At 40.3% G+C, this 53,489-nt stretch overlaps 6 protein-coding genes across 15 annotated transcripts; 4 read left to right on the top strand and 2 right to left on the bottom strand.

The window, feature by feature from the left end:
• The first annotated feature begins 238 nt into the window (after window positions 1–238).
• LOC141767907 (uncharacterized) lies at window positions 239–3,716 on the top strand. The gene is made up of 2 exons (XM_074635644.1): window positions 239–1,110; window positions 2,085–3,716. The coding sequence occupies exons 1-2, from the start codon at window positions 998–1,000 to the stop codon at window positions 2,941–2,943; spliced, it is 972 nt and encodes a 323-aa protein (XP_074491745.1). The 5' UTR covers window positions 239–997; the 3' UTR covers window positions 2,944–3,716.
• Window positions 3,717–4,350: 634 nt separating this feature from the next.
• Window positions 4,351–12,857, bottom strand: LOC141767876 (transcriptional regulator QRICH1-like). 6 transcript variants are annotated; one of them, XM_074635581.1, is made up of 12 exons: window positions 12,641–12,857; window positions 11,066–11,328; window positions 10,879–10,953; window positions 9,772–9,909; window positions 8,500–9,687; window positions 7,966–8,125; window positions 7,564–7,718; window positions 7,361–7,475; window positions 7,173–7,281; window positions 6,932–7,083; window positions 6,745–6,835; window positions 4,351–5,962 (listed from the first exon to the last, which is right to left on the bottom strand). In XM_074635581.1, the coding sequence occupies exons 1-12, from the start codon at window positions 12,840–12,842 to the stop codon at window positions 5,779–5,781; spliced, it is 2,832 nt and encodes a 943-aa protein (XP_074491682.1). In that variant the 5' UTR covers window positions 12,843–12,857; the 3' UTR covers window positions 4,351–5,778. The 6 variants fall into 6 exon arrangements, with proteins under 6 accessions (XP_074491682.1, XP_074491673.1, XP_074491711.1 ...); XM_074635572.1 differs by having other exon boundaries at window positions 6,920–7,083; XM_074635610.1 differs by having other exon boundaries at window positions 6,920–7,083; window positions 12,648–12,792.
• A 548-nt stretch (window positions 12,858–13,405) lies between these two features.
• Window positions 13,406–18,214, top strand: LOC141767898 (proline-rich transmembrane protein 3). The gene is made up of 3 exons (XM_074635632.1): window positions 13,406–14,570; window positions 15,343–15,806; window positions 16,421–18,214. Exons 2-3 carry the CDS (start codon window positions 15,371–15,373, stop codon window positions 18,049–18,051), a joined length of 2,067 nt encoding a protein of 688 aa, XP_074491733.1. The 5' UTR covers window positions 13,406–14,570; window positions 15,343–15,370; the 3' UTR covers window positions 18,052–18,214.
• A 3,085-nt stretch (window positions 18,215–21,299) lies between these two features.
• Window positions 21,300–42,752, top strand: tmcc1b (transmembrane and coiled-coil domain family 1b). Of its 4 annotated transcripts, none has more exons than XM_074635664.1 (8): window positions 21,300–21,429; window positions 29,618–29,791; window positions 33,970–34,013; window positions 34,783–35,560; window positions 38,396–38,815; window positions 40,562–41,046; window positions 41,138–41,273; window positions 41,360–42,752. In XM_074635664.1, the coding sequence occupies exons 4-8, from the start codon at window positions 34,958–34,960 to the stop codon at window positions 41,672–41,674; spliced, it is 1,959 nt and encodes a 652-aa protein (XP_074491765.1). In that variant the 5' UTR covers window positions 21,300–21,429; window positions 29,618–29,791; window positions 33,970–34,013; window positions 34,783–34,957; the 3' UTR covers window positions 41,675–42,752. The 4 variants fall into 4 exon arrangements, with proteins under 4 accessions (XP_074491765.1, XP_074491772.1, XP_074491782.1 ...); XM_074635671.1 differs by lacking the exon at window positions 21,300–21,429 and adding an exon at window positions 21,517–21,687; XM_074635681.1 differs by lacking the exon at window positions 21,300–21,429 and adding an exon at window positions 25,725–26,115 and having other exon boundaries at window positions 35,295–35,560.
• Window positions 42,753–44,358: 1,606 nt separating this feature from the next.
• LOC141767946 (transmembrane and coiled-coil domains protein 1-like) lies at window positions 44,359–49,835 on the top strand. Of its 2 annotated transcripts, none has more exons than XM_074635711.1 (4): window positions 44,359–44,503; window positions 48,061–48,485; window positions 48,568–48,700; window positions 49,397–49,835. In XM_074635711.1, exons 2-4 carry the CDS (start codon window positions 48,187–48,189, stop codon window positions 49,706–49,708), a joined length of 744 nt encoding a protein of 247 aa, XP_074491812.1. In that variant the 5' UTR covers window positions 44,359–44,503; window positions 48,061–48,186; the 3' UTR covers window positions 49,709–49,835. The 2 variants fall into 2 exon arrangements, with proteins under 2 accessions (XP_074491812.1, XP_074491804.1); XM_074635703.1 differs by lacking the exon at window positions 44,359–44,503 and adding an exon at window positions 46,656–46,995.
• Window positions 49,836–50,117: 282 nt separating this feature from the next.
• Window positions 50,118–51,925, bottom strand: h1m (linker histone H1M). Its single transcript, XM_074635694.1, has 5 exons — window positions 51,721–51,925; window positions 51,377–51,633; window positions 51,183–51,297; window positions 51,051–51,100; window positions 50,118–50,480 (listed from the first exon to the last, which is right to left on the bottom strand). The coding sequence occupies exons 1-5, from the start codon at window positions 51,803–51,805 to the stop codon at window positions 50,175–50,177; spliced, it is 813 nt and encodes a 270-aa protein (XP_074491795.1). The 5' UTR covers window positions 51,806–51,925; the 3' UTR covers window positions 50,118–50,174.
• Between the last annotated feature and the right edge of the window lie 1,564 nt (window positions 51,926–53,489).

Consider the following 53,489-nt stretch of genomic DNA (forward strand, 5'->3'; position numbering starts at 1 on the left):
AGGAAGTATAAAAATAGGAGCAGTATATACAGTATTGACAATAAACAGACTATTAACAAAATTGCACAAGTGGAAAAATGATATTGCACAGTATTATATATATAAATATAATACTGTGCAATATAATTTTTCCACTTGAGTATATATATATATATATATATTTATATATATTTATATATATAAATATATATATATAACATTTTTCTTTCTTTACTCATCAGTATTCAGATAATATGTCATGACTCTACACACTCTGATACAGTAGGTGGTGGTATGCAGTTGATTTGCAAAACACATAGAAGAAGAAACGTCATCACGTCGGACACGTAAGCGCTTCACAGCAGGGATGACGTGTTTTTGTAGGCCAACCAGGAAGTTAGCATCGCATTGGTTCCCCTCGATTACTGCAGAAGTTAAACTCTGTGGCCAACAAAACGTACACGTTTTGTTCAACAATTTAATATTCACAAATGAACACCACGTTTACGATTTTTCTGAAGCGTGAAATCAATCAGACAGAAGTAAAAAGCGAACTACATCGACGAGATGGACTAGTCAACGTCATGACGTACGGAGTCTGCGTGATGACGTATAGTAGTCTCATTTAGCCACTTGATATAGCAATCGCCTTTTTTATGACACTTAAACGCTTCCAAGTGCACTAGTGGGATATTTATTAACGAATTTATATCGCAGAACAAAACTTTTAAATCTATTAATCATGTGTTCGCCACAGACCTTATTTCAAGCATCTAACCAGAAAGCCCATTCAAAAAGCCCATTGACTTCCAGACCAGGGAACCGGAAGTGCAGGAATGCTAACTCATTTCCGGGTTTTCGGACTGTAAACAACGGTTCACATGGATGTACTCAAGATCCTGTAAACTACTGTAACTCAAACTTTACAACTTTTTAGATTTATCAATGTATTGTCATTTCCAGTTGTAGTTTTGTCCTTCAGATGGTAGCTTACTTAGCTACCCTATAGAGCCAGGCGATGGTTTGCTGCTTTGCCCCGAGATGCAGCCACAAGTCATCGTATGGGATCTGCTCGTTTTATCGGTTCCCGACGGATGTTGTCCGGTGGAGACTCTGGGTTCGGTCCATCAGGTGAGCTCACCATGACAACACCTCACTGACTGGCTTTACATGGTCAGGGTGAAACTGTCATGATGCACAACGTCAGTAGTGTTTTAACATATCACAGGATTTTCTTGAAACAACCATAACATTTTGCATAACCAGAGAAACAATTCCTTAAACTGACATCTGATGCTCACTAATATTAATTGTCAGGTCGCTTTTGGAAAGCTCTGCATAAAGTAAATAAATCAATAACTAAAAATGCTACTTTGTTTGAAGATAATTATGCAATAATTATGAAGTTTAACCATTACTAATAGAAATCATAGTTGACATACTGAAAAATGCATTAATGAAGAAATGTAACCATTATAATCTTGCAATTACTGCAGGTGTAAATTGTGGGAGCATTATATTAATAATTGATTTAGTGTGCACCCTGATATTTGTGTCTAAATCTACTGTTACGGACATGTGCAATAACATGCTCATCACTCTGTGCAATAATTCTATGATGCTGTGCAATAATTATATAATTATCTGACGGACACTTTGTGCAATAATCTGGCAAAACTGTCATTTTATAGCTTATTTTTAAATTGTACATTTTTATTATTTTATTCTAACGTTTTTATCTATTCTTTTGTTATTATACAGTTTGTCTTGCACCAACAAAGCCAAAGAAAATTCCTAGTATATACCTCTTACACCTGGCAATAAACACCATTCTGATTCTGATTCTGATCTCATCAATATACATATTGTATTTTTATATTGTATTATTTTTATATTTATATTGCAATATCTCTTTCTTTATTGTATTATCTTTTCATTAGCACCTATGGGATTGTCACAATCTAATTTCGTTGTACTACACAATGACGTTAAAGCGCTTGAATCTTGAATTTGTGCACTTGGTTATTGCAGACTTAGTGCTCTTATGTGTGAAGGTGTAACTTCATGAAACTAATATTATATATCTTCAACTTCCCCCCCCCCAGGCGAGCTGACAGGAAGCCCAGTCCCCACTCCCGCATCTGTAGTTGTCATTTTCCTTCAGGAAAAAAGAAAGCCCCTGTTTTATTCCCAAAGGAAATCCCCGTTAGACAAAAGACTGAAGATCATTCCTACTGCTTGAGGGATGGAAACCCTGATTGGAACGAATTGGCTCCAATAGAGATGGATGAAGTGGAGGAAGGAGCTATACAGCTTGTGACTGTTAAGGAGGAAGCTGTGGAGGATCCTCAACCATTTACCAACAATCTGGAGGAACCATCATGTAGTATAACGGTTGAAGAAGAACTGCAGTCTGAACGAAGATATAGGATTCAGCTTGAGATCCAGCTAGAGCAGTCCAGAGCAGAGCTGATGTCTCTCAAGGAAAAGCAGAGTTACAGTCGTGACAGGTATTCTGCGTCTCAGCTGAGTGAAAGTGTTCTTCGGATGGAGACGGGATTACCAGATAAAGAGACCTTCGGTGCTGTGTGTCAATTTGTTGCTCGTTATGAAGATTCCATTACATACCAAGCTGGTTGGAGACCCAAAGAACTCAATCTTGAAGACCAGATTTTCATGACCCTCATGAAACTCCGTCACAACTACACACACCTGCACCTGGCTGCGCTCTTCCACTGCAGCGTACGCGCTGTCAGGAATGTGTCGATAACATTCATAGCGGTTCTTCACAGGCTCCTTTTTAGAGGTGCTCTATCGAGCCCCCAGGAAGTGCGCCGGGCTTTGAAGCGAATTTTACATAGCGGACAAACGGTGGAATTACAACTTCCGTGTCCGTCACGTGATGCCGCTGGGCCCAAAAAGACTTCTTCCCATAGATTTACATTGGGAAAGAGGCGTCTGTAAGTTTGCATCAGTAATAGTCATTTCCCCATAGGGACACTTCACATCCAGCACCATGGAAGACGCCACCAGACCATCTGGAGATGCTCCCAACAATCCTGATGGAGAGAGCCACAAGCCTGACTCCTGGACTGGCATCTGTGTTGCAGTGGTGAATGCCAGTCCCCCTCTGTACAGACAAAACACCATCCAGTGCTTGTTTCTGCCCCAGAAGAAGAAGCAGAAGTGAAGCAGTCACACGCTTGGACTTGAGGAGAGCTCCAAAGTTGCTGGCAGTCAGCCTCTCCTTAACAAATGCCAGTTTGGGTTGGTCAGTTGTTGCCACCTGAATGGCCCTCTGTTGCTCCTCTGAAAAGGCCGCGCTGGCCAGGATAGCCTCAGGTCCCTGATGCTCCACAATTTTAGGAACAGAAAGCGTTGTCAAGGTGTATGGTTCCTCTTCTGGCTCAGGTGAGAGAAGTCAAGACATTCCTGAGAACCTGCACCAGAAACTCCTGTGTTCTGCCAGGTAAAATGACTGTTTTTGTCAAAGGAGTCTGGTTTGAAGAGCGCATAGATGATGGCTTCGGTTCCGTTGTGAAGGGTTGTCGGACAGTAAAGCGGTGGAAATATTCTAAATATAGAGTACACTTAAACTGATATTGATTTTTTTTTTAGGTGGCTAAAATACGTTTTGCTGCTGCCCCCGTCCACAGCTGTACATTGCTTAGTTTCCTTGTGGTAACTCCTGTCATCCAAACTATCCCTTTCATTTTAATAAACTTATTTTATGGGAATTTGTGTGTGTCTAAGTGATTGGGTGTTTTTTACATTTGAGGATGTTAATTGTAGTGTTTGCTGTTGGGGGGAGGTTGTATTCTACTTCTTTCTGGTCAGCTCACAGTAGTACAAAGTGATAAAAGTTTGAATTTGTAAAATCTACTTAATGACATTATACCAATATAACATAGCACAGATCAGGTGAGGACACTTATCTGTTGCTGCCTTTAAATTTATATATAGCAAAGCTGGACAAAGTATTTGAACATTATGACAAATCTTGAGCTGCTAATTTTTTTTAGTATGGAGGTTATATTTTCTTATTAGTTTATTTAGTATATATCTTTTTACTAACATGTTTTTGCACTATGGAACTGTGATGCTGGAAACTTGAAATTCCCTCAGGATTAATAAAGTTACTATCTATCTATTTATATAATGTTAATAACAGACCAGCATACTAGTCTATAATGATGTGACTATCTAACACTAACAGGGCTGCCAACTTTTCAATTTAGTTTGGAGTGAGAGGCGGTATCGGTGAAGTAAGTGCATTTTATGAGTAGGCCTTCTGTGATATTACCCACCGCAGAGGTCAGAGGTCATAACTCCTCAACCCCCAGTCATTTATGTTTAAAAAGTTCAGCCAAATTCACAATTTTAAATTGTTTATATGTGAAAAGCCAATTTTAATAATCACAGTCAATGATGCCAACCTCCAGACATCAGAGTCTAAATGATGCTGATTAATCACTCGGACTTCAGTTAAAAAGTTCGAACCGGAGTAAAAAAACATCCTTAAACGTAGCGTCCTGCTGTCAAACTTGTCTGTATGCTGACTCGCTGAATTCTGTTTTGTGGTTTACGATGCTTTTCCATCATTTCTATTTGACGAGATGGATTCGTGAGATGACACAGCTGTTATAGCTGGAATATCCCATTGGCTTTTTGTCGAGGGACCCAGTGCGATGCTAACTTTCTGGTTGGCCTACAAAGATGTTGTGAGGTTATGTAAAATTATCAAGCGGTAAATGACTGTACAGTGCTATCCAACTCATTTTTAGTAATAAACAAATGAAGCAGAACTTTATCACAACTATTTTTGTCAATGTAGTAATCCCAATCGTACATGTCATCTCATGGGAGGCACCACCAGGCTTATGGATGCTGATGGTGTGACAAGTTATTTTTGAAAAAGGCCCACAACTAATCCTCATTTCAAATGTCAAGAGTTGCATTTTCACAGACAACACAGCGCTTTATACTTTTCATTTTTGAATTGCTTCTCATGACTTTTGATACAAGGATTAATACTGTGTTAGCTAAACAAAGGCGTTTCTATCTGCATGTCCTGTTTAATAACCTAATACATACATACAGGAAGAAGTTGGCAAAAAATCCTTGATGGGTGTTTAAATCACTAGCTTTGACCTGAGAAAGAATGACTACAATATAGCACTTTGACCTTGTGAATATCTGAGGTTCAACTCACTCAATGATCCACAAGCATGAATTATAACGTCATTTTTGAAAACAGGCACAAGTTCTTCAGCTTTGAACGTATCAATACGTGATCCAAAATGCAGTCCGTATACAAAAAAAGGTTGTGGTCCCTGTAATTGTTCATTAAGATGTCATGTATCATAGTGGGACTTTGAAGAGATGCACGATGTGGTAAATGGTCTGTGAGGTTAAGAAGTGAAAGGTTAAATATCCTCATATCATATCGACACTTTTACAGGAAACCTCTGCAGAGCTCAGAGGGCAGGAGGTCAATCAGAGTCCAGCAGTGGTGAGACTATCGCCTCCCTTACTTGCCAGTTTAAAGGTTACAGAGGCAATGGCTTACAAAGGTAGTCAAGAGAAAGAACAGTCCGACCCATCAGCTGAAAACAGAAAATGTAAGAAGAGAAAAAAAAAATCTTTGCTGTCGCGATGCACTCCTCTGAGAGAAATAATGATTGTTCCCTTTGATTTGAGATGATGGTCATTGAGGTTTATAGAGTCAGGATGGATACTGCATAGTCAACAATCAGTGACTGGAGAACAAGTTCCCACGAGTCCAGTCGTCCTCTCAGTTTAGCTCATGATGTCCACACCGATGATCTCCTGTATCTCTCGTACCACAATGATGCGGGCCAACACGTGCTCCACTTGCTGACTTGTGAGGGGCTGGGATGAGTACCACATCGGGCTGTTCGGTGCGACGACAGGCTCTGGAGTCATGTAGTATGCGTCGTTGCGTCCCTTAACGCTTTGAGGACTGGAAAAAGAGAAAGGAGTTAAAACGATGGGTCAATTATTTTTTTGTTATTTATATTGTTCTCTAGCTTTATAGTGGTGTTTTTTATGTATTCAAATCCAAACATTCAAATTTTGGTCAAAGTTTGTATGTTTTAGTGTCAAAATGCTGTTTTCCCCAAAGCCTTCTAAAAACGTTTTCCCATGTGACCTGAGGTAGGTTACTGAATGATGACGCTGCTATATATACACACAGTATATCATTATAGTCAGTGTATAAACGTTACATACAATAACTTAAATGGCGATCGACATGCTCCCAGTTTGGAGAAGCAGACGGAAGCAAAGCAATGTACTGCTGTGTGGACGCGCGTTACAAAATAACACCAACTAACCAATTAATGCAGCGGTAAACCAGCAACTCCCTTGTTCCTTGAGGTTAAAATTATGTTTTTGTGAATTGAGTCTGGTGGCTTTGAAGACCACAATCTAACGGCTTCAGTTCCCCGTCGGAAAAGGCTGTCCGATGGCGAGGTAAAGCGGTTAAAATATTGAAAATATATATACACTTGAACTGATAGATTTTTTTTAGGCGGCTAAAATACGTTTTTCTGCCGCTTCCGTCCACAGCCGCTTTACCTCGCCGTCAGACAGCCCATTCCGACAGTAACGTTATACCGTTATATCGCGGCCTTCAAAACCAGACCAGACTTAATTCATAAAACAGTCATTATACCTTTTGGCTATATCTAAAGTGAAGAATGATCCAGTTACGCAGGATTTATGTGATTGAGTGTCACTCACCATTTGAAGAGATAAAAGTCATAAAGTTTAATGGGGCAGCGAAGAGGATTCTCAGGATCCTCGATCTGCTCTTCATACATGTCATCAGTTCCTGAAACAGATGTCACACAACAGGTCAGCAACTTCTGCTGTCAAAGGCGGCGACTCATAGCAAAGACTTGCACATGAGGCTTACTGTATTGAGCACCTTTCTGTGCTGCGCTGTTTGGACCTTGTCCTTTGAGAAGGCGGATACTGGTTGCTTTGTCCTTGGCGTTAGCGGGGTTCTTCCTCGTGTGTCTTAGGACCTTAGAGAACGCTACTTTCATGTGCTGTTCAGGTGTCGTCAGGTGGAAATGCCTGTGACAAACCACACACAGTGATTAGATCTCAAATACACGTCTGTGTCATTTAAAAAGAACTGATCCAGGTGAGACGCGGTTACTCACTTAGTGTTGAAATACATTAGCGTTGTGAGTAATGTGGCTGGTGAATGTGCACCAAGCTGTTTACACTCCCACAACATCTCCTCGGTCACATGACTTGGGATAACGTAACCTAAAATGAAAACACACAATGAGCAATCCCTTTTTCTATAGAATTAAATAAAAAAATGGAAATGTTGATTCTGTCTTACCTAAAGGATGGACACTGGGTCTCCAACCATTCAGGATTTTGTGTAAACACCCACAAAAACGTGTGTAATATGGATCAGAGAAAATATCATCCACGCGTCCATTTTCGGAGAGATACTAAAAACAACAAAAAACAAACGTGCAGGTTAAAACTTCAAGTAGACAGCCTTTTGGCATGACACTGTTTGAGCATGGGGATACCAACCTTTTGTATGCACAAGAACACATAATATAGAACATCGGATGTGAATTGCTCTTCGTCAGATCCTCGCGCCTCCTGCGTCATCAGGGAAAGACCCAGGTTTAGCTCCGCTACTGCGCTGGACACCAAGTCTTCTTGAAAACGCAGGGGCTGACGACCTGTACGCGGCCACAGACAGATGAGCAGAGGCAACGTTTTTATTAGCACCATAACGTTTACATGCTTATTTCTCAGTGTCAACCAGAATAAAAGTTATTAATGAGCACAATATGAACAGCGAATACATCAGGAATCAAAACTGACATTTCATTGCTTCCAATGGTTTGATTAAGTATAGGAAATGATAGATATCAATGTTGTTGACAAATTTCACATGCGTGTTTAAATACTTATTGGTTGACTTACGTCCTATGGGTGCGAGCTTTGTCTTTTCCTGCTTGTTTAGCTCCGCGTTTTTTCTCTCCACCCAAAGGCGCCAGACCTCCAGGCCTTCTTCTGGCTTCAGGCAGATAGGAACCATAATCTCTGTAGGCGGTTCGTCATGACCCTCTGTTTCTATGTGACCCTGCACGAGACCGAAATAAAAGCGTCACAGTTGAGGATTTCTGGGAAAGACGGCGGCAAGGATAAAACTCATCTTTGTAATCACATGATGATAATTCCGCTAGATAACAGACCTTTTCAAACTGAACAACATAATCTTTTTAAATGGGCCCCTTTGTATTTCCTGTTGCAATACTTGTTAAAGCAGTAGCTGACAGGAAGTAGACTTGGACCAAAGCTGTTGCCCTCGCAACAGAATGGCAATGAAAAGGTTCATAGTATAATTAACCAGGGATTAATTGAGATTAATTGTTTATCCATTTTATGCATTGAGCTATGGAAAAACAGGGTACCCAGCATAGGACAAACTCAGTTAGTGAAAAAGTCAGTCTGAACCTGCAGATGGAGCTGCTGCTCTTGCCCCTCCTCTCCTTGGTTCTGCTGTTGATTTGGGTCCCATATGTGCACCGACTGTGCAGTGTTGTACGTCCCTCCTACAGTCTGCACCGCCACAGGGATGTGAATGTTGCCGTTCATGAACTGCGCTGGGAACAGGGTCTGTACTATTTCTTCCTGTGTCCCGGCGGAGGCCGACTGCAAATTTGCGGACCTTGATGAGGAACTGGAGGACAGTTTGTCCTTACCGTTGGTGGTGGTAACTTGCATTTGGCTGTATTCCTGTGGTATGGCAATGTGAGTCACCCCCTGCTGCTGTGGAGTGGAGTACACGGGGATGGTCCAGGTCTCACCTGTGGGACCCGTGATTGTTCCTGTAGTGCTGTACAGCTGAGCGCTGTCAACTGTGAGCAAATCTGGTCGTAGCGACACATAGCTTTGCTGCTGCCCTTGAGGGATGGCTAGAACCGTGGCCACCTGCTGGCCCTGTGGAACAGCATACGACACAGCTACAGGTACATCCACCTTACGCTTCTTGGCAGGTTGGAGAACAGTTGAGACAGTGGCGGACCTCCTCTCTGCCTCCCTGGGAGAGTCTTGCTGCTGTGAAGGAGACATGGCCTCTATGGTCTGAATCTGGATCTGTTGGCCATCTTGTAGCTGAATTTGTTGGCCACCTGGTAGCTGAATTTGCTGGCCACTCTGTAGCTGAATTTGTTGGCCACCTGGTAGCTGAATTTGTTGGCCACTCTGTAGCTGAATTTGTTGGCCACCTTGTAGCTGAAATTGCTGGCCGCCCGGTAGCTGAATTTGCTGGCCACCCGGTAGCTGAATGTGTTGGCCGCCCTGTAGCTGAATTTGCTGGCCACCCGGTAGCTGAATGTGTTGGCCGCCCTGTAGCTGTATTTGCTGGCCGCCTGGTAGCTGAATTTGTTGGCCACCCTGTAGCTGAATTTGTTGGCCACCCTGTAGCTGAATTTGTTGGCCACCCTGTAGCTGAATTTGTTGGCCACCCTGTAGCTGAATTTGCTGGCCATCCTGTAATTGAATATGTTGGCCACCCTGTAGCTGAATATGTTGGCCAGCCTGAAGTTGAATTTGCTGACCGCCTGGCAGCTGAATATGCTGCGTTCCTTGTAACTGGATTTGTTGTCCTCCAGCTACAGCGGCAACCAGCTGCGCCTGAATCTGTGGAAAAAAAGTCGACATTGTCACAAACCAGCATCACATGGATGCACTTGATATGGGTGACTGTTTAAATAAACCCCGTACCTGCTGCTGCTGCTCCTCTGTGAGCTCTCCCTGTTGGACAAAATGGGCTGTTGAGATTCCCTGCAGGTCCTGCTGAGAGGGCGAGGCCACCTGAAGAACCTGGCCAACTGTTTGGCCCTGCTGCTCCTGAATCTGAACCTGGCACAGAGGGAGAGATTGAAAAATAATCAGGCATGTCAGCAGTCATAAAATGAAATGACTTTCTTTACTGTTCACTGACACTTTTTTCTATATAACATTTTTAATTTAGATGATAAAGTGAGTTTATCTAGAAAATAATTATGACATTTCTGATAATAAAATGTGAAGCTGCACTAATACAAAAACGATCAATACTAAGCAGGTAAAACAGTCTACATGTCACAGTGTATCAGTGAATTTAACAAACTGATTCCTTTCCACAGAGAAAGTTACAGAACCGTGTTGTTTTTTGTTAAAGTGAAAATCCACAACAGAGTAGTTGTCTCTTGTCCACAATTGGCTTAGGTCATATTTAAAGGATTTAAAATGTTAAGGACATAGTGACAGACAAGTGCAGCCACATCTGAGTGAAAGTATCAGAGCTGAGGGAGCAAAGCTACTTCACTGCAGCTTAACTTTAACTTATAAACTCAAACACCACACCGCCTTCTCATTTGTTTTCCTCTTGGCAGTGAGTAATGACAGTTTCTGGACCCTGCAGGCCCCCACACACACGTCTTGTGCAATTTCAACATGCTGTGCGTTCCAATACCCAAACTACCATACTACGGCAGTATGCCAGAAAAAGATCTATGTCCCAATACATAGTATGTCAAATGCAGTATGTCAAAAAATACCAGGATGTACTACTGCATCCGGTCACATTTTGCAGTATGCAAGCCAGCATGCTTTTCTGGCTATTCTGATCCACAATCAGATACAGTATATGAGCAAGAGGGTCAAAGTTCAAGACGAAATGTTATGACGAAGTAGTATGTCCCATTTGTATGCATACTGCATGCAACAGTACGTACTTTGTGACGGCAGCTGCTTTATGTACTAAAAGTAAAAACTAAAAAATATGCGATTCGGAATATAGCCATCGTATGTCATAGTACGAGAACCGACATCGGTATATGCACTAACCTGCACCTGAAGCTGCTGTTCAGACTCTTGATGCACAGACAGATGAGGTGAAATCTCTTCCGAGCTCACCTGTACCTGTTATAAAGCATGCCCATATAAGAAGTGCAGCAGATTGCGCCACAGTGAAGAGGACAGTAATATAATTCAACATTAACAACCCATAATGGAAGAGGGGACCTGCTCTTACCGGACAAGCCAGCTCTAAGAGAGAGCCAGCTACCTCTGTACTGTCTGCGTAGACACAGTTGGTATCCTGCTGCTGCTGGTACACCATGGCTGTGGTGGTGGGTGCCCCTCCCTGCTGGCTGAACTCCTGCAGCACCTCTGGGCCCTTGGAGAGGGACTCCAGGAACTCCTTCATCCTGTGCTGAGGCACAGTGCGGGCCTTCTGCCGCACATACTCATCAAAGGAGACCACCCCACTGTCCTGCTCGTTCATCCTCAAATGACCTGGAGAGAGACACACATTTACAAACATGTGAGAATCAAATCAAGTGCAAAAACAGCTCATATTTATACTGTATTTAAAGCATCTATAATAAAGATCCAATGAAGAGGGGACAGTGCAATTACATAAACAAGACATAATTAGCTAAATAATGTAATTTAAACCCCCTATTAGTTAAATAAGGGGGACGTTTATAATAACATAGCACACAGGCCACATTATGACTATGCTAGGCTTCAATCAACTTTACACTAGTTCAGCATCACAGTCACAGCTCACAGTGCGTTATTATAGTACGAAAGGAACTTATAGTTAAATGTTTATAAAGCATCAATAATACATTTGCCTGACTTTTATGTCCTGATTGTCTAATAATACGTTACAGCTACTGGTTAGCATAGTTAGCTTCACCATGCTAACAAGCCACTGTTTTGTGACGTTAACTTGTGTTTAACATATATTTATATATATATATATATATATATATATAAACTGAATTATGCAATTAATCTACATATTTCTTCACAGCATAAGTTAACAAAACATGAAAGTAAACAGTCCATTCATTTTATACACAACTTTACACTAGTGCAGCATCACAGTCACAGCTCACAGTAAGCTGTTATAATATACAAAGTTAAATGTTTATAAAGCATCAATAATACATGTGGCTGACTTTTATGTCCTGATTGTTTTAATAATACGTTACAGCTAGTGGTTAGCATAGCTAGCTTCACCATGCTAGCAATGGCACTGTTATGGACAGTTGGCTTGCTAACAACGGCTAACTGTGTTAAACACACATATATATATATATATATACTGTGAATTATGCAATTAATCTACATAACATAAGTTAACAAACATGAAAGTAAACAGTCCATTCATTGCAAACACAACATAACACGCTAAGCTAACACAATGCTAACGTTAGCTTAGCGTCATGCTAACGTTAGCTGGTTAGCATCGTGCTAGCTCGACGGCTCGTCTGGATCCTGTCATGCTACCTTAAATAAAAACGAAATCCTCTCCTTTCCGCCAAGGCACGGTGTTTAAAAGTGAAAAAGCCGATAATCGTCTAAGAGCTACTAGCACAAGCACTCCGTTCAGTCAGCTACATAATGCGGGACGCGGCGGTGAAACCCCGCAAAACAACGATTAGATGGAGATAGAAGATGTAACAGCAGCGAGGAGGAGGAGGCGGCGGGCTGAGGCGAGGTCTGACGTCTCTCTGCTTTCAGAGGGAGAACACTAGTTTCACAGCTCCAGTAGAGATATCCAGTTAGATCTTGAGTGGTTTTACTATAAGCTTACTATTAACCTCCTCTGTGTTTATATCCAGTGAGATATATATGTCACAATGACGGAAGTTAGTAGGCCCCGAAAACACAACGCGACTCCTCTCAGTCCGGACTGCGCTCTGTTCCTGTGTCTCTGCCAGGAGACGGACGGCCCACCGCGGGCTGCTGATGTTAACTACAACCTCTGAGCTCCCATCCTTCTCAGGCAACACCATGCAATACACAAAAGCTGTAATCATGATGCTTCATCACAGTTCAATGTTTGGTTATTCAATTCAGAGTCAACTCACATCATGAATAGTTGGTGATTTGGAGCCGTTCAATATGATAATTTTCTTTTATCTGGCACTGAAAGACAGAAAGAGAGGAAATAACAGAGAGGAACATATGCACTCATAAACATGCAGTCAGATAGATAGATGGATGGATGGATGGATAGATAGATAGATAAAGGCCATAGATAGATTGATAGATAGATAGATAGATAGATAGATAGATAGATAGATATACTGTAGGCTATAGATAGATAGATATAGGATATATATAGGTTATATATATATAGATAGATTGATAGATAGATGGATGGACAGATATATATATATATATATATATAGATAGATAGATAGATAGATAGATAGATAGATAGATAGATAGATGTAGGCTAAAGATAGATAGATATAGGCTATAGATAGATAGATAGATAGATAGATATTAAATCTGAGTGGAGAGCATTCATTATAGACTATTTCTAAAAGAAGAAACCAAAATGTACAGTTCACTTCAAACTTTGCTGAATTTGTTGTTTATTGACCTCACGATAACCTCTATAGGCCACAATACCTATGAGATGTGGTTGAAAGCTCTGGAGAAAGCTAGTAAATGGACCTTATTTTTTGTCAGAACCACCTCTATCACTATATTTTTGACTCTGTGCAACAGGACTCTGGAAAGCAAGTCATTTAAAACAGACACATAAACACATCTATGAAGTGCAGCAGTGTTTTAAAACTCTTTGCAGGGATGTTGTGCTGATTTGAAGGCATGTACCTTTAACAGGATCTAACTTCCCCAGTCTGCCTTAAAGAGCCAGGCATGTGCTGCTGAGGGCCTCCCCCAGTGCTCTCCACAACAAACTGCCTCTCGCCCGTCTTAAGGTGGACCAACACAGATCCACTGTGTGCATAGGCTGAGTCCTCTACACACTGGAGAGGAAGGAGTTAATTCCCACACTCACTGCAGTCTGCAGGGGCTCTCTGATGGAAGTGGTGGTGGGAGTAATATATGTATATTAATATTTTGTTCTGAAATAAATTTGCTTAAAGTGATACTGAAAACATCATCTAAATGGTGACTAATACATAGACATATACATTTTAGCGTACAGTAGGCCTATGCATAACATCTAGCCTGCTTATGTCATGTCATGTTTGGCATAATCCCTCACATGTGCATACTTTTCAAACTAATGAGTTGTCATGAAACATAGATTAGCGTGTCTAGTTGGCTTCACCTTATCACTTCATGTGACTTTGTGCTACTTAATGTAATCCTTTAGAAAGGGATTTACCTTAACACAACTGTTGTGGAGAGAGAGACAGGTGAGGCTTGTGGGCTTTTATTTATAGTCAATTATTTGCTAAACTAAACTTTCTTTTTTAAAATCTACATATGTGAAGACAAGAACCAACCATTCAAGCTTTTTTTTGTCAGAATTGGCACCTTGTATTTTGTTTTTTTTGCAGGTGACATCAGGTTGGGAGGCTGCCAAGTAGCCAGCCGGTGCGGTAATAGGAATAAGACGTCAGCTTGATGGCTGTGAGCATACCTGTAAATCCAACGGGTTCAACCCTCACTGTGATGATCTTTACGAACCACATCAGATATCAGATTGTACTGCAGATAGAGGTGGAGTGCTACCGATGCCACACTAAAAGGAAACACAGGTACAGCTGAGTTATTTGGTTTTATTGAGTTTTTCTTCAGTAATCTTTAGTTTATGGGAGAGGTTGTTTTAGCATTGGGATATTGTGTTTTGGTAATGTTATGAAATGACTGTTAATAGTTGGAATAGTTGGATAATCACCCACTTGTTTTAGAGATTTCAAGTAGCCTTGTGTGTAAAGCTTTTTGAATGCTTTACATTATTATTGCAAATGCGATGCATTTTTCTTTGCACCTGAGGTTGCATTTGGGAATACAGGTCACCTGTAAAAAAATGTTTATGTCATGCTGAAAATAACATTATTAAGCATTATACTTGTGCTTTATTGTCTATTTTATTCAGTTTTTTCTTTTATATCGTGTGATTTGCATTTCATTGAAGTGGCAGCTTAACATTTGCGATCAAAAGGTCACAGACAGATCAGACTGGCTCATGCTGTGAACCTCCAAGCTGTGTTGTATTTCTGCTGAGACAAACCCTGCACAGATGTTGTGGAGTGAGCAAACCCACTGGATTACACCGGGGAATCATTGTCCTTTATAGGATTGAAACGCAAGATTAATTATCTGGGAATCTGTGTGACTCTTCACACCTACCTAACCGCTAAAATCTTAAGTCTTTTACAATTATATCAAACAGTGTACTGTAACAATACTGCATCCTGTTGATACAGAATAAGGGTCTAATTTTGAAGTGGAATCGTTCTATTAATGTAATTTCTACGGCTGATGTCAACCTGACTGTTCCTCTCTTTCTTCTATGTTGTTCTACAGGTTTTGGACGTGATATCAAGTGTTAAAAATGGGGCGTTCATCTTTGCTCTTCATTACGCTGTCTCTCTCTTCACTTGGAAGCCTTATTCAAATTTCACATTCACTGGACAACTCAGTCCGAATAACTCGAAGCGCGGGCAGTGAATTGATGTTCTACTCGGAGGGCAGCAGTGACTCTGTGGAGGGCAGTGGACTCAGTGTTGACAGTACAGCATCACAGACACTCGTCTTTCCAAAGAAGTCTGAGCGAGCTGGCAATGAAAACCATTCTGAGTCTGGAATCACATTAACTACAACACCAGCACTTACCCTGCACCACTCAGCTGACAAAGCTAATACTTCCACTACAGGATACACTCACTCCAGAGTATACATGATCTCAGAGGAAGAAGGCAGCCACGTAATGACTGAGGAACACTTAAAAGAGAGTCACACATCCAAAGTAAATGAAGATTTTCCGGAGGGTAAGTAAACATAGTTAATTGAAGTCAAAACAGATGTCATAAATTCCTAATTAATTTCCTTTAAAGGAACAGTGTGTAACATTTCGGGGGCTCTATTAGCAGAAATGGAATATAATATTCACAACTATGTTTTCATTAGTGTATAATCACCTGAAACTAAGAATCGTTGTGTTTTCATTAGCTTAGAATGAGCCGTTTTTATCTACATAGGGATCTGGTCCTCTTCTCAGAGTCCGCCATGTTGCGCCACCATGTTTCTACAGTAGCCCAGAATGGACAAACCAAACACTGGCTTTCACGTTTTTACGAAATCCATGATACCGCCAATCACCGTCTGACTTCTGTCCTAAAGTAATGTTATTATTGTAAGGATGGCCTCTGAGCGAGGCGAACAGCGTTACAAGCATTTTGCACTCAGCGCCTCACGTTACCGCAGTCTTGGAAAGGGAGGAGTGAGCGGAGGTGTACTCAGTTGGTTTCAATCCGCAACCACACCACTAGATGCCGCCCAATCCTACACACTGTGCCTTTAAATCAAATGTAATATGGAAATACTCTCATAATTCTAAATATATGTATTCCTCTTTCTCCCTCTCGCTGTCTCTCATTTTCAGATTTGGACAGCCCTAAACTCTTTGTCCAAAACGATGCGTTAACTCCCACAACGAACCAGAACCTGTCAGGACCTGCAGGCCCCTGTGTGCTTAGTCTGGGTCCTTGTGTAGTTATTACAAATGGCACCAATCTGCTCTGGGATGACATGAGACGCACACTGGCATTTGCCTGGGAGCTACACGTCTTTGGATCAGCCGGCCTCTTCATATTGATGGCAGCCCTGGCAGTTGTGGGACTGGTCGGTGCGTGCACTCTCCCTCAGCCCCTCCGTGACGCCCTGATTTTGGCAAATGCTCTCCTAATCCTGAGCGGAAGCCTGCGTGGCTTCCTCCTTCTACTTGATCCTTATGGCACCCGTCAGATCCTGTCTCGTGCCACGCTGGCTGCGCTCCATAATGTTCCTCTGCAGCTCCTCCTGTGGGCGCAGGTTGCCCTCACACTGGTCGCACTCAGAGGGTCTAAATTATTACTTTTCCCGCTGAAGCTGCAGCACCAGCACCCGTGGGTGGTTGGAGGGCTGGCTGTATCACATTGCACTCTATTACTTGCAGCAGACCTTTTCTCTCCAACGTTATCCCCCGCTCTCCCTCTGTTGCTGCAGACCCTCTCCCTCTGCTGGGGCCTCCCATTCTGCATGGGAATCCTCATCAAGTCTTTTTCTCATCTACACCCCCACCTCTGGTCTTCTCTGCCTCAGTGGGCTCCTTCACTGAGGATTGAGAAGCGTGCAAAGCGAGTAACAGCGGTGTGCGCCTTCTTCGGGTTTCTCTGCTTCAGCCTGCAGATGTATAGTCTCCTCTGGCTTTATGGGCTTCTGGGGAACTGGAGGCGCTTTAGCTGGGGCTGGTGGCTCAGTCAGTTTTGGGCCAGGATTCTTGAGTTAGCTTGGGGATTTTCACTGCTCGTCCTGGGATCCTGGATCTTCTGGACAAAATGTGGGGGTCATTCAAGGGTCGATCATCATGGGCAGGACACAAGTGAGGTGCCTACAGCGCCGAACGAGACCAGATTGTGGGGTCGGGTCTTGGCCAGCATACAGGAAGGACCACTAAAAAACTCTGAGAGAACCTGGGAGGACCTGATGCCAAGCAACTGGGCAAAGTATAACCTGTCTAGAAGAGGTTTCAGCAACAACTTAATGTGTCAGTTTGACGATCAGCCATCCCCAGACTACACACCTGATCCTGTCAGCACTAGCAGCTCTGACTCTCAGGCTGCACTACTGTTGCACAAAGTTGGTGAGCGCGAATGTGTTCTTTCACTTATAGAATTTGACATGCGGCCTCCGTCTCCCATTAACCTCAGGCGCAGCATTGACGACGCCCTTCACCATGGACAGCTTGTAGCAGAAGGGCTGTTCACATCTCCACCTCCCTCTTGGACACAAACTATGGCAGACACAGCTGATGGAAATGGTGGTGCAATAACTCTCCCTCCAGCTTATTTTGGCTACGATTGGACGTTGGACACAGAGCCTATTTCTGCGTCCCCGCTGATACAGCCACTCAGTGTCACAACTGATTATAATGGTAGTGTTGGAGCTCCAGCTGCTGCACATCAAGGAGAAGAATTTAACTCAGCAGGGATGTATCAGTATGACTGGTGTGAAGACGAAGTCACAGACCTCTGAGCTGTCTCTTATGTCAGGAGCACCGTCTATCATCTAGCCTCCATGAACTGGCACAATCACATAATGTGGACAGTAACGCTCTCGCAAGACTCATCTAAGCAATAACTGATTTACTTAAAATTGACTTGAATGTAATCAAATTAATTAAGATGTGTATGTTTTGGAAAATATAAGGGTGACGTCTGACTTCCATCTTAAATATTTCAATGTTTGTGTTTTCTAGCACAACTTAATCCACAAGTAAAGTGCATGGAAATGATTCCCAGTGGACATTATGAGCATTTCACAATTGATAGAGTTTTATAATGTGTGTTGCTATATGCCAGTGTTATAACCAGTTTTTAATCAGTACGCCTCTCTCTTATCAGATTAGTGTCGTAGCTTCTTCACTGATTAAATGTCATGTGCATTTGTTTGGCTCACCTTTGATAATAAGTGAAAGCTGCATTATTTTCTTCTGCAAAAATGAACATGATTGTATGTTTTCATTGTGTATAAAATAAAGTGAATTTATATGAGTTACCTTGATGAATGTGCAGAAATGTTGCATTAAAACATTGAGAACTGCAGCTGGAACTGTTTTATGTGTAGCAAAGTTTGCAATTCATAAATGCATTACTATTGTTCTAATCTCCTTCAAAGGCTACCGACGATACTCATAAATCAATTTGACTGAAATGTGTTTTTTGAAAACGTAATCTTAACTGCCTTTTTAGTTGAATTTATCATAGCTAGCATCAATGCATTTATGATTAAGTACACCCAGTTTAATCACTGAAACAGGTTCATACAAGCCTGGGTCAAAATAACAAGAAAGCTGACTTTTTTCTTTCTTTCTGAGGAATCTATCTGAGAAACAACTAGCCTATTGGCTTGTCTCATTCTGATAGCTTAGCACAGTGGTTTTTGAAATTGAAAAGAAGATGAGGGGAAATGCTATGCCAAGAAATAAATAGTAGTATTGTCAATGGGTTTTTAAAGACCTGGCCATTATAATGTTATTGGGGGGGGGGGCCTTGGCATGGAAATGTTTGGGAACCCCTGGGTTAGGCTACCTCACCAAACTGGCTGTGATTGGTCGGTCAATTAAGACACATTGAACACTAGCCTATGTATGATGCTGTGTTACCACCACCCTCTGTTTCCTGCTTCCCCTCTGGGATGGTAGTGAAGATGGGTGGTATCACAGCAAATTATCTCAAAGTTAAGGGTTAGTGACTTCACATACTGGCATTTTATTGGCTGCTTTAGAGTTATTTTCTCATCTGTAATTAAAACCATTGCAGTGTCTGACACGTGGAAGTCCCTTTAATCGATCTGGAGCAGTTATGGATTTGCTGTTTAAGTGCTCTCTGGAGGACTGAGGCTCACTGCGCCCTATAACAGAGACTTGTGCATAGAGATCAAGGTATGGTGGCCCCTCTTGTGGTTGAAAATGGAAGTGTGCACATGCTTTTGAGTTACTCAGTTTGTGTCCTTGCAGGATGAGAAGTATTTACTCTCTCTGCTGTTGGCGGATGTTGAGCTCTCAGTCACATGCCCTCCATTACCGGACATTAAGGCTATACTACAGCAACAACTACGGCTCCTAGTGGTGATGGCCAGGTCCTGCAGAATCCTCAGTACCTCCAATGTTTTCTTAATACCCAGTGTTTCCTGGGCCGACTCCTCCTCCTCCACCTCCCAATCCTGCTCCTATAGGGCCACCATTGCCACAACATCCACAGCTTCCATCAGGGGATGCCACAGACTCCAACACTGAAAATCAAGAAGCACCTGCAGCTCAGCACCATGCATTTCCATTCAGTATCCACAGTTCCCTCTGTTTCCCAGCTCTGTACCACCAACTACTGCCAGTAAAAACACTGCTGCTCCCCGGCCCAACTACCTCAGATGCTGCAGTATCCACAGTATCCATCTCCCCTCCCCACAATTCCCCATGGTACCAGGAATTTTCCATCCAACAACCCCTCCTCTTGCCACTAGCTCCGAGGCTTTGGTAACCACACCTGCCACCACCACCAGGCATGATGGGAAGCTTTGTGTTCCCCAGCAGCCACAGTTTCCCCCTCAATATTCTATGCAAATTCCCAAAACTCCCGCTGCCTCCACAAGGTCAAGCTCCTCAGGATCCCAAACCTGTAATCATATCTGGGTTATCCTCAGATCCCTTTGCTGTATCCTCTTCCTAAGTATCCCTCTCAAAGACCCAATACTCTACCTGCTGCTGCTGTTACCACCTCAACAACCAGTGCAGCCAACACTCTGAAGCCTGCAGCTCAAAATCCATTTAGTAACCCACACCCTTATATGCCAGCATACTATGCTCCTCAGCAGATTCTCAATCCAGTATTTCCTGATCCTCCTGCAAACCCAGCTCCAGCTGATCAGCATGAACGTCAGCCCATGTACCACGCCATGCCTCCATTTTATTTGTTCCCTTCTCATCAAAGGCCAAAATCCGCTGTGAGAAGCTGGTAAAGGTTCTGCTGATGGTTTCCAGGAGCTTCACAGACTGACCTTCATGCATTTTGGTTAACATCACAGATTTGGCCAGCAGAGCTGTAACAGACTCTCTGAGCAGCATTTCTTGCTTTGCATTTAGCAAGAGGGATTCAAAATGTATTTGAAGACAAATAAAGGGCAAGGTTGGCTGTACAAAGACTGTCTGAATATGTTTCTCTGATGTAATGATGTGTAAAGACATTCAGGACCATAGCTGGATTCTAGAAACACTGAGGCCATGAGCCCATGATCATAGATCATATGTGATCATAGATCATATGTGATCATAGATCATATAGGTTCATGGATCATATGGGATCATGGATAATATGGGATTATATGTGATCATGGATCATATGGGTTCATGGATCATATAGGGATCATGGATCATATGGGATCATATGTGATCATGGATCATATGGGATCATATGTGATCATGGATCATATGTGATCATGGATCATATGGGTTCATGTATCATATAGGATCATGGATCATATAGGGATCATGGATCATATGGGATCATGGATCATATAAGATCATAGATCATATGGGATCATGGATCATACAGGGATCATAGATCATATAGGGATCATGGATCATATAGGGATCATGGATCAAATAGGGATCATATGTGATCATATAGGGATCATAGATCATATGGGATTATATGTGATCATATAGGGATCATGGATCATATAGGATCGTATGGGATCATATAGGGATCATATAGGGATCCTGCATCATATAGGGATGGTTATGTGTGCCTGGTACTCAGCTGTTCTGACGTCGAGCACGCTGTCTGACGTCACCGTGGGAGTGTTCCACCATCGGGAGAAATGAACGGTCATCAACACAATCCTCTCAGCGCCCATGTAAGTTACAGCCAGCTAAACACTCATTATGCGGAGCGGTCTATGAATGAAATGTGTTTCCATATGCTGTTATCCGATGTGAACAAGGGTTCCGGTTGATTAACGTTGTTTACCCGGTTGTCGCTGGCCGCCTGGCGGGCTGCCCTGTCTGCCTGTAGCTAACCATGGAGCCGTGGAGCTACAGACTCTCTCTAGCAGCCTGCTAACTGACAGCCTGAGCGGACAGGCGGCGAGTAAGCGCCTGATTTCACCACCCAGGTTAGTCTGGATGGGTGGATGCTAAGTGTAGTTACATGTGAGTGATTAGGAATTAATGCTTTGTAAAGGTTTAACGTTGGAGACAACACACAGGCCGGGTTCAGTGATATTAACAGACATGCTGCATTAAATTAGACTATAGCTGACTCTGAACAATTTTTGACAAATTCTTGGCAATACACAGCCCTAATAGATAGATAGATAGATAGATAGATATATAGATGTACTTTATTGATCCCAAATTAGGAAATGATTGTATGACAGCAGCAGGTTATGCCACATTAATATGGTGACATTACACGGTGGTCACAGTTCAAATCAGTAATGTTGGGTGGTAAAGTTGAATGTAAAGGCACATGAGTCTGCATAGATAGTAGGGGTGTACGAAAATGTAAAAAATATTGATTGATTAGGTTTTGTGATACTGTATCAATTCTCAAAGACACGGTATCGATTTTTAATTAATAGATTACATGCAAAGATTGACTGAAAGATATGCACCAAAGTAGTGCTATGATGTTGGGTGTTACAGGGTTACTGTGATAAATGCTAATGCAGATCTCACTGTTCTGACTGTATAGAAAAGTTACCTTTTTTTTTTACTCAGATTTTTTGCACATGGTGGTGTGTTCTTTATGCTGACAGTTTTCCTAAAATTACATTAAAAACATTCGCAATATATCGCATTGCTTACAGTATCGCAATATATCACAATATATTGAATCGTAACCCTTATATCATGATACGTATATAGATAGATAGATAGATAGATAGATAGATGTACTTTATTGATCCCAAATTAGGAAATTATTGTATGACAGCAGCAGGTTATATAGGCATTGCACAGGAACAGTAAACACAGTAAATTTCAACACTAGAGATAAATATCTATAGAATACATAATATAAAGAATATATCAGAATACATATACCTGACTACAACAACTAACATTTAAAATATGAACATGTGATAAAATACTATATACATTAGCAAAGAGTATACATTATTAGTAGCTATAACAGTAATGCAAGGTCATTTCTTTTGGTAAACAGATGCACGCTGTTCCCTATAGCCTTGCAGCATACATCATTTGTAAAGCATTGTCTGCCATTTATCTGGATGGGTGGATGTTAAGTGTATTTACATGTGATGTGAGTTAGGAAAAGATAATTACTGCTTTGTAAAGGTTTAATGTTGGAGACAACACCCAGGGCCGGATTCAGTGATATTAACAGACATGCTACATTAAATATGACTATAGCTGACTGTGCACAATTTTATGACTTTGTCCCCACTGGCTTTTTATTACCAAATGTAAAGACTCTATTATGCAAACCTACACTGCTGTGAGGACTTGAACACGCCACCGTGAAATACAAGACTCCTGAGGTGTGATTAAGAAAGCCTGGTGGGAGGATGTGACAGATGGTTACCCAATACCTCCCTTCTCCTCCATATAGACTCTCCATATAGACTCTATTCACCTGGTGTGTTGGAGCTTCTCACACCTGTGAGGGCTGTTTCATGGTGGTATCAGGATTATCATCCATCTCTATGAAATGGAGTTACATTTTTTTTAAGAGTTGATAAGATAAGATATTCCTTTATTAGTCCCACAGTGGGGGAATTTGCAATTTATAGACATATATATATTCATATGTGTGTTAGAATACATATACCAGACTACTACAACTAACAGAAAATATAAAATATAAACATGTGATAGCAAAGTGTATGAGTTATTAGTAGCTATAACAGTAATGCGAGGTCATTTCTTTTGGTAAACAGATGCAAGATGTTCCCTAGCCTTGCAGCATACATAATTTGTAAAGTATTGTCTGCCATTTATCGAAACCTGTTACCATCCATTAGGAAAAAAAAAAAAAAAAATGTGTTTTACAACAGCAGGTTATCCAGGCATTGCACAGGAACAGTAAACACACAGGAAATGTCAACACTAGAGAAATATATTTATATTCAATTCAACTCAATTCAATTCAAACTTTATTGCAGACTCAAGGTCCAGATAAGATAAGAAAAGATAACATAAGATAAGATAAGATATTCTTTTATTAGTCCCGCAGTGGGGACATTTGTAGTGTACAGCAGCAAAGGGGATAGTGCAAAAAACAAGATGCATCAGCTATAACAGAGTAAAAAAAGAGCTAAAGAAAGTGTAACAAAATATGAACCATTTAAATAGAAGGAAGTATAAAAATAGGAGCAGTATATACAGTATTGACAATAAACAGACTATTAACAAAATTGCACAAGTGGAAAATGATATTGCACAGGGAGAATGAAATGAAATTCCACCTGAAAATATCAGGTTATTGTCAGTTTTTGGTGTGTAAGTGGTCTACTGGGCGGTGTTAAGTGTAGTGTAATGTCATAAACAGATGCCTCAATATTTATGACTCAATATCTTTATTAATAATGTGACATTTGGGTGTGACAGTTAGTACTTTATTACTTCATTACATTTTAGTAACTGTATCACTAAACTGTAATGGTATCTATGAGATTGTGCAACAACCAAAATGCTGATGTAGGAGTATTTCAAGTTATTTGAACAGGTATACCACATTAATCTATGGTGACATTACATGATGGCCACAGTTCAAATCAGCAATGTTGGGTAGTAAAGTTGAATGCACATGAGTCTGTATAGCTAAGTAGGGGTGTAGGAAAATATCAAAGATATTGGATATCGCAATATGATGTTTTGTGATACTGTATCAATTCTCAAAAACGCTGTATCGATTTTTTAATCGATAGTTTACATGCAAAGATTGACTGAAAGATATGCAGCAAAGTAGTGCTATGATGTTGGATGTTACAGGGTTACTGTGATAAATGCTAATACAGATCTCACTGTTCTGACTGTATAGAGAAGTAATCTTTTTTTACTCAGAATTTTTGCACATGGTGGTGTGTTCTTCATGACAGTTTTCCTAAAATTAGATTAAAAACATTCGCAATATATCGCATTGCTTATAGTATCGCAATATATCACAATATATATTGAATCGTAACCCTTAAATCATGATACGTATCATATCGCCAAATTCTTGGTAATACACAGCCCTAATAGTTAGATAGATAGATAGATAGATAGATAGATGTACTTTATTGATTCCAAATTAGGAAATGATTGTTTTACAGCAGCAGGTTGTATAGGCATTGCAGAGGAACACTAAATACACAGTAAATATTAACACCTAGAGATAAATATCTATAGAATACACAATATTACGAAATTCAGGTGTCAAAGCAGCAAAGCGCAGATACAGAGGTACAGGTGTACAAAAGATTATAAAACAATAAATAGAAATACAGAATATACATAGTAACTGGACATAGTGAATGGACATAGTGAATGGACATAGCGTGTACTGTCCGTCAATAAAAAAATTTAGTATGTAGTAAAATAAATAGATGTAATATGTGCAGTCTATAAAATGGTATATGGGATGTAGTGTAAAGTAAGTTTAAAGTTTAAAGTGCACCAGTGGTTAGGAGAGGTGGTTGCAGGTAGTGCAGATAGATGCAGATTTTTTAAAATTGATTTATTTGCACATAATATAAAACTGCACAAAATCCAGTCAGTGAACAAAAGAAAGAAATGTATCAGGAGAGGTCAAGAAGCCACAGGCTTATACAAAGGACCTCCTCCCAACCCCAGAAGAAAAAAAAAAACAATAACAAAAAAGGAAGAAAGATCTAAACTATCATAATTTTAAAAATACAATAAAAGTTAAACAACAACAAAAAGTACACAAAATGTGCAGAAAAATCCTAACCAAACTGGAAAACAATCCAATAAAAACAATGAAATACATACAAAAAAAACAGTACAGAAGAAAATAAAATATATCTAAACATATCAAAAGATAATTAGACATCATGAATTAAATGTGATGATAATTTCCTTTTACAATGTTCTAAGGATAACGAGCTCTTGATAATAATAATAATGTATTTTGGTGCTCCATATTTGTACACCTCGATATCTGAGGGAGTACTGGACATGTTTAGTTTTGTAAAAAGGCAGGTGAAGATGATTAACCTGTCTAGTATTATATGAATGAATTTGAGAGTTAGATTTAAAGAAGTTGCTTAACGATGATGGTAGAGAAGAAGGCAAGAACATACAGTATTATAATTAAAAGTTTAAATGCTCTGGTTGTTATGAAAGCAGCTGTTATACGTGCTAACTACTCAGTACACAGACCCTGACGTATTTACGCATACAGTAACATAACACTGTGGCCCCGCCCCGCCCCGCAGCACCGGTGTGCTCCGTGGAGGAAAACGAACACCCCCCGGTGCACCACCACAGTTAGCCTGCCCTGCTAGCTACAAGAGGAGCAGACAAGCCATCAAAACCGGGGTCAACGATGTATCCGGACTTTATCTACCTCCACGGTTGGCACCACCCGACAATAAAACGATAAACTACATTGATGTTTTCAGTAAATATCTCCTACAGCCGAGTGTTTTTAAAGGCTAAGGCCTACGACCGTTGGTTAGCAAAGGGATGCTAATTCCATCCTCTTCTTATCTCTAGCTAACGTTACTAACGTTCAACCGTTGACCGTTGGGCTCAAGACTAGTCTCAGTAACTTAGCAACGTAAAACGGTTGACCGTTGGGCTCAAGACTAGTCTCAGTAACTTAGCAACGTTCAACCGTTGACCGTTGGGCTCAAGACTACTCAGTAACTTAGTAACGTTAAACCGTTGACCGTTGGGCTCAAGACTAGTCTCAGTAACTTAGTAACAGTAACTTAGTAACGTTACATACAGACCAGTATTTATGATTACTTTCATCACTCCAGCTGCTTTATTTCATATTTAAACATACGTGTAACTACTGTTACCCTCCATGTATTATGACACCAATGCACCTGTAACCTATTGAGTCATTAACTAACCTGAGCCGTGTGGTGATAGTATAAAGCTCTCTAACGTTAGAGTGTGTGTTTTAATCAAACTGTGTGTTTAACATCGTAAAAGAAAAGGGGAACTTGATTGTTACTAGTGAAGGGTGAAGTGGTGATGATCTCATCGGAATGTATATCCGCGTATTCATGCAGAGAGCGGTGCTCGTCCGGGTACATTGTTGTGTTTAACCATTTGTGGTGATGGTGAATTATTCTATCTCAGTTGTGGCTGTAGAAGACAGGAAGTGGTTCATCTCCTGCAGATATATCCCCAGGAGGCTATTCGGCACTCTTAATTAACATTACAACAGTTAATTAAACTCCTTGGAGGCCTGTGCTGTGCATAATTAAACCACGTTTTCATTTTGCCATTTTTAAGTTATGAAGCCACAGACTATAGTTGGGGGCAGAATAACTGCACAGCTATCTGAATAGCCCAGACTCTAATAGGCTATATTATTGCTTTATAAAGTTGTTATGGTTAACATTTAAAGGGACTGTTTGTAAGAATCAGAAATGCTTGTTAACAGCGACATCTGTGGCCGTTAAGTCAACGAAAGTCAGCCGGCACCTGGTCGGAGGTGATAATGTTTCTCTCTTCACAAGACACGGGAAACCTCTGTTGGTCTGGAAGAGCTGCAGCAGTTATTTCTGCACAAACGTCCACTGTACATTCACTAGATATTCTCAGAGCTACTAACTCTTCTGCAGTGTGTAGTGTGCGTGCACACACGTGAGGTGGAGCGAGCTGAGCGAAGGCAGGCAGGCAGGCAGGGGAGCACAGACTCCAGCCACACGCGAGCGCGCATATGCAAGCGTGCATGGGACACCGACCCGGGTGATTTATACGTGTAAGAAGTTACAAACAGTCCCTTTAAGTTATGAAGCAGGGTCTGAAATTAAGTTTTTTCCTCACGTGCCACTGTGGCAGGTCACTGAACATTTCTACTAGCCACACAACTTTTTTTGTCTGCCACTTCTGAAATCTATGTAGAACGTTTTAGAATCATAAACACTAGGACTGTGTATAATAGCAGAAAAAGTAAAAAAAAAAAAAGAATTATGCAGAATATCAGAATAGTAGGATCTGCATTTGCATTTCTCTTTGCAAATAAAATAATACAGCCAACATTTACCCTGTTTTTGGCAGGTGGCAGGTGTTTATTTCATTCCCTGTTATGAAGCCACAGACTATAATTGAGGGCAAAATAAGTCCACAACTACCTGAATAGCCCAGACTCTAATAGGCTATATTATTGCTTTATAAAGTTGTTATGGTTAGCATTTATCCATAACAAATTTATAAACCATAAGCATTTATTGGGGATTGGTATTTCTGTGCACTAATGAATGTTTTGGTCTGTCCCAACTCAACTTTATTGCATGTGTTATATAGACAGGTGTATACATGAAATTTGACCTCTGATTAATCGCAAATTAATCACACATTTTTAATCTGTTCAGAATGCACCTTAAAGGGAGATTTGTCAATTATTTAATACAAATATGCTTGCTTTATGCATATGTATGTATATATGTATTATTGGAAATTAATTGATAACGAAAAACAATGACAAATATTGTCCAGAAACCTTCACAGGTACTGCATTTGGCATAAAAAATATGCTCAAATCATAACATGGCAAACTCAAGCCCTTGTCTGTAAAGGGGAGACTCGTGGGTACCCATAGAACCCATTTTCATTCACATATCTTGAGGTCAGAGGTCAAGGAACCCCTTTGAAAATGGCCATGACAGTTTTTTTTGCGAAAATTTAGTGTAAGTTTGGGGTGTTATTTAGCCTTCCTCCCAACAAGCTAGTATGACATCGTACCAATGGATTCCTTAGGTTTTCTAGTTTCATATGAGCTCGCTACAACCTAAAAATTGCAAGTTGCATTAATGTGTTAAAGAAATTAGTGGCGTTAAAATTAATGTGCGTTAACGTGTTATTGCGTTAACTTTGACAGCCCTAATACTACCACTACTTCTACTGCTACTACTACTACTACTACTACTAAAAATAATAATGATGATGATGGTAATGATCATCAACATAATGATGGTTTTAGCTTCCAAGATGTTTTACTATGTTCACCAGCTAATGGCTAACCTCACAAGATCAAGGTGGCTGCTGGTTTTGGAGCCAGTTGCTTTCCACCAACTGCAAAACTTCTCCTCTGATCTAAGAGCTGATTGGTTTAGATGTTGGTTCAACAACATGATGTTTTATAGAAACTTTTTCTTTCTTGTTTAATTGGAGAAATTTTGATTTTATTTGTTGGATTTTGCACTGTGAAGGTTTATTCTGTTAATAGAATAAGTGTTGTGTGGTGACATTTATCAGTCAGAGAGATTGAATGCATTCAGCTTATATTACAGATAGTTCTCTCGACTGCATACAATTTCTGATAGTTCTGGTCTACAATATATATTCATGAAGTGATACAAAACCGTTGGTAAGAAATGGCATGTGAGGATTCTTAAAATAACATCTGATGTGAAGCCCTGATGGTATAAATATCTGACAGATCAGTGACTATAACTATTGTCCTGTTTTTCTGCTTTCATGTCCCCACGTATTTTGACGATTCATATTTTGAATTTATTTAGTTTGAGGTGGACAGACCCAGCAACCAAGTCTGGCCAGCCGATTTATACACAGCGGTAAACTGATATGATGGCTGCCTTACATGAGAATTCATCCAAATTTTCATGAAAAATAATCAATCATTACTGAGGTTAAACCATAGTCTGGATGATCACAGATAGCCTATGTAGTGTAGCATTTCATTAGGATACTCTGTCCTACAGTAAGACATCATTAAAACAAAAAATATGGCAGACTTTTTGAAATAACATTTTATTAAATCGTGATATCATTTGTGTGTCGGAAGTTGTCAGTTTCAAAATGTGAGAAAATTCCCTTCCTAACAAACCCTTTCTGACGCTGTCTTGCCTCTGTGTTTTTTGTTTTTCTTTGCAGCATGTGATTTTTCTAAATGTCCACGGAAACAGCTGACTAAAGTTTGACAGCTATCCCACCAGTTTTCCAGTTGTGAGAGTTTCCCAGAAGAAGCAGAGCTGGAAATTTGCTCGGATTAAGCCTTTTCCTGTGTTAATAGATCCACAAATCATCTGCTGATGACCACATCTGAAGGTATGTTTATCTGCACTTGGACTCTTGCTGAACTGTGTGTATCTCTGTCATAATTAAGTTATATAAGGTATTTATTTTTAAAAGAAGAATATCAGTCAAAAGAAGAAGATTAGTAAGCCTGTTAAGTATGTATGATTGTTAAAAATAGAAGAAAAAAAAAACATTATTCAGAGAATTGTATTTTAAAGTCCCTAAAAATAACAGGAAAACTCATCTCTGATACAATATTCACAGGAAATAATCTGCTCAAAATTCATTCAAATCGCTTGTTTAACACAAACTTCCTGCAGTTGTTGCGTTCACTATTTGGGTTAATTGTACAGTTTATCAGTTCTGTACGGTTATTGTTATGCATTGAATATACACCAATCAGCCATAACATTAAGATCACTGACAGGGGAAGTGAGTAACATTGATTGTCTCATTACAATGGCACCTGGCAGTGGGTGGGATATATTAGACAGCAAGGGAACATTTTGAAATTTGCTTAAATTGCGGAAAAAGTTAATGCTGGTTCCGATAGAAAGGTGTCAGAACACACAGTGCATTGCATTTTTAGTTGCGTATGGGGCTGCGTATCCGCAGACCGGTACGGGTGCCCATGCTGACCTAATGTTTTGGTTGATCGGTGTAATGTTAAATATCCATAAAATATGTCCCTTAGTCAGGGGTCGTCAGTTTACTCAATGATAGAAAAGGGGTCCTTTAAGGAAAAAGGTTGGGAACCACTGGTCTACATACATTTTAAAGCGAGTGAGAAGAAAAATGGAGGGAGAATGCAAAGGAGCTTCATCCCATTTTAAATATGCAATATAAACATGACTAAATAGATTTTTTTTGTAAACACAATCTGAAACTTACGACGGAGTATTAGGGACACATTGAGGGAAAAATAAATATCTGAGATTTCAAGAATAAAGTAATAATAAAATAAAAGTCGTAATTTAATTAGAATAAAGTAATACTATTTCAAGAAAAAAAGTCGGTAATATTACGAGAATAAAGTCATACCTTTACAAGAAAAGAAGTCGTAATATTAAGAGAATAGAGTCATAACTTTACGAGAAAAAAGTCGTAATAATATGAGAATAAAGTCATAACTTTACAAGAAAAAAAATCTGAATATTACGAGAATAAAGTCATAACTTTACGAGAAAAGAAGTTGTAATATTACGAGAATAAAATCATAACTTTATGAAAGAAAAAAATCGTAATATTTCGAGAATAAAGTCATACCTTTACGAGAAAAAAAGTCGTAATATTACGAGAATAAAGTTGTAACTTTACAAGAAAAAAGGTAATTTGTGTGCTAGTCTTAAGTGATATGTGCAGATGTAGGAATACTGGAATAAAGCGTGCAGGCCTCTGCTGTAGCAATTACCCAAGAGGACACATTGCTCCCAGATCAAAATGGACTTGCTGTCATTAAACAGAAATGTTTCTTCACAAGTAAAAGCTTAAATGCTTCTAGATATGCAGAGCATTCTGTAGATGGTGTGACCTTGGAGCACTGCATGTACAGAGAGTGATAGGCGAATGTTGGCTGACCCACTTTGAAGAGAACACTTTGCCCTTAGCCTAGAGGAGTCGGACGTCATTGTAATTTCATTGTAGATGAGGGATATAGTTCCGTGTCTGTGTGGACTGTCTGTTCCTATGTCTTGTCTTTAGTTTCTACTGCAGTACGTCGCACTGAGTCACTGAATGACTGTCACTCTCTCTGTCTATGATCAGTGATTCAGGATCCGGAAATGTGGTGAAGAGTAACTGTTTATCTGATTGGAGGCATTCACAGATGAAGCTTGGTGTTAAACCAGTTGTCTACATAGTTGTATAGTCTATATATGATAATTGATAGCTGTAACATTACGACATGTATATCAAAGAGCCAGATGTGCAACTGTACCCGTCATCTGTGAGTTTCAAAGCAGCAGCCATGAAACCCTGCACATTAGGGCTGCAACTAACAATTATTTTCATAATCAATTAATCTGCCTATTATTTTCTGGATTAATCGATTAATCATTTGGTCTATAAAATGTCAGAAAATAGTGAAAAATGTCCATCCCAGTTTCTTAAAGTCCAAGGTGATGTCTTGTTTTGTCATCCAAAACCTAAAAATATTCAATTTAATATGATATAAAACAGAGAAAAGCAGGAAATATCCATATTTGAGAGGCTGAAAACAGCATTTTCTGCCATATTTTGCATGAAGAAGTATTTTAACAATTAATCAATCGATTAGTCGACTAATCATGAAGCTATACTGCACATGCGAACCTGCTCTCAGGAGCGTAGACAACTCTGGTTTAACACAATGTGTAACATAACTACATTATGTTAACTTATGTTTGAGTGAATGCAGTTGCCAGTAGTGTGTTGATGGATGCTTGATGCAAATAATCTATTGATGTTTTCATTTGTTTTTTTGTGAAATGAGCCATGGCAGTAAGTGAAAAGTAATGTCATTTAAAAAATGATACCTGCATGTTAATCAGCAATACTAAGGGTAAGGGTACTCTTTTCATTATTGTACTCTTCACTACCACCTACCCTTTAGCAGAGTGCTTTCTTATCCAACACTGCAGATCTAACAGCAGGACCAGCAGTAATGAGTCACTGTGTATCACTAATGGAGCATTTCATAGGGTTTTTTGGTGCTAGATTGTGCTGCTGGCTTGTTAAGTGATACTTCGTGCTGACTCGTGGAATCGTTTTTCCATTTGTCTGCAAAATAATCCATGTTCTGTACTATAGTCAGACCCGTCACTTTAGGCTTTGGATATTTAGAGAAACATGCTTCTTCTCACTAGTATGCCTTGTAAAACAGCCTGTCTGGGTGCTCGAAGACTAAAGGAGGGTACATCACAAACTCACTGTTGAAATTATAGAAATGAATTGTATTCTGGTCTTTATGAAAAGCTCAAGAGTTGTGCTGTTAGTAATGAGTTCAGGTTTAATTTAACACATTTGTTTTTGGCCTTGAACTCGATAGTGTCATATAAGTACAAGTACTGTACAACAAATATTTTTAAAGCCAATGTCCATTTGGTCATGTAAGAAATCATAAAAAATGTAATTATTTTTTTTTATTTAAGGTACAGTGTGTAGGATTTGGCGACATCTAGTGGTGTGGTTGCAGATTGCAACCAACTGAGTACACCTCCACTCATTCCTCCCTTTCCAAGACAGCGGCAACGTGAGCCGCCGAGTGCAAAACTGTGGTAACGCCTTTCGCATCGATCAGACGCCATCCTTACCATAATAACACTACTTTAGGAGCAACGGAAGTCAGATGGCGTCTAGCGGTACCACGGTTTTGCACTCCGTGGCTCACGTTACCGCAGTTTCACAAGCGTGTCGGAGAATTACGGTGTCCTTTGAGTAACATAAAAACATGAATGTCTCTCTCTAGAGCCAGTGTTTGGTTTGTCCGTTCTGGGCTACTGTAGAAACATGGCGGGGCAACACGGTGGACTCCGTGAAGAGGACCCGCTCCCTATGTCCCATATGAAGGACTCATAAGCTAACAAAAACACAACGATTCTTATTTTCAGGTGATTACACACTAATGAAAACATAGTTATGAATATTATATTCCATTTCTGCGAACACATCCCCTTGAAATGTTTCAAACTGCTCCTTTAAGGACAGCGTGCACAGTTGTTGGCTCGTTGTCCTGGGAGATAAGGAAGAACAGGAGGTCTATCTCAGGCTATCAGGGCTACAGATGAGTTGTGCAATGACGGCTCCTTTGAGCAGCGCTCATGCCATGTTTACTGATAATTTCTAAGTAGAACTATTAGTATTACTAGGTGAACAGTGTCTAGAGCTTCTGTCGTGTTAATGTTGTCATGCCATGTAATGTACAATAGCTGCCATTATAACAGAACAAGGCTCACCGTGCGTCGACTTACTGCTGGCTCTTAAGATTTTAAACAAAGGTCCATTAGGTCGTTGACAATTTCATACGGTCAGCATGTTAGAAGCTTTTAAGTCTCTCATCTGGTGTAGCACCCCTTTACATATCCATTACTACCAGTTAGTTGAAGGTTTGTGTTCAGGTCTGTTTATTTCTTAGTGATGCGACAGTAATCCTATTTTTGAACCTTTTTCCCTTTCTGTTGTATGGAGCATATTATTTAGTTTTTTTTTTCTTTCTATTTCTGTTCATTTAGCCGATCCTGAGTTGTGAGTCAGTAGAGGAGAAGCTGGGCTGATGGTAAGCTTTCTGTCACACTCTATCTCACCTCCTCTCTGGCTTTCTTTCTCACTGTCTCATTACATGTTGGTAAAGCAAATGGTTTTTATGTAATCTGTCATCCGAGAGCCAAAGTCTACAGGGTTTAGCCTTGTTATAAAATGAGCTGCAAAGAGAGGAGACCTCCGTGGATCGTTGAACACCTTAAACAGATGAGAATTGGATAATAATCACTGTCCGTTTAGAATTTCATTTATGTTTTCCACACTCTTTGTAAGCATCATCCAAGCACTCTCTATTATGTTGATAATTAATTTCCATAATGAATACTTTCTGAAATGTGATTATTCACCATTTGTACAGTCTGGCTTGAATACGCAGAAATAAACAATAGAAAGTGATTTCAGAAACAGCCTCAGGCATTGACCTTCACCATGTGCAATATAACAAACTGACATTTCAGAAACTGTTCTCAAAGCTTGTTTATTTTGTAGACTTTGTGTTTTTGCATTACCGGGTTGGCACTATCAGACATGCCGCATGCTGTTAAGCTAAAACGAATACCTACTGTTTTCATTCAGCAGAGAGAAAATATAGCTTTTCTTTCAATCATTAATTGTTTTTGTCAAAATGAACAAGAAACCTTATGTTGAACTGCAAGAAAGTGGTCATGTCTGTGTCAACCTGCACCTGCACCTTAAGTTGCTTTGTGTTTTTATATTCTGCTGCTTATTATGTTCATCACTCACTGCTGCATGTCATAATTCATTTTATTTTCCTTTTGTGGTAGACAAGCATGACATTGAGCCAAGCCACAGATGCATGTCCACTCAAAAGGCCCAACTGAGCGCCGTCCCCTCTGCTTCCCGGCTTTCAACCAGTCGCTCAGAGGGGGGGTGTCGACGGGGCGTAGCTAGTCCCCTGCACCCCCGAGTAGAACCCCACTGTGAAACTGGAGGTCTCTGATGGATCAGGGTAATAGTGAGCAGAGTCCAGAGGAGCCGGACACAGGAGGCCGAGTGGAGCCGGAGATCGGCAGGAGGGCGTCGGAGTCAGAGCATGGCTTGTCCAAAATCACCCATAATGCCCTGGAGAACATGGGAGCGTTGGGCCATGGCCTGAAGCAGTTCTTCCAGCCACAGCGCCGACGCTCCTCCGTTTCCCCACATGACTCCGTCTCGTCCTGCACAAGCGCCCCTCCCTCCGAACCCACTGATGTAGGGTCAGAAGTAGGGGACGCTCCCGCTTCCTCGGCCCTCCCTTTGGATTCTGACAACCCTGCCGCTTCCGCCCCTCCCGCAGCTCTGAGCCGCGTTCTGCAGCAGATCCGAGGTGCTCCACCAACGATGAAGCGAGGCACCAGCTTGCAGAGCCGGCGCACCAAGGTGGGGGGCACTGGGGATCCTCCCCAGAAAGGTAGCCCACAGATCCACCGGCGCAGCACCCATGAAGCCCTGCTGCAGGCTGGACGCCCACGCTCCTCCTCGACCACAGATACACCCACCAGCCCAGCTCTAGCTGACATGCTGCTGACCTCTGGTTACCACTCAACCGAGGAGCCTGACAAGGTGAGTGTCAGTGTTGTTAAGTGGTCCAGGTGTGAAATACACCGTAGCCAAGCAACAGTACATTATTTACAGAGTAGGAAGTGATGCACTGGGAGGTTTGTGATATAGGTTACATAGGCAATGCCTAGAGTGCCAGTGTGTGGGGGTGTATGGAGAAGGAGAAAAAAACAAATCGCTTGGCTCTTCTTCTGTGAGTCATAACTCAGTCAAATCTGAACACACAGATATACTCACTCCTGGAATCAGCGTGACTTTCCCTTTATAGGGATATCTGTAATGTCCGTCACACATAAACGCCCATAGATTTAATTAGAAATCATAGAAAAAAGACGCTTCATATAACTTCAGAACTCGTATTTATCAAGTTGAGACGTTTTCTTCAGTATCAAAAGTAATCCAGTAATTGTTGTCTGTGCACTGAGGACTCAGGAACTGCTAATAGATAATGCAGTATCACTTTCCAAGATTCTAATTTGCCAAACCGCAAAACAAATACACGCAAAAAACTGTGCTCAAGGTGATGCCAACAGATAACTCACTGACTCCATGGCAACATATTTCCTGCTTGCTTTCCCAAAGCTGGATGGGAACTGTCGTTCTAAAACTCACAACCTGTTAGTCCCAAATAAAAGAAATTAAATAAAAAATTATAGCACTGACATTTAGCTCTTTCTTTTTGCACTTAATACATTTATATGCATTAGTCTGAGTGTTCCACCAACATTATTATATCACTGCACAGCTCCTCTATTCATATACAATATTTTCGGTGTGTTGGAAAAATACATTTTTTAATTCGTAAAGCCTTTTTTTTTTTTTTTTCATAAAATCTGTCCTACAACATGCGTAGCACAACTTCCATAACAAAACATGGCATTATATTACTGAATTCAATCCTAAAATTGTGTATTCATAGAAAAGTTGGCTTCAGGACATAAAACATTCAAAATGCAAATCGTAATACAGAGAGACACTGTGCACCCATGAGGAAACAAATGCATTGTGTTTGTTTGCAACCTCGCTGTAAATGCGAAAGATTAAAACTGATTCATGCACTAATATCTCTGTGCAACAATGTCAGAACAAAGTGAATTGTGCACACGTGTTAAAAGGCTGTTAATGGTTTGTGTTTGCCTGGATGAACCGGTGAATGGGGAGATGAGCTGTCAGCGGTGGAAGGTCAGCGTTTGCCTTTGAGTGGTTGGTGACTCTGCTCTAAGCCTTTCTAAATTTAGCCTTTTGCTGTCTCTGAGTGTACTTGGGGTCAGAGAAGGCTTGTAGGGCTAAACAAACTCAAACTTGAGAGATAATTTCTTTCTTTTCCTTTCTTTCCATTGATATAAATCTGTAAACAATGTCTACAGTGTTATTACACTATACTGTAAAAGGGTGTAAAAGAGGACTTTACATAACAGATTAAAAGAAAAGATGAAAAAAAATACACTCAAAACGGCTTTATGTTAAAGTAGCTTAACAAAAACAAAAGTACAAGAATGTATGAAACCTGACACAGTAATCAGAGCAGACGAAAAGAAGTCTTTTCACACTATATGGTCATTGAAGTAGCGGCCTAGATGCCAGCAGTACGCCAGGAGAATCTCTGGAATGACAAATAGGGAGAAAGTAGACGTCGTAAGACGAGGGGGGTCGTGCCACACTGAATTAAGTTTATCAACAGATGTCATAAGCAAGATGGAAACATTTCACCCCCCATTTGTTCCGTCCTATTCATCTTAAAAAACGTATGTCCTGTAATTTGAAATTGATAATCCTCAACTGAGGTTGATTGATCCTCCGTGGAACACGAGTCATCTCTTTGTCACCCCGCTTGGTAGCTTTCAACAAAGACAGATAAAAAATGAATTAGCCAAGAACCTGTTTTTTGCTGCAGTGTTTCTATTACTGCTCTATTGCTAGATACCTGCAGTTTAAGATAACATGCATGGAATCAAATAGGTAATTTGTTGGTAAATGTTAGCGTATAACTAAAACAGTTCTGTAAAAGTTATTCACTAGCAGCTCTTTGTAATCGCCTCTGTTGATGTAACATTTTAACCACATCCTCCTGTACTGTATGTTGTCAGACAACACAACGTTCTATTCTAGCTTAATGGTTCACATTGAAACCGGTCCACGCATACTTTACATGCAGTTCTTCAGAGTACAAGGAGCTCAAACAGCTGGCACATTTCCAATAGGGGCTGGTAGCTGTTATGATGGGCCCAATTCAGTTTGTGTTAACTACCAGGATTTCATTTTTTACCTCTCAGCCTCAAGGCTTTAATGACTGTTTATGGCTTCACATTATTTGCGCTGGGCTTTTGAACTAAACTACCTCCGGAGGGGTAAAATTAAAATCAATGTCATAACTCCTTCTCAATCCTCAGTTAACTTGGCCTATTTTTGAGCTTTTGTTCCCCACAACAGTCACCGCATCTCTCCACCTGTGACTCATTGAACCGGAGCTGTGAAGTGACTGTCAAAAGGGAACTTTTGTTTTACAGGCGCCATCTGCTGTTGTGAAATGTGAATGCATAGTGACAAGTGTCTGTAGGTTTCAAATGTTGGTTTCCAGAGAAAAAAAAACAGCCTTATATTAAAGCCAATGCAGCTGATTTAAAACAGTGTTCACATTAGATACTGTTAGGGTCCTCTTTAGACAAAACCTTTAAAACTATAGAGAGAAACAATATCATTAACACCAAATTGCTAAGTATTATCAGCGTCACATCGCCCAGTGCTCGCACAATAATGCATGATTAAGTTCTATTGTGACAAACTTCAAATGATCAAAAGCATTTCTTCATATTTTTACCTTTTTTGTCATTTGAACAGCTGGATCGTTATGATGGATCAGGCCCCGCTGTGTCACCCAACACGCTCCCGTACGGTGCAGACGGGTACGATGTAGTTGACAGTACCCCAGACCCCCAGCGAACTAAGCAGGCCATTGCCCAACTGCAACAGAAGATCCTCAAACTCACAGAACAGATCAAAATTGAACAAACCGCACGTGACGACAACGTGGCCGAATACCTGAAACTCGCCAACAATGCAGACAAACAGCAGAGTGCACGCATCAAACAGGTGTTTGAGAAGAAGAACCAAAAGTCAGCTCAGACGATCCAGCAACTGCAGAGGAAGCTGGAGCATTACCACCGGAAGCTTCGAGAGGTGGAGCACAACGGCATCCCTCGCCAGCCCAAAGATGTTTTCCGAGACATGCACCAGGGGCTGAAAGATGTCGGAGCCAAGGTGTGTTCTTTTCCTGGTCTCGTCATTGTTCTTTTGTCGCCAGAACCCACTCTCAGGAAGGGTTCCATGTCATTTTATTAACAAAAACTTTGCATCCGAAAAATATTTCATCTAAATTTGTCGACTGAGTAACCAATAAAATGAATAATGGCTGCATTCCATTTAGGTGTACTAGTATGGCACATGGTTTACTGGCACACATAAGTGGAACAGAGTCAAAATCTCCAATAGCAGTTTATGTCGTAGTCTTGAATCAGGTGGATGTCTCAGTTGAAAGCAGAAACCTGAATTAGTTCCTCAGTTGTTCCAGTTAAAGGGTCGGTTCACCCAGACAAAACAAAAACGTTTCCACTTGCCGATAATGGTATGTAACCATGCAGATATTATTATTTATTTTTTTAATGTGTGTTTATTATATTTGAGAGTATAGCAGGAATACAAACAACAAACAAGAAAACAAAAACAAAACACAAATGGTTAATAACCACAGTCATATTTAAATGAAATACAAAGCAGTTTTTCTTTAAAAAAACAAAACAAAAGTGTATATACATAGTTAAAAAATAACGAATATACTGTACACAACAAGTTGCTTTACATTGGACACAACACACTAGTCCTCACACTGAAAACATTTCAGTACAAGGTCCCAGATCTTATCGAACACACCTCCTCTATCTTCATTATGAAATCTCTGCCTCTCCACATGTAATACTTCATAAGGGTTGCTGCAAATCATACGTGGATCCAGAGTCCATTTTCCACACTCACAAGATTAACTTCAGTTCCAAACAAAACAACCATTTTTGGCTATGAGTGGATCAGGTTCCCAAAGCCTCCACAAAGCTTCCCAAAGCTTCCCAAAGCTTCCCAAAAACCTCTGAGAAACAATGAAAAATGCTTTTTCCAATATGTGTAAAGTTTACTGCATGACTAGAAAGAATGTGTTACATTACAGATCATAGACTAAACATTGATTACAAACAGGTGAAACAGTAAAAAAGCTGTGTAACTTTTCCCTGGAATGATAGTCTGTGTCACGTTTTAGACTGTATAAGACTACGTCTGACATTCACTGAACAATCATGTACACTGTATACTCTTTAAACATCCGCCCCAGACCTCATTTTTCTAGTTCTACATTCCCATGCAGATAGCAATTAGTTTATGGCACTCAAAGCACTAAAAAGTAATGGGTGGAAAATATTCATTATCTCATGAAGGAACCCTCCTGGTTAGCCCACAGTGCAGAGTTAGCTGTTAGCTCCAGTGATTTGATAAGAGCCTTGGACTTTATAGAGACTGTTGATGTTTTTTCACTGCAGGATCATAATTTGTTCTAAAGTAATACAGATCACACTGTTCCTGTGTTTAATGAGTAAGAGATGATGTACAGCGAACCGGTTATTGTTGTGAAAGAATCCCCGCGTCAGGATCCATCTCTCATCGCCCTGAAGGGGATTCTTTCACAACAATGACCCGCTCGCTGTACATTATCCCGCTTATTACACGGCTACTTATTTAAGAAATCAATATTTTGACACAAAAACGGTCCACCAGAGTCCGACATCAGAACTGCGCCCATAGCAACAGTCTGCTATACATAGCAACGGTCTGTTATACATAAAATTACCGACCGCAGAACACCGTGATTTACCAATCAGAATCGAGTATTCAACACAGCCGGGCAATTTACAATAACAGCTCGACGCAGCCTGAGTACTGACCTGAACTCACTCATTACAGGTGACAGGGGGCCTCTCCAGTTTCTCTCAAGCCACTCATTCTGCAGCTGGAGCCGTGGTGTCGAAGCCGAGGGAAATCGCCTCCCTCATCCGCAACAAGTTTGGCAGCGCTGAATATATTGCGGGCCTGAAAGACTCCTTGGATGAAACCCAGGGAGATGAGGGTGTTGGCCCCGGAGGAACGAGGGCCCTCGGGACAGGACAGTTGCAGTCCAGCCCAAAGTACGGCAGTGATGAAGACTGTTCTAGCGCTACTTCTGGCTCTGCAGGAGCCAACAGCACGACTGGAGCTCCTGGAGGCCCCCCTAGCTCCAAGGGCAACACCCTCGAACATGGCCAGGCCTCAGGCTTCGATGCTATACTCCATGAGATCCAAGAGCTCCGGGAAAACCAAGGTCGACTGGAGGAGTCCTTTGAAAACTTAAAAGCCCACTATCAGAGGGACTACACGGTGATCATGGAGGCCCTGCAAGAGGAACGATTCAGGTATCATATCCTATACACTGTAGTATAGTAGGTCTGTACGGGTAGAAGGAAAACGTCCTGTTTGTGATGTACTGTTGTCGCTGTTTTGCAGGTGTGAACGTTTAGAAGAACAGCTCAATGATTTGACAGAGCTGCACCAAAATGAAATTCTCAACTTGAAACAGGAACTAGCCAGCATGGAGGAGAAGATTGCTTACCAGTCTTATGAACGAGCGAGGGACATTCAGGTAAGCTTCACCAAAATGAACGTGATGTTTCTGATTTTTGTCATCAGAGCTTCTTCACTGACGTATTTCGTATCTCTCACCTGTAGGAGGCGCTGGAGGCTTGTCAGACGCGCATCTCCAAGATGGAGCTGCAGCAGCAGCAACAGCAGGTGGTGCAGCTCGAGGGTTTGGAGAACGCCACAGCACGGACTCTACTTGGAAAACTAATCAATGTGCTGCTGGCTGTTATGGCAGTCCTTTTGGTGTTTGTGTCCACGGTGGCTAACTGTGTCGTCCCCTTAATGAAAACACGCAGCCGCACGCTTTCCACGCTGCTCCTCGTAATCCTCCTCGCCTTCCTCTGGAGGCACTGGGATGCCATTTCAGAGTATCTGCATCACTTTCTTCTGCACCCCAGATGACCGTCTTATTTAAATGATGAAGGGAGAGAGGGTTTGGGGCTGATGTGTGAAGGGAGGACACTGACCCATACAGGGAGTTGAATCTCAATAGTCCTTCCTTTTCTTCCTCTTCAGCAGCTTCTCAAAACACTCAGGAGGGGTTGCGTCAGAGGTTTTGTCACTTTATCTTTTTCTGAAATATGTTTTGAGAGGAGTAAAACAGAGAATAAGGGGAGAAAAGGCTGGATGTTTGGTATCGACTTGCTATCTTTGGTGCAAATGGCACAAGCACATTAGTGTGAGGGTGAATGGGGCATAGTTGAAGGAGTGGCTGAGAGAACCGCACACTTGATTTCTCTCTTTCTGAGTGAATTTGTTTACATGTGGAGAACTTTGCATTGTTTCCCCACAGAAGAAATTGTAATTCAGACTTTTATTACTTTTGAGCTGATTCAAGTGGTATTGTTTTGAAGTCACCGCTATTTTTAATACAGCTGATTTGATGGCTTTTTATTTTTATTTTAACTGTAATGAGCCGACAGTGTTCTGCTGATTTAGTTGTCCATATTCTCTTTTTGTATGTTCTCTCTCTTCTGGACTTGCTACTCTGGTTTTTTCAGTCTGCTCTTTCCCCTTTCCCCCCTTTACTCAATCTTTTCAAATTTCAGCTTGTGTGACCAACTCTTCCTCTTCCTGCTCACTACACTCTGAAGAATTGGATGCTTGCACATCAGCTACATTGCTCTGGAATCAGACTTGTCACTGGATCAAATAGTAGTGGGTTCTTGACTTGTTTCTTATGGATGTGTGAAGTCAATAACACTGGTTCTGCCACAACCAGGATATTACTATCAAGAACTTTGAAGTTTGGAGTTGCGACCCTGCCCTCTGGGCCAACTGGATTCTACTATCCTGGTGGCTTTTCCACTGCAGAAGAATAATCTATGAACTGAATTAACATACTTGAAGAGCGGTTAAAAGTGCTCAAAGACTCAGTGCTTCCGTACTGTTTCTATTAGTGACAATGAAATAGTAATACTTTTTAGTTGATTTTTTTATTTTTTAAAGACAAATAAATTTGCTGTTTTAAAAGGTGAAATTGAAAGTTGAACTTATTTGTCTCCAATGTCATGAAGTTGCTAAATTGTACATCATATATTACGCTACAAAAAGCGTCTTGTTGGGGTCCCTTTGGTTCACTTGTTGCCCATATGTGTGGAATATACTGTATTTAAGAAAGTAGTTGTTCTTCCAGGTTTTATGAACACAGTCACCAGTGTGAATCTTAATTTGTAGGAGACAGGTAATCCCCGAAGATTTACAAAACATAAAAGATGATTAATTGGATTTAAGGCCATGGTTTCTGACTGACTGTTCGGGCAATTAGTGAGGATTCCCCCTGGGCGCCTCCCTTGGGAGGTGTTCCAGGCACGACCAGCTGGGAGGAGACCACGGGGAAGACCCAGGACTAGGTGGAGAGATTATATCTCCACACTGGCCTGGAAACGCCTCGGGATCCCCCAGTCAGAGCTGGTTAATGTGGCCCGGGAAAGGGAAGTTTGGGGTCCCCTGCTGGAGCCGTTGCCCCCGCGACCCGACCCCGGATAAGCGGTTGAAGATGGATGGATGGATGGATGGATGGTTTCTGACTGTAGTATGCCTAGTTAATACACTATCCTGCACATATGTTATTTTGTTGCTGTCTTACTTGTTTCAAAGGTGAAAAAACTTTGTTTTTGCAAAGGTGATAAACCAAAAGATGTGACATATTAACACTCAAACTGAGTTTACCACTCATTCCTTCCTCCTAGTACTGCCAACGTCTTGAAGTACATTAGGGTTAGTGAGGGAGGCCAACAAGAGGCCTTTTTCATAGCAGACATTTTGACATGTCATAGCAGGACAAGCACAAGGGTATTTAATAATATTAATGCATTACATTTAGATGAGAAATGTCAAAATGTGTGCTGCCAACAAGGTCTAAGGCAGGGGTCTGCCACCTGTGTCTCTGGAGCCACATGCGGCTCTTTAGCTCCTCTCCAGTGGCTCCCTGTGGATTTTTTAAAATGGAAATGAATAACTGTTTTTTGTTTACATTTTCATTTTCATTTTTATTTATCATTGTTGTAGGTCTATGGTATGACGGTACGATGGCGTATTAGGGCCATGTTGAGGAAAAAAATAAATCTAGCCATAGGTTTACTAGAAAAAAAGTCGTAATATGAGAATAAAGTCATAAGTCTAAGAGAAAAAAAGTCGTAGTATTATGAGAATGAAGTCATAATATTATAAAGTAGTAATTTTATGTGTTATTTTCTTTTTTCTCTCGTTAAGTTATGACTTTATTCTCGTAATATTACGACTTTTTTTCTCCTAATATTACGACTTTATTCTGGAAATCTCAGCTTTTTTTCCCTCAATGTGACCCTAATACTCCGTCGTACATTTGCTCTTTGACTCTCACTGCATTAGACTTATACACTATATACTTAGACTTTAAGATGTGCTGCCTTCATCACAATGCTCAAATGTTTTGCAGCTCCAGACAGATTTTCTTCTTTTTTTTTGCCTAAAATGTCTCTTTTGATGGTAAAGGTTGCTGACCCCTGGTCTAAGTGCATCAGTGTGTGCAGAAGGATATACTGAATGTTTAATAAGCAACTGTTTAGCTAACAGGTACAACCAAGCCAACAGGAGAGTCAGTCAACACCAGTCTGTGCAGCCCACACAGTCCTCAGAAGAAGAGGTCTCTAATCAGGCACAATAATTAAAATCACCTGTGTAGGTTGACCGGAAGTGAAGGCCTACTGGTCACTTTAAGACCATTTCCCATGTCCATGCACCTTGGAGGTAGGTGAAGTTGTGCTAGAAACCCCCTCTCTGCTTCAAAACTTTGATTTGACCCAGCTTTATTTAGAAAATGAACCTTGTTCAACCTGACTTCATCCAGCTTTCCCCTCTGTAGATCGGATTTACAGTTTTTGGCTAGACAGATAGACAGATAGATAGATAGATAGTAAATTTATTGATCCTGAGGGAAATTAAAGTTTCCAGCATCACAGTTCCATATTGCAAAACATGTTAGTAAAAAGGCAGTAAAAAAGTTAGTAGTACAAAGTACAAAAAAATATACCAGATATAAAAATACAAGGAGATGAAGAAAACTGTTAAAACTGAATATAGAGCAGGGTAACAGCTCTGATACACGACTATTAAAAAAAGTGAATATAGTGCAGAAGAGACTGTTAAAAATGAATATAGTGCAAAAGAGACTGTTAAAGGTGAGTATAGTGCAGAAGAGACTGTTAAAGGTGAGTATAGTGCAGAAGAGACTGTTAAAACTGAATATAGTGCAGAAGAGACTGTTAAAGGTGAGTATAGTGCAGAAGAGACTGTTAAAACTGAATATAGTGCAGAAGAGACTGTTAAAGGTGAGTATAGTGCAGAAGAGACTGTTAAAGGTGAATATAGTGCAGAAGAGACTGTTAAAAATGAATATAGTGCAGAAGAGACTGTTAAAGGTGAGTATAGTGCAGAAGAGACTGTTAAAAATGAATATAGTGCAGAAGAGACTGTTAAAAATGAATATAGTGCAGAAGAGACTGTTAAAAATGAATATAGTGCAGAAGAGACTGTTAAAAATGAATATAGTGCAGAAGAGACTGTTAAAGGTGAATATAGTGCAAAAGAGACTGTTAAAGGTGAGTATAGTGCAGAAGAGACTGTTAAAGGTGAGTATAGTGCAGAAGAGACTGTTAAAGGTGAATATAGTGCAGAAGAGACTGTTAAAAATGAATATAGTGCAGAAGAGACTGTTAAAGGTGAATATAGTGCAGAAGAGACTGTTAAAGGTGAATATAGTGCAGAAGAGACTGTTAAAAATGAATATAGTGCAGAAGAGACTGTTAAAAATGAATATAGTGCAGAAGAGACTGTTAAAAATGAATATAGTGCAGAAGAGACTGTTAAAAATGAATATAGTGCAGAAGAGACTGTTAAAGGTGAATATAGTGCAAAAGAGACTGTTAAAGGTGAGTATAGTGCAGAAGAGACTGTTAAAACTGAATATAGTGCAGAAGAGGCTGTTAAAGGTGAATATAGTGCAAAAGAGACTGTTAAAGGTGAGTATAGTGCAGAAGAGACTGTTAAAGGTGAATATAGTGCAGAAGAGACTGTTAAAAATGAATATAGTGCAGAAGAGACTGTTAAAGGTGAATATAGTGCAGAAGAGACTGTTAAAGGTGAGTATAGTGCAGAAGAGACTGTTAAAAATGAATATAGTGCAGAAGAGACTGTTAAAGGTGAGTATAGTGCAGAAGAGACTGTTAAAAATGAATATAGTGCAGAAGAGACTGTTAAATGTGAATATAGTGCAGAAGAGACTGTTAAAAATGAATATAGTGCAGAAGAGACTGTTAAAGGTGAATATAGTGCAAAAGAGACTGTTAAAGGTGAGTATAGTGCAGAAGAGACTGTTAAAACTGAATATAGTGCAGAAGAGGCTGTTAAAGGTGAATATAGTGCAAAAGAGACTGTTAAAGGTGAGTATAGTGCAGAAGAGACTGTTAAAGGTGAATATAGTGCAGAAGAGACTGTTAAAGGTGAGTATAGTGCAGAAGAGACTGTTAAAGGTGAATATAGTGCAGAAGAGACTGTTAAAGGTGAGTATAGTGCAGAAGAGACTGTTAAAGGTGAGTATAGTGCAGAAGAGACTGTTAAAGGTGAGTATAGTGCAGAAGAGACTGTTAAAGGTGAGTATAGTGCAGTAACTCCAGTAGATTAGTCTATGAAAGTGCACTGTGTGCATTAATATCTTAATTATAACCACATTGACTTTAACTAATGTTAGCATTTTGACAACTTATTAAAACAATTCTTAACATAAAGCTGTTGATGGTGATTAATATCAGAGGATCCCAATATTATGAAACTGTTTTAATCTCTTTCACATTTCTCTGAATACTTTACCGTTGCTTAGCAACATGAACACCCGTTAGCAGACGGTGGACCGTTAGTTTAGCAGAATGCTAGCCGTTAGCAGCTAACACTTAGCCGTTAGCTAACTGTTAGCAGACCGTCGTGTCGCTGTGTACATTCATTATTTTTTCACGCAACGATTACAAACTGAATGCCGAGAATGTTCAGAGTAGTGTTATTATTGTTTACAAAAGGCTAACTGCTTTTAAATATTAACGCAAAGTGAGAACATCTGGTGAGCTAAACTGAACTAAACTAGCCTAGCTAAGCTAATAGCTAACGTTACATCTGTTATGAATGAGAGATGTGATGATAGATACCTGACAGGCTGGAAGACACTGAAATACACAACTTAAGCTTACTAGGTAAGTAGCTACCAATATAACGAAGTTTATGTAAATTCATCCACTTTACAAAAAGCATATTCTCTCTTTTATGTGGCCATGCAGGTTTTGGTTTTAATTGCAGGCCTTGGGTTGTCTGTTAAATCTCTGCAAGTCAGTGGAGGTGAATGGACTTTTGGTGATGCTTAAAGCAATGAAATGTTTTTCTTTTACAAATTTGATACAGTATAATATTTTTATAGTTTTATAGACTTATTTGGTAGAAACTGGTTCCAATAAAACCAGTTTACATCGAGGTAACAGCGTCCTTCAGGCCAAAGACAGACATGCACCAGGGCCTGAGAGTCAAGTTGAGTGCTTTCCTGCTCCATTCAGTGTTTTGTCACTAAAACACACACTCCCATAATGTTAAATTTGCTATTTTATGTACAAAAAGGCCACATGTTAATATATGTTATTCAATACGACATAACCATCTAATTCTGATGGAAACAGTGGATGCAGGGGTTAAGATGGTAACTTCATACCAGACCAGAGAAGAGGTCTCATGGTCAGATTCTCACCTTGAAGAAACATTTTGTCTATGCTATTGTAATATGAAAAGCAAGATAAGATAAGATAAGATAAGATAAGATATTCCATTATTAGTCCCGCAGTGGGGAAATTTGCAGTGTACAGCAGCAAAGGGGATAGTGCAAAAAAACAAGATGCATCAGCTAACACAGTAAAAAAGAGAGCTAAACAAAGTGAAACAAAATATGAACCATTTAAATAGAAGGACGTATAAAAATAGGAGCATTATATACAGTATTGACAATAAACAGACTATTAACAAAATTGCACAAGTGGAAAATGATATTGCACAGTGAGAATGGAATGAAATTCCACCTGAAAATATCAGGTTATTGTCAGTTTTTGGTGTGTAAGTGTAAGTGGTCTACTGGGAGCAGTGCTGGTTGTGGAGTCTGACAGCTGCAGGAAGGAAGGACCTAAGAATATGGCTTTTGGCATGATCAAATTAAGTTAAATGCAAAATGGTTCAGTGGCCTGAGCAGTTGCCTATTAACCCAATCCTGCCCATTACAGGTGACAGGTGGTCTCTCCAGCTTCTCTCATCAGCTGGAGCTTTGGTGTCCCAGCTGAGCAAAGTCTCCTCCCTCATCCGCCAAAGTTTGGCAGCACTGATAACATTGCAGCCCTGAAAGACTTTAGATGACATCCAGGAGAAGGAGGGTCCTTAGGACAGGGCAGCTGCCCTCCAGCCCGAAGTTTGGCAGTGATGATGACTGTTCTGCCACGTCTGGCTCTGCAGGAGTCCATGGAGGACCTCCTAGCTCCAGGGACAACACCCCTGACCATACCCAGGCATCAGGCTTTAATGCTATACTCCATGAGATCCAAGAGCTCAGGGAAAACAAAGGCCACCTCGAGGAATCCTTTCAAAACTTAACATCCTGCCACCAACAAGACTATGCATTGATTGTTGAGGCCCTACGTGAGGAGCGATACAGGTAGCATATGCTTACTATAGTACTCTGTGGGCTTAAAGGAACCTGTCCTGTTTGTGATACTGTGGTCATTACTATTTTGCAGGAGTGAACGTTTAGGAGAACAGCTCAATGACTTGATAGAACTGCACCAGAATGAAATTTTGAATTTGAAAGAGGAGCTAGCCAGCATGGAGGAGACTGCTCATCATTCTAACCAAAGACCAACAGATATTCATGTAAGCTTCACTAGTGTACGTCTTTTTCACAGCAGACATTTTTATGTCATAGCAAAACCAGCACAGGCGTTACTAACGTATAGGTGAGCCAGTTCCATTCAGGTTTATTGGTATGAACAATCATTAATTATTATTAGCTACACCTGTGCTTTTCCTGCTGTGACCAGTGTTGGATTACAGTACCAACAAGGCAAAGCAGGTAACTGCCCCAGGGCCCCTCAACCTCAACCTCAGGGACCCTGAAAACTCCAGGCATGTGTGTCAGCTTGTTTTGGTAGTGTAGTTGAAAATGTGTTTAGGAAAATGCACCACTAAAGCACAATATCCACTGACATAAGGGCATTACTGTGGGTATAGTTCCTGTTTTGAAGAGGGTCCCTGTGTAAAAATCTAGTTTTAATACTTGTATCAGTTCGTTAAAAGCTGCATATTCATAAATGTAAGTGTATTACCAGCAAATCAAGGGCCAACTAGTATTCCAGTATAGAGAAACTGCTCACATTGCACAGAGAATGGGAGTAGCGGGGTTAATAGGAGCCCTCGGGCTCTGTAGCAGGTTAATTTGATCATGACTATCACGAGTCAGAATATCTGCCATGGAAAAGATGTATGGATGAAACGATTGGTGCTCTGTGTCTAATTCCTCCGATAGGTCATTAGAGCACCTTCACTGACAGTTTTGTCTCCACCCTGTAGGAGGCGCTGCAAGCATGTCAGACACGTCTGTTCAAGATGGAGCAGCAACAGCAGGTGGTGCAGCTTGAAGGTTTGGAGAACACCACAGCACAGACTGTTCTTGGAAAACTAATTAATGTGCTGTTGGCTGTTATGGTGGTCATTCTATTATTTGTGTCCACAGTGGCTAACTGTGTCACAAAATGCAACCGCATGCTTTATACACTGCTTTTTGTAGTCCTCTTCTCTTTCCTCTGGAGGCACTGGGATGCCATTTCAGAGTATCCAAAATACTTTTTCTGCACTCAACATCCTGACAGGGGAGATCTATAAAACGGTCTCAACTGCAGCATCAATCTGGCATCTCTTCAGGAATGTTGTGCAAAAGACTTGAGCATTAAGGTTCCATATTTCATGTTACTCTCCAGTGCAACAACACTCCCAATAAACAAGTGAAATTTTAAAATGTCCATTTGTGTTCACAGGGCAACTTGTAGATCCTTTATATTGCCAGTTAGATTTAAAAAAAAAAAAAAAAACTTATTTAGGAGGCCACTTTAATCATTACATTTTGCAGTCTGCTGCTGTAGTGGAAGGCCATTAGTCAAAATCAACTTATGTTGAATATATTTTTAATTTAGGATATACCATTAGCCTACTGTATATCCTGAAAAGCAGAATCATGCATCACAGAGTCATGCTCCAAATACATTGAACTTAGAAAGCACACAAGATCTCCAAAAAAAATTAAGATTTTATTGCAAAACAAAAACAGTATGACAACAGTCAATTATAAAATTTACTCTGCAGTCTTCTTCCCTCGTTTCCCAGTCACTTTAGCAGCAGGGGCTTCGCTGCCTGCTTTAGCAGCCTTGCTCCGAGACGCCTTTCCTGCCTTTGTCTCCTTAGTGGTCTTTGCTGCTTTAGTTTTGGCTGGAGGCTCAGAGGCTCCCTTGTCGTCGTCATCATCATCATCGTCGTCGTCCTCCACTGCAGCTTTTTTTGCTTTTGGCTTCTTTGCTGGAGCAACTTTTGAGGCAGTAGCCTCTGGGGCAGCATTCTCCTTTTCTTTCTTGGACTTTTTGGGAGGTTTTGGTTCTTCTTCCTGAAATGGAGAAAAAAAAAAAGTCAGACTGGGCTGTAGCCAGAATTTTTTAAATATTAGATCATAAGTGCAAGCAGTCCCATCAACCCCCAGTAAAATGTACATCTTGAAATGCTGTAATTTGGATAGTTTCTATTTTAATTAGGCCTAATTCACATTAGTTTGTATTTCTACTGAACTGTTAACAGGACACTGAATAAAAGAGCATGTATGCTCAACCAACATACAAGAATAGGTTAAATAAATGAAAGATTGGCCTACATTTAATCAGATGTAGGCGCCAGAGTTTCTAGATGATGGCCTAAAAGCCGTTTTCTAATTCTCATATCTGCCAGGAATAAATTCTGGCAATTTTCTTTAAGTTAATTGTGCATTTATCTTGGCCAGAAAATGGTCAAATAAGACACCTGGGTGTCAATATTGGTCACCTTTTAAAAACCATGTAGGCCTATATGTGCAACTTCAAATAATAAAGGCCAGTTTACTGCAGGCCAGTATATATTCCCAGATAATACAGCAAACATGAACACTTGTCATTGTTTTCCATGCAGAGCACACCAACAGTCTCACCTCCTTTGACTCAACCTCTTCATTTGCAGTCACTTTCTTCTTTGTGGCACCTTTAAGAAGTTACAGGCTATTAAAAACACATTATAAGTTGATTTATAGGAGGTTGTAGTCATTTTTAGGTTTTATTCATACCTGCTTTTTTGGGCTTCTTGGCTCCATCCTTGGCTGCTGCTGCTTTGGGTGCTTTTTGCACATTAGGATCTGCATTCTCAGTTTTGGGTTTTGCCTCCTTGACTTTTGGTGCAAGCTGCAGAAAGGACAAGAAAAGACCGGATTAATGATCCATTATTTGACTTGCTTTGATGAAGCCGACTTTGACATCTTACCCTGAAGCTCCCTGTTGCTCCTGCAGTCGCATTGGCGTTGGCAGGACGCACCAAGGTGCCACTCTCGAGTCCTTTCTTCAGCGCTTTACGGACGAAGGTCTTCAACCTCACCAGATCCACGGAGGGGTATTTCTGTTTAATATAACTCTGTATCGCTTGGGATGAAGCCCCTTTACGCGAGTCCAGCTCTTTAAGTGCTTCGTTCACCATGATCGCTGTGGAGGGATGAGTTGCAGGTTTGCGCAGCGTCGCAGCATCTAGACAGCAAAAAAACAACTTGGCGTTAGTTTTAAATAAGGAGTTCAACAGTCACATTGTTATGTTTAAATGAAAAACAAGCAGACCGGATTTTTTCTCTTCCACTGGGGCATCACTGGAGGTCGGTGCAGGAGGATCAGCAGAGTCTGCTGCTGGCTTTTTAGGAGGCATTACTGACAATTCAATATAAAAAAGATAAAACAAGAAAACCCTCAGCACGTTACGTGAAGCCTAAAACAATGCTACAACTGCACGTCTCCGTCTTTATGCAGCTGCTTCCGGTAAAATGACACCAGGTGAATCACATCAGCATCAGGTGAGATTCATTAGGGGTTGTTAATTAAAGCCAGCAGGGAGTGTGGCCAAATGCTTCATCCAACCACTTAAATAAAAAATAAATAAAAAGATTTCTTTATTGAAATCAATGCTCATTAACAGAGGTACAAACAGATGCATACACTGTAAAAAAAAAATCAATTTCCATTTTTTGTCTGTATTTCAAAATGACAGAAAAAAAAAAAAAAAATACATGTTTCATTTTTGATTTATAAGTAAATGGTCTTAGATTTACAGTATTTTTTGGAATCACAATCGTAATTATCTGTATTTAAGCCTTTCTTGATCATTTTTAAAGATGATTATTCTGTTTTTTAGAGGTTTATGACTCTATTTTAACAATTCATTTAGGTTAGAAGAAAAGGATTTCATGGAATTCTAAAATTATTTCTTCTCAGATTTTTTTGCAAAACTTCTGAGTTTTGGGATTTTGCAACGTAAAATTACATGTTTCATTTGTGATTTATATGTAAATAGTCTTAGATTTACGGTGTATGACTATTCTAACAATAAATATATGTTAAAAGTAAAATATTTATTGTAAAATCACAGTAATAAAGGCTAATTATATAAAGATAATTACTTTTTTTTTTTTTTTTTTTTTTTTTACAGTTTATTTATGTTGATAAACGGACAGTATATTTCCATTTTTTAACAGACATTTTCTGGCGCCCCTGCTGCCGGAAAATTTCCGTTATTTTACTCTTTTTTTTTTTTTTTTTGCAGTGTAGACAATTGAAAAAAACAAACAAACAAAAAAGACAAACTAAACTTACTTTCAGTATATTAGAACCTATAATATCAATATTTTCCACACAATCTTCTGAATTAAAAGGTTGATCAACAGTACCAGGGTTTCGTAGAAGTATAATAAGGACACTTTCTGGTAGCTTCATCCACCTACACGAGGCACTATAGACACCTACATGTGTCATTGTACCTCACCAAAGTCCAATCAATCTTTTGCAATATTTTAGAGAAATGTTTCTCATTTTGAAAAGTATATGGATTGTGCAAAAGTGCAAAATCCTACTTCCAATAATCGAGCAAATGTCTTCAAACTTTTAAAAAAAATCACACTAAATGTGGATACAACCTAATCAGACATAAGGTGTACAAACCAAACCTGTCACTGTTGTGTAAGATATGGTTTTCTATTCTTACCAGATTACAAAAGCAGCTGCATAGACGTGGTCTCTACGTATATTGGTATTTTTGTAGCCTTTGTTTTGGCCAGCCTTATAAACTGAATGTAGGTCGTCTACACACCGGTGCAGCCTTGCAATAGCCTAACTGTCATATTGAAAACAGGCTATAAATTGAGAGATAGCAGGCCCTGTGTGTGCTGACATGGAAGGACTGACCTACTTTGTACTTTCATCTCATGAATACAGTCTGTAAGTAAAGATAAATAATAAATATATTTAACTCAATGTAGAAAGAAGTAATGCTGGAACTAACATTCAATGGTTTTGTCAATGAAATGTTTAAAAGCGTGTAACATTACTAACTACAGTAG

The sequence above is a fragment of the Sebastes fasciatus genome, chromosome 1 (genome assembly GCF_043250625.1).
Source record: "Sebastes fasciatus isolate fSebFas1 chromosome 1, fSebFas1.pri, whole genome shotgun sequence".
Classification (NCBI taxonomy): Eukaryota; Metazoa; Chordata; class Actinopteri; order Perciformes; family Sebastidae; genus Sebastes; species Sebastes fasciatus.

Coding starts and splice junctions, on each gene's coding strand:
- LOC141767907 (XM_074635644.1), top strand. CDS start 998: ATGGTTTGCTGCTTTGCCCCGAGATGCAGCCACAAGTCATCGTATGGG. Junction 1,111..2,084: donor CTCTGGGTTCGGTCCATCAG/GTGAGCTCACCA, acceptor CCCCCCCCCCAG/GCGAGCTGACAGGAAGCCCA.
- LOC141767876 (XM_074635572.1), bottom strand. CDS start 12,842: ATGGTGTTGCCTGAGAAGGATGGGAGCTCAGAGGTTGTAGTTAACATC. Junction 11,329..12,640: donor AAACACAGAGGAGGTTAATA/GTAAGCTTATAG, acceptor GTCTCTCTCCAG/GTCATTTGAGGATGAACGAG. Junction 7,282..7,360: donor ACCCAGTGTCCATCCTTTAG/GTAAGACAGAAT, acceptor TTTTCATTTTAG/GTTACGTTATCCCAAGTCAT.
- LOC141767898 (XM_074635632.1), top strand. CDS start 15,371: ATGGGGCGTTCATCTTTGCTCTTCATTACGCTGTCTCTCTCTTCACTT. Junction 15,807..16,420: donor AAATGAAGATTTTCCGGAGG/GTAAGTAAACAT, acceptor TCTCATTTTCAG/ATTTGGACAGCCCTAAACTC.
- tmcc1b (XM_074635664.1), top strand. CDS start 34,958: ATGGATCAGGGTAATAGTGAGCAGAGTCCAGAGGAGCCGGACACAGGA. Junction 41,047..41,137: donor CTGCAAGAGGAACGATTCAG/GTATCATATCCT, acceptor GCTGTTTTGCAG/GTGTGAACGTTTAGAAGAAC. Junction 41,274..41,359: donor AACGAGCGAGGGACATTCAG/GTAAGCTTCACC, acceptor TCTCACCTGTAG/GAGGCGCTGGAGGCTTGTCA.
- LOC141767946 (XM_074635711.1), top strand. CDS start 48,187: ATGACATCCAGGAGAAGGAGGGTCCTTAGGACAGGGCAGCTGCCCTCC. Junction 48,486..48,567: donor CTACGTGAGGAGCGATACAG/GTAGCATATGCT, acceptor ACTATTTTGCAG/GAGTGAACGTTTAGGAGAAC. Junction 48,701..49,396: donor AAAGACCAACAGATATTCAT/GTAAGCTTCACT, acceptor TCCACCCTGTAG/GAGGCGCTGCAAGCATGTCA.
- h1m (XM_074635694.1), bottom strand. CDS start 51,805: ATGCCTCCTAAAAAGCCAGCAGCAGACTCTGCTGATCCTCCTGCACCG. Junction 51,634..51,720: donor AGTGGAAGAGAAAAAATCCG/GTCTGCTTGTTT, acceptor TTTGCTGTCTAG/ATGCTGCGACGCTGCGCAAA. Junction 51,298..51,376: donor GAGCAACAGGGAGCTTCAGG/GTAAGATGTCAA, acceptor TCCTTTCTGCAG/CTTGCACCAAAAGTCAAGGA.